This window comes from Eulemur rufifrons, chromosome 24, assembly GCF_041146395.1.
Source record: "Eulemur rufifrons isolate Redbay chromosome 24, OSU_ERuf_1, whole genome shotgun sequence".
Classification (NCBI taxonomy): Eukaryota; Metazoa; Chordata; class Mammalia; order Primates; family Lemuridae; genus Eulemur; species Eulemur rufifrons.
The window spans coordinates 9,319,239-9,391,327 of NC_091006.1; the positions used below are offsets into that span (position 1 = coordinate 9,319,239).

The 72,089-nt window shown below is 37.2% G+C and overlaps 3 protein-coding genes and 1 long non-coding RNA gene across 4 annotated transcripts; 3 read left to right on the top strand and 1 right to left on the bottom strand.

The window, feature by feature from the left end:
* Positions 1 to 4,793: 4,793 nt before the first annotated feature.
* Positions 4,794 to 16,894, top strand: ZNF283 (zinc finger protein 283). The gene is made up of 3 exons (XM_069457552.1): positions 4,794 to 4,815; positions 6,993 to 7,119; positions 15,189 to 16,894. Exons 1-3 carry the CDS (start codon positions 4,807 to 4,809, stop codon positions 16,892 to 16,894), a joined length of 1,842 nt encoding a protein of 613 aa, XP_069313653.1. The 5' UTR covers positions 4,794 to 4,806.
* A 10,264-nt stretch (positions 16,895 to 27,158) lies between these two features.
* Positions 27,159 to 35,165, bottom strand: ZNF404 (zinc finger protein 404). Its single transcript, XM_069458062.1, has 2 exons — positions 35,042 to 35,165; positions 27,159 to 28,681 (listed from the first exon to the last, which is right to left on the bottom strand). The coding sequence occupies exons 1-2, from the start codon at positions 35,073 to 35,075 to the stop codon at positions 27,159 to 27,161; spliced, it is 1,557 nt and encodes a 518-aa protein (XP_069314163.1). The 5' UTR covers positions 35,076 to 35,165.
* Positions 35,166 to 49,735: 14,570 nt separating this feature from the next.
* On the top strand, positions 49,736 to 52,016 carry LOC138375085 (uncharacterized). The gene is made up of 3 exons (XR_011231412.1): positions 49,736 to 49,761; positions 50,265 to 50,567; positions 51,999 to 52,016. It is a non-coding gene; the product is annotated as an uncharacterized lncRNA (long non-coding RNA).
* A 4,478-nt stretch (positions 52,017 to 56,494) lies between these two features.
* On the top strand, positions 56,495 to 66,529 carry ZNF45 (zinc finger protein 45). The gene is made up of 5 exons (XM_069457440.1): positions 56,495 to 56,651; positions 58,361 to 58,407; positions 59,843 to 59,969; positions 60,573 to 60,668; positions 64,580 to 66,529. The coding sequence occupies exons 1-5, from the start codon at positions 56,645 to 56,647 to the stop codon at positions 66,397 to 66,399; spliced, it is 2,097 nt and encodes a 698-aa protein (XP_069313541.1). The 5' UTR covers positions 56,495 to 56,644; the 3' UTR covers positions 66,400 to 66,529.
* Positions 66,530 to 72,089: the final 5,560 nt, after the last annotated feature.

Genomic DNA, 72,089 nt, shown 5'->3' on the forward strand with positions numbered 1-72,089 from the left:
TGCTAACACCTTAAATTGAACCCATCGTCCAATTGCCACTCTTCCAGGCGCTCGTACCCAGGTAAACTGGTGGTGTCGCTCAGAGCCATTTCACTGACTTTACCTGGACGCTCCGGCTCACTCAGGGTTTAAGTCCCCGGACACCCCATTCCCATCTTCGCCCTCTCTGGACACTAGAATACGTTCTTTGGCCTTTGCTGCGGGTCTTTTGATTCGTTCTCAATCACACCAAAGACGACTGAACCACCAGACTCCCTCAAGCCAAGAACTACTCTCTCCAGCAAAATCTAGAGCTCCCGCCTGCTTTGGAAAAAGCGCCTTTGACAGGCGGAGCCGAGTTGCATGCCGGGAGTACTCCTGCCGCTCGTTTCGGCTTCCAAGGACTACATTTCCCAGCAGTCTCCGGGGCCGGGTGTTTTAGGGACGGGCGAGCGTGTCTGTGAGGAGCTCTTTCCATGGCCCCGCTCCCAGCCTGTGAGAGTTTCCCGGTTCTTATTTCCCACAGGCCTTTGGGTCCAAACTAACCTCGTCTCGGGTCCCTTTCCGGTGTCCTCAAGGATTTTGGACTCTGCGCGGTGAGTTGGTTGTGTCCGTAGAAGTAATCAGCTCCGGTGAGGCTAGGAGGACTCAGCGGTCTTTACTGGGGCCCTATCGGAACCGGCAGGGAGGGTGGGGGTGACATCGGGGGCGCAGGAAGTGGGAGGTCCGAGTCACGGACAGGGCGTGTGGTGTCCTGAGGCTCAAGCCTGTGAGCAGCTGAGGGGGACGGTGTGTGACAGACGGAGTGACAGGGCCAGGGTGTGTTTCCGTGACAGTGGGTGCGGTTGGGGTGGTGGGGTACTTGGCCTTATTTGTAGGTGCGCTTTGCTTTGACTGAGTGCTCTAGGTTCCCGTTAGGCTGCCTTTGGGCCTGCTACCGTTAAATGACAGCAAGGAAGAAGTCCATATTCGGCGCGGTGGCTCACGCCTGTAATCCTAGCACTGTGGGAGGCCGAGGCGGGAGGATCGCTCAAGGTCAGGAGTTCGAGACCAGCCTGAACAAGAGCGAGACCCCCGTCTCTACTAAAAATAGAAAGAAATTATCTGGACAACAGCAACAACAACAACAACAACAACAAAATATATATATATATAAATTTAGCCGGGCATGGTGGTGCATGCCTGTAGTCCCAGCTACTCGGGAGGCTGAGGCAGGAGGATTGCTTGAGCCCAGGAGTTTGAGGTTGCTGTGAGCTAGGCTGACACCACAGCAATCTAGCCTGGGCAACACAGTGAGACTCTGTTTCCAAAAAAAAGAAGTCTATACTAATTAAGGCCCAGAATGAAAGTTTCAAGCAAGAAGGATGACAGTTTTAGAGCTGGAAGTATCCTTTTGACAGGCTCCTGGGAAAACATGATGGGGAAGTTCTAGAGGTAGGGTTCCTAGAAGGGGTGTGTCTAGGAGCTCTTTGGGGGCCAGCTACACGTTTCAGAGCCACTGCAACCAGACCTCTGTCCCCAAGTATCGCTTAAAATGAGACAGATGGCAGCCTCCCTTTTACAATCATTTCATTGGTTATGTGTGGATGGAGGCAGATGTGGTCCTAGAAAGTGTTTTGTTTTTGTTTTTCCTTTTTACATTAAGTGTATCTGTACTGTGAGAAATGCTGCAGTCTCATAATTCCCCTTTTCCCCAGTGCTGCCAGGTTCCTAAAGAGGACCTCGAGAAGAAGGAAAGAATTTTTTCACATTTAGAAATCAAGGTTCAAGGCCGGGCTTTCGCCTGTAATCCTAGCACTCTGGGAGGCCGAAGGGGGTGGATCTTTTGAGCTCAGGAGTTCGAGACCAGCCTGAGCAAGAGTGAAACCCTGTCTTTACTAAAGATAGAAAAATTAGCCAGGCCTGGTGGTGCTTGCCTGTAGTCCCAGCTACTCGAGAGTGAGACTCTGTCTTAAAAAAAAAAAAAAAAAAGTTGTTATAAATGTAGTGTTTCCAGATCATTCCCCATCAACTTTTTATAGATCATGTAAATGATGTAATATTAAGCAATTATTATAGTTATGAACAAAAGTACTCAAGAATATTATCTTTTTTTCTTTTTCTTTTTTTTTGAGACAGAGTCTCACTCTGTTGCCCAGGCTAGAGTGAGTGCCGTGGCGTCAGCCTAGCTCACAGCAACCTCAAACTCCTGAACTCAAGCGATCCTCCTGTCTCAGCCTCCCGAGTAGCTGGGACTACAGGCATGCGCCACCATGCCCGGCTAATGTTTTCTATATATATTTTTAGCTGTCCATATAATTTCTTTCTATTTTTAGTAGAGATGGGGTCTCGCTTTTGCTCAGGCTGGTCTCGAACTCCTGAGCTCAAACAATCCGCCCACCTCGGCCTCCCAGAGTGCTAAGATTACAGGCGTGAGCCACCTCGCCCGGCCTATTATCTTATATATGAATCTCATCCAGTAAGACAGAGTTTTGAAAGACCTTTTTCAAGGATTGTAGCCAAAATGTTATTTTAATTGATCATTCAGTGAAGAAGTGGAGAAGTATAGCCGCACTTAGTAAGCATCTACTCTGTATGTTCTGTTTATGCACAGTCTTCCTTAGACTTTGAAGGTGGCTTACCTAATTTGTGTTGATTCTCAGAAGAATCTTGACAGTGAAAATGTCTCATTAAATTGATGAGCAACAGCTGCAGGATGTTCACAAGCTTGTAGGTATAATTTGTTTGAGGTCTGCTGATTTTCAGTGGTGGTCCTGTTTCTTCAGTTTTCTTAATGACTGAAATATACCCCTCCCCTGTCACTCTATTTTTACATTTGGAAACCTCTTTATATTTCTGATTAGGGAATTATTTCAGGGTTGGTGCAAAAAATTCAGTAATCCAGGTGATGTATAGAGAAGGAACTTAAAATTACGCGCTCTAGAGTTGATCATTCTTATTATTTTGGTATATTTTTATTCAAATCATTTTTCCTGTGAGCCTATGTGTCTTATTTTGTTTCTGCAGAATAAAATCACAGTAATTGGTGATATAAATGAGTTGAAGATTCTCTAGCTTTTAGTTTGAAAAAAGAATCCAACCCAGATGTGGTTTTTATTTTATTTTATTTTATTTTTTTGAGACAGAGTCTCACTTTGTTGCCCAGGCTAGAGTTAGTGCCGTGGTGTCAGCCTAGCTCACAGCAACCTCAAACTCTTGGACTCAAGCGATCCTCCTGTCTCAGCCTCCCGAGTAGCTGGGACTACAGGCGCAAGCCACCATGCCCGGCTAATTTTTTCTATATCTATATCTATATCTATATATATATTTTTAGTTGCCCAGATAATTTCTTTCTATTTTTTTAGTAGAGACGGGGTCTCACTCTTGCTCAGGCTGGTCTCGAACTCCTGAGCTCAAAAGATCCACCCGCCTCAGCCTCCCAGAGTGCTAGGATTACAGTTGTGAGGCACCGTGCCGGGCCTCCAGCTATTTCTTAAGGATGCATTTTTAGAAATGGAGTTTTGGGTTAGAATTTGCCCCAAATGCAAGACCCTGTGATAGTAGTACTTGGGGGTGGTGGTGGTAATACAATGACTAGAAGACATAATTGTTACTTTGAATACAAAGAAAACAAAACATGCATAAAATAAGTGTAAGGCAGCCACCAACAAAGGCTAATAGGCAATCCAGGTGACCTGCCTTAGGAATTCATAGGAAAGTAATTATAAGCAATACTGTTGGATCACAGCCAACTATGTGGAGGCAAATGGAATTTATTCTGTCAGCTTTCTACCTTATAGTTTTTATTCTGCTAATGTTAGTTGCAAAGTGAGACTAATAGGATCAGATGATTCAGCAGTTATTTGGAGGGTGTCATGTCTAAGATAAGTTCAGATGCAAAATAAACTCATCTGTCAAGAAGACATGAAGGGAAGCAGGATGAAGACCTCATCAATGTATCCACGATTTTACTTGGGGAATTCCAGCCATTATTTTCTAGGCAGGACTTGGGTATATGTAGAAATCATAGAGTTAATATAATGCATGGCCATGGTTACAATTATGCAGAATACCTAAACAAAAAGAACATTGTGATCACAATAAAAAGATAAACATTATTAATATATAGATGTATAACTTTCCAAACATCTATTGATGTTTGATTGCCAGTCTTTCTGTGTATATATATATATGTGTGTGTGTGTGTGTGTGTGTGTGCGCGTGTGTGTATATGTATATAATAAATATAATCATACTATATACCTCATAACCTATTTTTTCTACTGACAGTATATCTTGATTATTTCCCCAGGTTAGCACTTACTAACTTTATAGTGTTCTGTATCATGGATGTTCTGGTATATGCATTAAGAAGTCAGCATTTTTGGGCTCCTGAGCAATTTCTTGTCCATCCTGTCCAGCTCCCATGTCTTGACCAATTTCCTTCAGTCCTGAGCCCATGAAGGACATTCTAGCTTGGACCATGTGGCCCTTTATCAGTCCTAAGAGGTGGAAATGAAAGGAGGAGGATCTGATCTGGGCAGGACTGAGTAGTCCAATCTCATGTCTAGATTAGCATCCCCCAGGCACTGCTGGAAACCTTCCTGCTGAAGAACCTTGGAGTTTTGGGTGAGAGTTTAGATTCCATAAATGGTGTGTGGGGTGTGGAGTAGAAGTAGGAATGGAAAAAATAAAATCTTTTTAGTAGCTTAAATCAGCATAGGATCACATAAGTATACCTGATCTAATGCTACTTTTCCCTTCCCCAGTTCTGGCTTTTCTGGAGTCTGTGCTTCAACAGTAGAGGAACCCCATGGAGCATTAATTAGTTCTTGCAGTTCTAGAACCATGACTGATGTAAGTTGGTATTTTTCTCTCCATGAAATACTGTGATTTTTTAGGTCATGTGAATCTTCCTTAATTTTCTTAAGGCTTTCTACCTGACAGAACTCCATCCCTGAACCTACTTCTCAGTTCTTCCTATTCCAGTGAAGGATGGATGGTGCCAAATAGCCCAGTGTCCTCCCTGTGTGCCCCTCCCCTTTCCAATCAGTGTCTTATTCATTGATCATATTGCTCAACATCTCCTGTGTGCTCAGTCTTCTAGGAAGAGCAATGATAGTGAAGGAATGAAGTCTTTTGAGGGAGATGCTTAAGCTTATGTCAAAGAATAGTTCAAAGATATATAGTACCAATTAGTACGCTTTTACTTGTATATAAGGAAAACCAATAGTAGATTGATTTCATCTATCAAAGGCACCAACAGGATTCATATAAAGGAGGAAAGGGAAGAGAATGAAAGGCTTCAGGATTTTTGAAAACAGTTTTCCCTTTGGAGGATAAGATGCTGAGTAGAAGGCAGCTAGCAAAGAATCCAGTCAAGATACTCTGCCCTTAGACAACTGGATGGTCATTCAGAAGAACAGCTGCATTTGTTTATGCATTGCCTGGGAGAGCTTTGCTGTTTAACTGTGGCATATCCATGGCAGACTGTCTTGGTAATGCCCTTCGTTATCACCTTTGTTCAGCAAGGTCTGCACCATTTCCCTTACCTGAATTTCTCATTCCTCTGTCAAGTCTGTAGTGTGATAAGTTAGTGATGAGGGCCCCATTGGACCACGATGGAAAACTTGGAACTGCTCCAAGGACCTGGGTTTTCCAGACAGGTAAGATGGAATTTAGGATTGCTTCATCTCAACCTTAGTTTATGTGACACTGTTACATGCTTTGGGAGGCTCTTCTGATTAGAAAGGGGAGTAAGTGGTTCTTTCCAGGAATTCCCTAAGAGATGAACACCATGGTCTTTGGAGTGGGCAAAGAACTCCACCACCAATGGACTTTGAACCCAGTGGACTTTGAAGTCCATTTTGTCATTGACCAGGACATGCAGGTCTTGGGTGACATCTGTGTCATGTGCAACATCTTATATCAGTATACTCTAACTCAGTAACAAGGAAAGTATTAGCAAGGATGGTTGATGGTAACAAGTAAGAAGATTCCCAGAATTAAGAAGATCTTCAGGCCGGGCGCGGTGGCTCACGCCTGTAATCCTAGCACTCTGGGAGGCCGAGGTGGGCGGATCGTTTGAGCTCAGGAGTTCGAGACCAGCCTGAGCAAGAGCGAGACCCCATCTCTACTAAAAATAGAAAGAAATTATATGGACAGCTAAAAATATATATAAAAAAAATTAGCCGGGCATGGTGGTGCATGCCTGTAGTCCCAGCTACTCGGGAGGCTGAGACAGGAGGATCGCTTGAGCTCAGGAGTTTGAGGTTGCTGTGAGCTAGGCTGACGCCACGGCACTCACTCTAGCCTGGGCAACAGAGTGAGACTCTGTCTCAAAAAAAAAAAAAAGAAGATCTTCAGAGGTTTTGTTCATCCTAAATGTACAAATATAATAACTCTATTAATCTCATATATCCAGAGAATAAAATGAATGTCAGCTAAAAAATTTTGTTTATTCATCATAATAATAAGATAATGCTTATGATATAATCTAACAGAATGATGTATTTGAAACTTGATGATAATCCCTAATTTAATGGAAATCACTTTTAGAAAATAGAGATTTTATAATATATTTAGAAAAAAGTTTTTGTGTTTTCTTATTTTTTAAAGGAAAAAGATGGTTAGCAATTCACATTTACAAAGACTTTATGAGGCAGACACTTAGTAGATTGTATATATGCATATATGTGTACACATACACACCTTTTATTTGATGGAGAAGAAACTGTGATTATTTTATATATTACCAGGCAGGTCTGGATAGCTGAGTTATCTTACAGTATCTAGGAACGTTTTTTTTTTTTTTTTTCTTTTTTTTGCTATAACAGGATTCTTCTAGAACATGTAGACATTCTGCTTTAGTCACTCTAATTTTCTTGCTTTTTCCTACCTGTATCAGAGGCTTCCAGCCTACTTGACTGTTAAATATTTTCCACTTCTTTGTGGTTTATCCTTCATATCCTCTTTTTTCTTCTTGGAAATATTTTCTTTAATTTCACTAGTAATACGTGGGTTTTTGGTTTTAGGGGTTGGTGACATTCAGGGATGTGGCCATCGACTTCTCTCAGGAGGAGTGGGAATGCCTGGACCCCGCTCAGAGGGACTTATACCTGGATGTGATGTTGGAGAACTATAGTAACTTGGTGTCACTGGGTAAGGTTATCTGCCTGAAATAATTTAGAATCTCTTCTTTATAACATCAGCTTTCCCTACTGGAAATTATAGGGCTATCTTTGAAGAAACAAGGTGAATTTCTTCTCTCCCTCCCCAAAGGAATGTTTTTATATTTGTTGGGTTAGAAATGAGTCCGTTAAGCACCCTGACCTTTCCCATCCCTCAGTGAGCTTTACATCTGGGCCCCTTCCTGCAATCTCCTGTCTTCCTTAATGACCAAGGGGCTGATTTTACTTTATAGAGCATTTATTTCATAACCATTTTCAAAGAAACCAGGTTTCATACTTAAACTAGATTTTCTGTAGATGTGTGTCCTTGCTACTCAAATTGTGGTTCTTTTGTTTGAGGAACCATAAGAAGGCCAGAGCAGTTGGTGAGGGAGAGAGTACCAGGAAATTAGTGACGGAGATAGGCAGGCCAGATGATAGACAGTTTTGTTGGTTTGGGGGAGGAATATGGATTGTCTTCATAGTGATTAGAAGCCATGATTTGATTTATAGGTTGTGTGTGTGTGGTTTTTTTTTTTTTTTTTTTTTAAGTTTTAACTTTTTATTGTGAAGTATTACACAATTAACATAATTATCTTCTGGGGCTGGTTAGAAATACTGAATGTCAAGTCCTACCCTGGGACCTGCTGAATAGAATCTGCATTTATACATGATCCCCCAGTGATTCTTAGTCACATTAAAGCAAGAAGCATGGTTCTTTGTTATCTTCTGACCCCCATGTAGGGAGAACAGCTAGAAACAGAGTCCTGGTATACTTTGATTTTCAAAAGAGCCTCTATACCTTATATGGGGTAGATTAAATGAACAGAATTATTTTACTTCTAGAGTGAACACATTCCTTTACTCACAACAGATTTGAAGTTGAAAGTTACAACCTATGAATGTTGTATTTAACATTAAGTTAAATCCTAAAAATGTCTCATATCTCTACCTAGCATTCAAAGAAGAATTAATACCAATCCTACTTAAAGTATTCCAGAAAGTCAAGGAGGAGGGAATAGTCCCAAATTCATTCTACAAGGTCTGTTATCACCCTGATACCAAAACCAGACAAAGACACAACAACAACAGAAAACCATAGGCCAATATTTCTGTTGAACATAGATGTAAAAATCCTCAACAAAATACTAGCAAAGTAAATTCAACTATACATTATAAAAAGATTATTCATCATGATCAAGTGGGATTCATCCCAGGGATGGAAGAATGATTCAACATATGTAAATCAATCAATGAGATTCACCATATCAACAGAATGAAGGACCAAAACCATGTGATCATTTTAATTGATGCTGAAATAGCTTTTGATAAAATTCAGCATCCCTTCATGATAGAAACTCTCAAACAACTAGGCATAGAAGGAACTTTTCGCAACACAATAAAAGCCATATGTTATAGACCCACAGCTCATATCATACTGAATGGGGAAAAACTGAAAGCCTTTCCTCTAAGATCTGAAACAAGACAAGGATGCCCACTTTCACCACTGTTATTCAACACAGTACTAGAAGTTCTAGCTAGAGCAATCAGACAAGAGAAAGAAATAAAGAACATCCAAATTGGAAAGGAAGAAGGCAAATTATCCTTGTTTGCAGATGATATGATCTTTTATCCAGAGAAACCTAAAGACTCCACACATACAAAACAAAAAAAACTATTAGAACTGATAAACAAATTCAGTAAAGTTTCAGGATACTAAATCAATATACAAAAACAGTAGCATTTATATATGCCAAATAGTAAATAATCTGAAAAAAAAAATCAAGAAAGCAATCCCATTCACAATAGCTACAAACAAAATAAAATACTTAGGAATAAACTTAGCCAAAAAATTGAAAGATCTCTACAATGAAAATGCTAAAACATTGATAAAAGAAATAAAAGAGGACACAAAAAAAATGGAAACATATTCCATGCTTATGGGTTGGAAGAATAAATATTGTGAAAATGTCCATTAAAATACCAAGGACATTCTTCACAGAAATAGAAAAAATAATCCTAAAATTTCTATGGAACCACAAAAGACCCAGAATAGCCAACACCATCTTGAGCAAAGACTGGAGGAATCACATTACCTGACTTTAAATTATACTACAGAGCTGTAGTAACCAAAACAGCATGGTATTGGCATAAAAACAGACACATAGACCAGTGAAACAGAATAGAGAACCCAAAAATAAATCCACACATGTGTAGTGAACTTATCTTCAACAAAGGTCCAAGAACATACAGTGAGGAAAATCTCTTCAATAAATGATGCTGGGAAAACTGGAAATCCATATGTAGAAGAAGGAAACTAGATCCTCTTGCCACATACAAAAACCACATAAAAATGGATTAAAGACTTAAATCTAAGACCTGAAACTATGAAACTACTAAAAGAAAACAAACACTGGGAAAACATTTCAGGACATTGGTCTGGGCAATGATTTCTTGACTAATACCCTCAAAGTGCAGGCAACCAAAGCAAAATTGGACAAATGAGATCACATCAAGCTGAAAAGCTTCTGCACAGCAAAGGAAACAATCAACAATGTCAAGAGATAGCCCACAGAATGGGAGAAAATACTTGCAAACTACCCATCTAAGGACTAATAACTAGAATATATAAGGAGCTCCAACAACTCAATAGGAAAAAATCAAATAATATTAAAATATGGGCAAAGGGTCTGAATAGACATTTCTCAAGACATACAAATGGCCAAACAGTATATGAAAAAATGCCCAACATCATTAGCCATCAGAAAAATGCAAATCAAAACTACAATGAGATAATCATCTCACCTTAGTTAAAATGGCTTCTATCAAAAAGGCAGGCAATAATGAATGCTAGTGAGGATGTGGAGAAAGAGGAACCTTTATACACTGTTGGTGGGAATGTAAATTAATGTAATAACTATGGAGAATAGTATGGAGGTTCCTCAAAAAACTAAAAATAGAACTACTATATGACCCAGCAATCCCACTGCTAGGTATATATCCAAAGGAGGAGAAATCAGTATATTGAAAAGATATTTGCACTCCCTTGTTTATTGAAGCACTATTCACAATAGCAAAGATTTGGAATCAACCTAAGTTCCCATCAATGGATGAATAGATAAGGAATTGTGATATATATGTGCATATACACACACACACACACACACACACACACACAATGGAATATTATATAGCAACAAAAAAGAACAAAATCCTGCCATTTGCAACAACATGATTGGAGCTGGAGAACATTATGCTAAGTGAAATAAGCCAAGCACAGAAAGACAAATCTGACATGTTCTCACTTATATGTGGGAGCTAAGTATTAAAAACAGTTGATCTCGTGGAGACAGAGAGTAGAATGATGGTTACCCGAGGCTGGGAAGTGGGGAGGGGGAATAAAGTGAGGATAGTTAATGGGCACAAAAATATAGTCAGATAGTTAGAATGAATAATATTTCATAACACATCAAAGTGACTATAATCAATAATAAGCGTATACTTTAAAATAACTAGAAGACTGGAATTGGAATGTTCTTAACACAAAGAAATGATAAATGCCTGAGGTGATGGATACCCCAATTACCCTGATTTGATTAATTCACATTGTATGCCTGTGTCAAAACATACGGACCCTGTAAAGAGATACAACAATTATGTACCCTTAATAATTAAAAATATAAAAGAAATAAAAAGATTACAGGCCAGTTATTTTGTACAGTGTTCCTCAGTTTGGGTTTGTCTGCTTTTGCCTCATGATTAGATTTAGAGTATCTTTGGTAAGGATATCACAGAATTGATACTGTCTTGTTCTCCTTGCATGATTTGTCATTACTGATATTACTCATTTTGAGCACTTGATTGTGGTCATGTCTGCTTCATCCTTGTAAAATTACTCTTTTTCCCTTCAGCAAGTATTTTGTGGGGAAGAACTTTGATATTAAATATCATGTTCTTCTTCAACATTTCCACTTATTTATATATTGGAATTTTAGTCAATAGCCTATAATCTGTTCTTCCCATTATTTATTTTGAAGCTTAAAATATTTGAACTTGAGCTTGTCCTACATTTGGTCAGTGGGGACCCTTTTGTGATGGCTTTTGTGCCCTTTTGGCACATCTCCATCACTCTTTGAGCACCTCCTTGTTTCTGACACAACAAAGTGTTCCAGGCTCATCTTGTTCTCTCCCTGCTCCAGCTCTAAAGTCAGCCATTTCTTCAAAGTGCCTGGTTACTTTAACATAGATTTATAGTGTTGGTCTTTTAAATTGTATAGGGAAAGCAATAACTTTCAAACAAAAAGTACAATAATACTGACCTTCATATTTACCTATGTAGTTGCCTTTACTGACTTTTTATTTCTTCTGATGGCTTGAGGTTACTGTCTAGTGTCCTTTCACTTTAGCCTAAAGGACTCCCTCTAACATTTCTTCTAGGGAAGGTCTACTGGAAATGACCTCCCTCAGAATTTATTTCTCTGGAAATGTCTTAATTTTGCCTTTATTCTTTTTTTTTTTTGTTGTTGTTGTTGAGACAGAGTCTCACTCTGTTGCTGGGGCTAGAGTGCCTTGGCGTCAGCCTAGCTCACAGCAACCTCAAATTTCTGGGCTCAAGCAATCCTACTGCCTCAGCCTCCTGAGTAGCTGGGACTACAGGCATGCGCCACTATGCCCGGCTAATTTTTTCTATATATATTTTTAGTTGTCCATATAATTTCTTTCTATTTTTAGTAGAGACAGGGTCTCGCTCTTGCTCAGGCTGGTCTCGAACTCCTGACCTCGAGCGATCCACCCGCCTCGGCCTCCCAGAGTGCTAGGATTACAGGCGTGAGCCACCGCGCCCGGCCGTGCCTTTATTCTTGAAGGATAGTTTTGTTGGATATAGAATTTCTTGGTTGACAGATTTCTTTTTCCTTTCAGGACTTTAAATATGTCATCCTACTGCCTTCTGTCCTCCATGGTTTTGATGAAAAGTTAGCTGTTAATCTTGTTGAGGATCCTTGTACATGATTCTCTCTTGCTGCTTTCAGAATTCTCTTTTTTGTCTTTGGGTTTCCATAATTTGACTATAATGTGTCTTGGTGTGGATCTCTTGGGTTTATCCTATTTGAAGTCTTTGAGCTTCTTGGTTGTGTGTATTCTGTTTTTCCTCAGATTTTGGAAGTTTTTGGACATTATTTTTTCAAATATTTTTCTGCCTCCTTTTCTCTCTTCTTTTTCTGGTTCTCTTATTATGTGTGTGTTATGTGCTTGATTGTATCCCACAAGTCCCTCAGGCTCTGTTCATTTATCAGCATTAATTTTCCTTTTTTTGCTGAGTTGCAATAATTTCAAATGACCTGTTTTCAAGTTTGCTGACTCTTCTACTGAATCCTCTAGTGAATTTTTCATTTCAGTTATTTTACTCTAGAATTTCTGTTTGCCTCCTTTTTATAATTTCTGTCCTTTTATTGCTGTTCTCATTTTGTTCTTCCTTTGTTTCTCTGATTTCTTATAGCTCTTGGTCCTGTGAAAGGGCCATACTTTTCTGTTTCTTTGCATACTTTATAATTTTTTTTGTTGTTGAAACTGGGCATTCTGAATATTATAATATGGTACCTCTGGAAATACGACCTCCATTCCTCAGGCATTGCTAATTTCTGCTTTTTGAGGGTTGGAACTCTCTCACTTTTCAAAACTATTTTTGAAAATTCTGTATTTCTTTTTGTGTGTGTATTAACAACTCAAGATCATTGTCTCTAAGTGAATTAGAGATTTTATAATTTAAAGTGATCCTTTAATGTAATTATTGATTTTAATAATTGATAAACATTTAAAAATTTATAAATAAGGTAAATCTGTAGATTCATATAATTTGCAGCATTAGCTGAAGTTACAAAAATCAATCCTTTTATAAAAACTGGCTAATAAATTTAAATAAATGTAAATTTTAAATTTAATTGAACATATTTTTATAATTACAAATATTTATGAAAGCAATGTTAGCTTTATCTTAGGGGCTGGAAAACTATGATGCTAGAGGCCAAATCCACCTTTTTCTGTAAATAAAGTTGTATTGGAACATAGCCATGCCCATTTGTTTATATGCTTACATATCATTTTTCTTTTCTTTTTTTCGAAACAAATAGGCTTTATTTATGTAGAGCAGTTATAGGTTCACAGCAAAATTGAGCTGTGTAAAAGTCCAGAGCTCCCACATCCCCCCTCCCCCGACAAACACACAGCCACATCTCCCACCAGAGAGGTACATTTGTTCCACTCAATGACCTGTACTGACACACCATCATCAGCCAAACAGTTGCTTTCTTGATAAAGTGGTAGAGTTCAGTAGTTGGGACACTGTGGCTTTATGTAGAAAAAGTTAGCCAAGTCTAGCTTTTCTGATAAGGACAGCAGGTATAGAAAAGTTAGATGTTTCAGAATAATTTGGCTTTCTGTGATAAAGTAAACCCAAGTTTTGCATAAACTAGAATATTTTGTTAACATAGTTTTTCCATTGTGATAAAATCAGGAAGAAGACATATTATCATGCTAGACTAATATCCAAGGATTTATCTTCAATAGGTTATATTACTTGAATTCTCATTACATTTATATATCACATCAACTTTTGAAATTGTTTTAAAACATGGAAAAATCTAATAGCAATGCTAATAAATGCTATTGCATTTTATTTTGTAACATAGTAAACAGGACCATTACTTTAGCTGGGAGTGAAACTCATTTGTCTTTATGCTACAGCTGCAGTAAGCATTTGAAGGTTTTCTTAAAGAGCTACAACATTTAAAGCAGTGAGAATCTAATTTTTCCCTTATGTTGAATATTGTTAAATTCTGTTTTTAAAAAAATTTATATAAGCATTATTAGTTCTACAACTTATCAGCATAGAGCTCATGTAGATTTTTAAAAATCTTACTTGCTAATTATCTCTTCTTTTTCCTAGAACTCTTTGGGGTTGTAGAAACTTTTTAAAATTAAAAGTCTGTCAGATGGCTACTGTAATTCTGAATTATCCTTAATGAAAGGCTGCCACTTTTCCAGATGAGCCTAGGAATTAGGATAATAGTGAATATACATATAAGAGACTGAATTTCCTGAAGAGCAAGTTATAAAATGTTTCATGCTTGCAGATCTTTAATTTAAAGCAGAGCGTAACAGAAGGGATTGTTTCTATACCTGGAAGAGATACTTAACAGTGATGTAAAGAGTGATAAAGAACATTTTACCAGCTGTGTAGTCAGAGCTAGGCTAGCAGTCTGGTAATCACTAGTTTATGATATTGCTGTGGGGTAGGTCATGGTTCCAACCACGAGTTACCCGTAGAATTCATTGCAAAATTATAGACATACAAACCCACCATCAGTGACATATGACAAGTTTAAAATGTAGAAAGTGACACAATGATTTCCTGATAGGTCAGCTATGTGGGGCTCTGTGACCTGGTGTACACATAAGCCAATTAGAAGGTGGAGATCTTTCCTTATCTCCCACACAAATCAAAAATAACCAAACAGACAATATATCAAGGTTGAAAATTCAGACAACAAACTGTAAGGTTAAATTCAAGTCTTTTAGTAGACTTTTGGCTAGAGGTAAAGAGAACAAGCCACGTGTTACAGAAAACTTAGAAAGCCTGGGTTAGGCAAAAAAAAAATCAGCTAAAGCTCATTATAGTAAGAACTCAATTTCCATTAATAGACATACCTAGCAGAGGACATTGAATGCCCACAGCTGGGTACATAAGGGCTTGATTGATGGAAACTGACATTTGGTTTAAGGGACCATCTGCATGGGAAAATGAGGACTTACTAAAGTGATCTCTGTGGACTCCTCCAGAAAATTATCAAGTCAGAACTTTAAGATCACAAGAGCTGAAAAATCAAGGCTGAGTTTATTGTTTAACAGGGGAGAGCCTTAATGTTCAGGAGTGAGTTCAGTAAATACCCTAATCCAATTCAATTCCAATAGATATTATTTTCAATTTGTTTTTTATTTCTACTATATAGAGTTTTTATTTTCTAGTGAAGGAAATAAAATGTGTGTTTTCTTGTTTTCTTTCAGATTTGGAGTCAAAAACATATGAGACCAAAAAAATATTTTCAGAAAAGGATATTTTTGAAATAAATTTTTCTCAAGGGGAGATAAAGGAAAAAAGTAAAACCTTTGGCCTTGGGGCATCCATTTGCAGAAATACTTGGAAGTGCAAAAGCAAATTTGAGGGACTACAAGGACATCAAGAGGGATATTTCAATCAAATGGTAATGAGCTATAAAAAAATGCCCACTTACAGAAAAAGTAAATCTCTTACTTCACATCAAAGAATTCATAATAGAGAAAAACCCTATGTTTGTAAGGAATGTGGGAAAGCTTGTAGTCATGGCTCAAAACTTGTTCAACATGAGAGAACTCATACAGCTGAAAAACACTTTGAATGTAAAGACTGTGGGAAGAATTATTTTAGTGCCTATCAACTCACTATGCATCAGAGATTTCATACTGGTGAGAAACCCTATGAATGTAAGGAATGTGGGAAGACCTTTAGTTGGGGATCAAGTCTTGCTAAACATAAGAGAATCCATACTGGTGAGAAACCCTATGAATGCAAAGAGTGTGGGAAGGCCTTTAGTCGTGGCTATCACCTTACTCAACATCAGAAAATTCATATTGGTGTGAAATCTTATAAATGTAAGGAATGTGGGAAGGCCTTTTTTTGGGGCTCAAGCCTTGCTAAACATGAGATAATTCATACAGGTGAGAGACCTTATAAATGTAAAGAATGTGGGAAGGCCTTCAGTCGTGGCTATCAACTTACTCAGCATGAGAAAATCCATACTGGTAAGAAACCTTATGAATGTAAAATATGTGGAAAGGCTTTTTGTTGGGGCTATCAGCTTACTAGACATCAGTTATTTCATACTGGTGAGAAACCCTATGAATGTAAGGAATGTGGAAAGGCCTTTAATTGTGGATCTAGTCTTATTCAACATGAAAGAATCCATACTGGTGAGAAACCTTATGAATGTAAAGATTGTCAAAAGGCCTTTAGTCGGGGCTATCACCTTACTCAACATCAGAAGATTCATACTGGTGAGAAACCTTTTGAATGTAAGGAATGTGGGAAGGCCTTCAGTTGGGGTTCAAGCCTAGTTAAACATGAGAGAGTCCATACTGGTGAGAAATCCTATGAATGTAAAGAATGTGGGAAGGCCTTCTGTAGTGGCTATCAACTTACTCGACATCAGATATTTCATACTGGTGAGAAACCCTATGAATGTAAGGAATGTGGAAAGGCCTTTAATTGGGGATCAAGTCTTGTTCAACATGAAAGAATCCATACTGGTGAGAAACCTTATGAATGTAAAGAATGTGGAAAGGCCTTTAGTCGGGGCTATCACCTTACTCAACATCAGAAGGTTCATACTGGTGAGAAACCTTTTAAATGTAAGGAATGTGGGAAGGCCTTCAGTTGGGGTTCAAGCCTAGTTAAACATGAGAGAGTCCATACTGGTGAGAAACCTTATGAATGTAAAGAATGTGGGAAGGCCTTTGGTAGTAGCCATCAACTTAGTGTCCATCAGAGACTTCATACTGGTGAGAAAATTTATGAATGTAAGGAATTTGAGAAGACCTTTACTCATGGCTCAAACCTTGTTCAACATGCAAGAATTTATAGTAATGATAAACCCTACAAATATAAAGAATGTCAGAAAGCCTTCATATGGACAACTTACTCAAATGAGAAAATAGTTACTGGTGAAACCTTATGATTGAAAGACGTGAAAGAACATTTTTGTGTGTGTTTGGACAACTTGCTTAACATGAGGAGAACTCTTACCCTTCAGAAACCCTATGAATGTAAGGAATGTTCAGAAGCCATCATTCCTATGTAATAGACAATTTACTTGATATCAGCAAATTCATACTAGTGAGAAATATTTTGAATATAAGGAATTTGAAAAGGCTTTTAGACTTCTGTACAGTCTTATTGTCTATCAATTTATATTGATATAAAACCATTTAAATGCAAGGAGTGTGTGAAGATCTTTATTCATGGCACAAAGTCCCATCAACATTAGATAATTTGTACTCTTTAGAAACACTTTGAATGGAAGGAATGTGGGAAGGACCTAAACTTAATTCAGTTCTTGCTGCACATCAGGATATTCATACTGCTGTGTAATCCTGTGAACATAAGGAATTGGGGAAGACTTGTAGACATGGTAAACATCTTTGAGTACATCAGAGAATTCATCTGAATGAGAAACCCTTTGAATTAGAATTGTAGGAAGGCCTTTAGACAAATGCTACTCAAACTATTTTCCAGAGACTAGTGCCAGTGCACAAAATTGTCATCTGTCCATCATGAGATAAATACCGAAAATGAGAATAAATGTTTGGAAACTTTTATAGCAATTTGATATTGCCATAATACTTTCATTGTATCTTATAAAATTATCCATTCATAAATGATTGGAAATTAAGAAGTGTGTCCTTCCCCAGAAATAGTTTTACAGACAACATTCACACTTTTTAAAACATGAGATAAGTCACAGTAGAATTTAATTCAAATAGAAAATTTGTGCTTGACACCTCTCTGATTAGACTAGCAGGATGATATGGTGAATGAGGGAATCATGATTTTCTAATGCTCATAACAGCATAAGAGAATTTTTATCAGATATATTAAATGTATAGAAGCCTTCCGACACTATACAACCTTTGTTAAACTTTAGCAAATTCATCCTAGAGAATAACCCTGTTAATGTAACAAATGTAGGAAAACTTTTACCCATGGCATAAACCATTCTTATTGTCATCACCATTCTACCTCCCTACTACCTGTGGGATGTTGGGCAAAATGCTTATCCCCTCTGGGCATAATGTTTAAAATGCTGGTGATGTTAACTATCTAATGATGCTGTTGTAGAGATTGGATGGGTTTAGTATGCATCAGATCCTTGGAAGAGTATCTGGTATGTAGCCTGTGCTCAATATATTAGCTATTGTTCATATTATCTTCATCATTACTATTACTACTGATGATTTCTCAGGAGAGGGACAAACATTTGGTATAGTGAATTTAGAAAAGCTTTCTATAAGCACTCATTCATTTAAATTTCAGATAGTTCATTCTAGATAAGATCTAGTAAAATGTAAGGATTTTGAGAGGATTTTTATTCAGCATTTATCCCTTAAGCTACATCAAAAATTGAGGCTGAAAAGAAATAGACTTTTGAAGAGTTTAGGAAATCTGTTTTATAGAATGCCACACATTTGTTTGTTTCTTATGGTGAATTTATTTCTTTCCTCATATGAAATTTAATATGTACTTCTATCCTCATATCACTCCTAAAATGAAGTTGGAACTAGAGGCTTAAACATTCTTGGCCATAACACTTCTTAAGTGGTGATGTGTGCTTCATATTGCAACACATCAGAAGCACATAATACCCATTTTCCCCACCATCATCAATGCCAAATTTGATCACTTGATTAAGATGATGACCGCTAGAGCTCTCCATTATAAAGATCCATTATACAATTAGTGGGATTGGTAAACCTTGGTCAACTATTTTTGGAGATGTATAATCATATGTATATATTTTAATATTTGGAAATTGCAATGCATCTTAAAATTGATGGCTTCTTGTAATCACTCCCAACAAGGTGGCTGTCATGACTTAATGCTAGCATCAAAGAATATTAGTTATGATGAAATAGTATGTGTGTTTATATACTCACACAGTTAGAAATTAACCCTGTAACATTATTCCTTTTTAAGAAATGATGTCAGTTTCGTCAAAATTTCTGTATCGACAACCAAGTGTCTATGGTTTATCATAAATCTGCACCTCACCTCTGTATATTTTGTGCAGACAGGACATCCATGATGTCATTTTTCAGTCATTCACCATCTAGTGGTTGACATCATCCCACACAATTGCAATTTTAATAATCAAGTGTAATGCAGAGCTTAATCCTTTGAGTGTTTTAATAGAATACATCATTGCTAATTGGTTATTCCCTCTGGGCACCATATGTGCATGTTAACCAAGAGATGTGGAGATGATGCCTTATCCTAGCATTTTTGAAATTATGTCTCAAGAATCACCAGTGCTTACTAGTACTTGAAAAAGAAGTGGAGTCTCTGGTTAAGGAAGCTTACAAAGTAGCATCTACTAAATCTCCTCTTAAGGAACAAGCAAAAGAACTTCATCAGCTTATCAACAGGCTAAAGAGTATTCTAGTGAAGAACATTGTTCAACTTTGTTTAAACTGGTGTATCTCAAACTTTACCATAGAAATACTGATTCCCATTGCCCATTATGTGAAACTGCATTGAAAAATGCTGCCATAACCAAAAGAGACTTTAACGTTGGGAATTTCAGTCACCAAGTCTGGTTTTTAGCTATGATGAAATGGCAGTTAGCATCTTGCTTTCAAATGGTTGCCTTCTAATGTTTTCTCTTATTTGTGAGTAAAAATCTTTGTTGTTTATAAGTAGGAATGGCTTCTGAGTTTTATCAAATGCCATTTCATCATCTTTTCCTGTACTTGTTTAGTATTTAATTTGTTAATGTGATAATTTATATTGTTAGCTTCATTGACTTTTTCCCATTGCTGGATATACCCAGGTTGGTCATGGTATGTAATTCTCCTGATGCACTTCTTGATTTTATTCCATACTATTTTATTTAGAAGTTTTGTATCACATGAGTGAGACTGCATAATAATTTTAATTCTATTTTTGTTTTGATATTGCAATGAACACTTCTTTAAAAATGTATGATCCTATTAGGTTATTTTCTTTTGAATTGGAGATTCTTAATCACTTTTCTAGTTCCATCTGTTGGTTGTGGGGTTTTTTTTTTTTTTTTTTTTTTGTCTTTTAATTTCTACTTCAGGCACAAGTAGAGTGCCTAGCACAATTTCTTTAAGAAGCCTTCATAGCCATGTAGTACCTGCCATGATCCACATAAAGGAAGCAACCTAATATAGCCCCTCATGGAAAATTCTTCGTTATGTGTTCTTGAGAATACTATGTTGAGACGTCAGAGCTCCTTATAGGGCTGTTATGATCATACCGTATTTACTTTTTGAAGTGCACATGTATACAATTCTGTATATACTGAGAGTGGGATTGCTGGGGTTTGGTCATGGGTATGCCTGGGTTCAACCATAGTACATTTAAATTCTAAACCAGAGGTGGGGAACCTGCAGCCTTAAGGCCACATGTGGCCTTCTAGGTCCTTAAATTCTGTACAATTTGGATTCAGTCAAAAGGCCGCACTTAAGGACCTAGATAGATGGCCACGTGTGGCCTTGAGGCCACACGTCCCCCACTCTGTAAACAGAAATACAAACAAATGTACCGACTGATACTCCCACCAGCAGTATGTGAATGTTCTGCTTTCTCTACATCTTTGACAGTACTTGGCATCATCAGTTTAAAGAAGCTTTTTGTTTTTTGTTACTCTGATAGGTATATGTATCAGGTGATTGTGATTATTGTGGTTTAAATTTCCACTTTTCTGATTGTTTTTTGCCTATTTGGATATTCTTACAATCTGTCCCTACTCCTTGCACCTGGCATTGGGTGCAGGCGTGTCTGGTTTCCCAAAGCATCTGTACAATTTGTGGGACAACACTTAACACCTAGACCATGACGCTCTATGTGCGTGTATACGTGTTTATCCCCATCAGACAGTGAGCTAGTTTTGATGGCTGTGATGGGGTCATCTTTATCTCTTCATCTCCAGCTCCCAGTATGAATCATGACCCTTCATTATTTGATTCAGTTAGAATACACTTAGTAGAAATTAAAGTACCGCACTGGATGGAGCAGTGAGGAAGTATACTGAGTAATATAACAGGCTTTCAGAGGGACAGCAGGCTCCAGAGATTTTTGATTCATTAGCAAAATGAAATATTCAGAGGCTCAGATTCTTTTCTGTTTTCTACTCTGTATTCCCTAGTGTTGGCTGCTGCTGATGGCTGGCAGGTTTCCAGATATTAAAAACAGATAAGACAAAATCCAGAGAAAAGAGTAGGGGAGACAATTTCCTGTGACTCTCTTAGGAGCAAGGAAACATTTCCCGTTAGCCAGCAATGTACATTTGCTCTTACCTCAATGGCTAAAATGGGTCATGTGTAATTGCTCAAATAATCACTGGTGCTGCTTTAGCCACAGACTCTCAGAGATTTTATTTAAATAAGAAATCCATCAGAGTCTTCAGTTTCATTAACTCTTTATGCATATGTGAAGACAGAACAAGTGACCCTTTATTCTATCTAACAACAAAAATTACAAATATGTATACATTTCATAAAACATAAATGACAATTTAAATTAAATGCATATATTAAGACCACCAAACATAATTTCAGCTGTTTAAAGATGAATGTCTATTTTTGAAAGGCAGCAAAAGTTCTGAAGCATAAAGTCTATATTACTAGAACATTTAGTAGGAAATTTTTATGATATAGAATATTGTCTGATTTTTTTGTAGAAGTAGGGGACAGGGCAAACCTTGTTAAGTATTTTGCTTCCAGTAGGAACCTACCTACTCTCTTGAGTTTAATTCCTCAAATTCTATTAGCCTCAAGACTGAGAAGGCCAAAATTTACAATGTGGAAATGAAACAAAGGTTCATTGGAATCTGGGGAAATATATTTACTCCGTTCATTTTTATAGCACACACATAGTACTAAATTCAAAAGAAATAAATGTCTTATCTCTCATTTTTCCTCAAGTTAAACAATGACCCTCTTCATAGACAACTACACTTTTTGGCCTCTTCTGTATTCTTGAGCAGACAGTCTGTCTAAATAACAGAATATATTGCCTCAGAGTAGACATTCAAGATTTGAAAGTATTCCTTTAACGTCTCATAATTCAGTGTTAGTCATATGCCAATTATCATTGTAGATTTCACTACTAAAAATTTTGGTTCAATTAACTTTCACTATACCTAAGTGTTTACTGTGGAGGAAGAATCTGCATTGTCCTTGACCACAATTTTTTAAATATGATCCTTCTGGACTGGTTGCCCTCTCTGCCTGTTGTCAAAGAGATACTGTGGCTTCCTCCACCACCATCACTATGGGGATTCTATTCAGCTTTCTCCTATATTGAATTTCTCATTTTCTACTCATTCATCTTAGCAGAAAACCTCTTCCACTTGCTTTCTTAGAAGAGGTGTCTTGGAAATAATTCACATAGTTGAAAAAGTTTTTATTCTATCCTTCCGTTTCTCGTGTCTCCTCATTCTGGCCAGCAGGTTCTTTTCATGGTGGATGACAGAAACAAGAGGCTGAGCCAAAGCATATTTAAAGTGTCTACATCCATTCTGATCTGCCTACATTCTGTTGACTAGTCTAGTCACATGGCCAAGCCCAACCTCAATGGGGCAGGGGCGAGCTCTGCTAAGGGCAAGGAGTAAAGGAAGAATTTTGGACATAAACTCTAAGCTGCTCGACTCACACAAACATTACTGGCATCACTGTAAGTCAACACATTCCATGATGGGGACAACTGAGCAATAATTAATGATTTCACTGATAATAATTTATTCCCATGGCATTAGTCAATAAGAAGATACAAACCTTTGCTACAAAAATGTTCATAGTTGTTACATGAGTTTATAAAATTTACATATATTTCTTACACATTTAACAATAGTGAAAACGTTCAGTAAATGATTTTATTTAAATCTAAATTAAAAACCAGAAGCAGTGTAAAATATTTTTCCATTACTGACTTTATTGTTATGTTAGGACTACATTTCACTTAAACCATTTCATTGCATAGATACTATTCTTGTATTACACAGTGTGCATGTTGGGTCATGTGTTTTCTAATATTACCCATAAACACATCATTAATCTAGTTGGTGCCAAGAAATTGATGTGTTTATTAGAACATTTTATGACAATATGAGTTACAGTGATACTAAGAAAATAATAATGGATAATTAAATTGAAGTAGTACCTTAATTATAATTAAATTATTTTTCTAGGTTAAAAAATAAGTATGGACAAATTTTAAAATTTAAAATAAAGGCTTTTTTACTGATCCAGAATTGAGTGGTGATTATTATTAAGGCTAGAATTGTAAAAAATGATACCAGAAGATAATGTACTGTGAATTTAATGATGAATGCCAATTGCAATTTGCTCTGAGAGAGCAAAATAAAACAGCTGTTTGATTTAGTAAGAAAAAATTAAGTTAATAAAGAGGAAACTATTGTGAGAAAATTTCAGTAAATACATAGTAAATTTGATACAAAGTTTCCTCTTGATAAGCAAAATGAAATAAAGTTAGTTACTGCAAAATCAGAATTAAATGTCTAATCAAAATATTTAAACATTTTTAAACATAATCTGAGCTTATAACGTTGTCCAGCTATAAAATGGCTTTGATTCTTGCACAAAAAGAAAACACATTTTAGACAGATAAGATAAATTATTTAGTTATGGAAATTTTGTTAGAATATGAGAAAAACTAAAAATAATATCTTAAAAAATGTTAAAAAAAATTTTCAATTAAGCCACCAAAAACCTGTCCCTAGAATTCTTTCTAACAATATAAAGAATCAATTAATTCAAAATTAGAAAAACTTCAAGTATTTTTCTTTAGTTTTAGATGAATTGTACAATACAAGACACTGCCAAATTGATACGCTGGGTACATTTTGTCTCAAAAGACTCCCAAACCAAAAGAAATGCTGTCAATTTGTCGCCTATAAAAGCAGGATCACAACATAGATATTTTTGTGTCTCTGTCACAGAATTTCTGCTAGGTATAAAAAAAGTTAGCTTCTCTTTTGAGACAGGATCTTGCTCTGTTGCCCAGGCTAGAGTGCAGTGGCACCGTCATAGCTCACTGCAACCTCATTCTGCTGGGCTCAAGTGATTCTCTTGCCTCAGTCTCCCCAGTGGCTGGGACTACAGGTATGCACCCCCTCACCTCTCAGCTAATTTTTCTATTTTTTGTAGAGATAGTGTCTCACGATGTTGTTCAGGCTGGTCTTAGACTCCTGGCCTCAAGCAATCCTCCTGCCTTGGCCCCACAAAGCACTAGGGTGCCTAGGATTATAGGCATGAGCCACTGTGCCTGGCCAAAAATGAGTTTCTATTATAATGAATATTACTCCAGCTATCTTAGGTTAAAAATATAAATTCCTTGGAATTTTAAGGCAAGAAATCCCTAGTTGCTTTGTTCCACTGTATGAACAGTATCATGGTTTAGTATATACATGTAAGTATTATGAGTCATTGCCACTTTATGGAACTGTTAAAGGGAATAGCAAACAATTAATTTAGCTTATGTTCTTTGCCAATGCTCATTGGTTGAATGATGGAAGAGTTTTACAAAGATTTCTTGTACTTTGAACTCCAATTCAAGATTTTCTTTAAAAATGCTTTCCAAATATTTAATAATCAAAGACAAAAAGATGACAGGTGGTCTATGTTTTCTCACCAGTATCACACTGCACATGAACAAGCAAAATCTAAAACCCCAAAGCAAGGAAAAGCTTTTTTTTTTTCTGTGACCTAGTCAAAAGGGTGGGAACATTTGTTGAAATGGAAACTTTTCACAGCACAAGTTAATATTCATTATAATGATATGTATTTTTCTAGCAAGAATCAATATACAGAAGATTTTAACAGGAATAAAAAGCTATGTGAAAATATGCATGCAATGAAGAAACAGGTACTCATAGTAAAGAAATAGAAACTATAGGCTGGGCATGATGGCTCACGCCTGCAATCCTAGCAATCTGAGAGGCCGAGGTGGGTGGATCACTCGAGGTCAGGAGTTCGAGACCAGCCTGAGCAAGAGTGAGACCCCGTCTCTACTAAAAAAAATAGAAAGAAATTAGCAGGCCAACTAAAAATATATAGAAAAAATTAGCCAGGCATGGTGGCATATACCTGTAGTCCCAGCTACTTGGGAGGCTGAGGCAGAAGGGTTGCTTAAGCCCAGGGGTTTGAGGTTGCTGTGAGCAAGCCTGATGCCATGGCACTCTAGCCCAGGCAACAGAGTGAGACTCCGTCTCAAAAAAAAAAAAAAAAAAAGAAATTATTTTGGTAAAAGAAACTATGAAAATTCATCACCAGCAGACATGCACTCCAAGAAATGCTACATTACATTTTTAAAACTGTAGGGAAATGATACCAGAGAAAAATTCCTATCTTTGGGAAGGAATAAAGAGCATGGGAAATGGTAAATATATGGGTAAATATAAAATATGAGGTTTTTCATCTTAATTTCTTTAAAATACATAAAATACATAAGACTGATTGAATTTCCAAATGGCGTGCCAATGTGATTTTCTATGTATTACTTATTGATTGCAAAAAAAATTACCAACACAATGGAGGGAGGTGGAGGGAGCTGATTCAATACATGAATCAGAGATCAAATATAGTTTCATTTGTATGCCACCTGTTATTTTATAATATTAAGTACACAATACCATGAAGTAAGTAGTCTTGTCAAAAATGTTTAATCTGAAACTGAATCAAGCCTCTAGACGTAACCTCCAGTTCGCAGTAAATATAGAGGATGGAGAAAGAAGCTAAGCACACCTTGAGAAACAATAGGAAAAATACAGGATGTGCAACATTATATAGGTCAATTCTCCTAAGTCTTCAAAAAGCCTATGTCACAGAAATGGTGGAGAGTAGGTTCTTGACCAAAAGAGACTTAAGCCATAATCATATAAAATATATAAGGTTAGTCTGGTTCTTGGCTGTTAAAAAAGCCAGTGCTAAAAGATACTCTTTAAACAACTGCAGAAATTTTTGAATGGACTGGATATTATAAGACATAGGTTTACTGTTAATTTTTTAGGTGACAATGGTTGATAGTCATGGAGAAGGCTACTTTTAATTCTAGGAGTTGTATGTTGAATTTTTAGAGGTGAAGTGATACCTAAAGCATTCACACAAAAAAACAGCAAAAATGATATGAGTAATATATGTATTCATGTGTAGTAAGTAGCATATAATATGTCTGTATATATGCATATACAACCATGAGACATGCATGTGTATATGTATTTGTGTATATATATGTGTATGTCTATACACATATAAATACATATGAAAAGAGAGACATCAGATATATTGAAACTAGGTGAAGGGCCAACGAACTTTCATTGTACCACTAAAAATGGTTACCTTTTCTTTAAGTATGTAAATCTAAACATTTTCATAAACTTGGGAAAAACTTTTCCAAGTCAACATCTGTCTTTTGGCTACCCAATTGTTAATTTACAATTTCTTTGAATTGTAGCAAACATGTATTGCATGTTATCTGTGCCATAAAATTTATTATGAAAAGATTTCTTTAAACCACTCTCTAATTTTTCAATAGCTATACTCTGAACATCGAACAAATACATAGTGTTTCTTTAGAACATTAATCTTCAGGGGTATAATTCTAAATTTAGGAATTTCTCACTTAATGTATTCTGCAGCATTTTGTCCAGAATGAATGATATAAAATGATGATAGGCTGAAGCAGGAGGATCACTTGAGGCCAAAAGTTTGAGACCAGCCTGGGCAACATAGCAAGACCTTGTTTCTACAAAAAATAAAAAAAGTTAGCCAGGGATGGTGCCATGCACCTGTAGTACCAGATATTTGGGAAGCTCAGGTGGGAGGATCACTTAAGCCAGAAGTTTGAGGCTGAATTGACCTATGATTGGGCCACAGCATTCCTGCCTGGCCTACACAGCAAGACCTCGTCTCTAGAAAATAAATTTAAAAAAATAACATGATGATAGTAAGTTTTTTGAAATATTACACTTGTAGGGTCTTCCATCCATATGAATTTATTTTTAATAATACTAATCATCATAAAAAATATACCTGTATTTAGTAAGCCTATACTAAATGCCAGATGCCTTTCCAAGGATTTATATTATATGTTAATTAGTTTAATCTTCACCACAACATCATTAGGTAGTAGATTAGTGATAATGGTGAAGAATGTGCAATGGCTAAAGGATTTCCCACTAATTACAATAACAGTTTCTTACCACTGTGAAATCTTTGATGCTGAGTAAGTTGATAGCAATGACTGAAGGCCTTCCCACACTCCTTGCATTTGTGTGGCCTCACACCAGTATGAATTCTCTGATGTTGAATAAGTCGATCACAACGATTAAAGGCTTTACCACATTCTTTACATTCATAGGGTTTTTCACCAGTATGAATTCTCTTATGTTGAGAAAGACCTGAGATGGAACGAAAGGCCTTCTTACATTCTTTACACATATAGGGTTTCAAACCAGTATGAACTGTCTGATGATAAATTAGTTGAGAATTAAGTCTAAAGCTTTTTCCACATTCCTTACATTCATAGGGTTTCTCCCCAGCATGAATTGACTGATGTGTTTTAAGGTCTCCAACACGACTGAAGGCTTTCCCACACTGCTTACATTCATATGGTTTCAAATCAGTATGAATTATCTGATGTTGAATAAGGTATGCATGAAGCTTAAAAGTCTTCCCACATTCTTTACATCCATATGGCTTCTCACCAGTATGAATTCTCTGATGTTGTGTAAGCTGAGAGCCTCTACAAAAGGCCTTCCCACAATCCTTACAATCATAGAGTTTCTCACTACTGTGAATTCTCTTATGTTTAAGAAGGCTGGAGCTCCTACTAAAAGCCTTTCCACATTCTGTACATTCATGAGGTTTCTCACCAGTATGACTTCTTTGATGTTCAATAAGTAGATAGCTGCGAACAAAGGCCTTTCCACATTGTTTACATTTATATGGTTTCTCACCAGAATGAATTTTCTTATGTTGATAAAGACTTGAACGATGACCAAAGGTCTTCCCACATTCCTTACATTTATAGGGTTTCACATCATGATGAGTTTTCTGATGAAGACACATATGTCGGTACAATCTAAAAGTTTCCCCACATTCCTTACACTCATAGCGTTTCAAACCAATATGAATTTTCTGATGTTCAGTAAGGTGAGAATGACGTCTAAAGGCTTTCCCACATTGCTTACATTCATAAGGTTTAATACTAGTATGAATTATCTGATGTTGAATAAGCTGTGAATAAAACCTAAAGGCCTTCTCACATCCATTGCATTTATAGGGTTTCAAATCAGTGTGAATTTTTTGATGTTTAATAAAATGCTGTAGAATTACAAAGGCCTTTCCACATTCCTTACATTCATATGGTCTCACACCAGTATGGTCTCTCAGATGTTCAGTAAGGTGTGAATATTTTTGAAAGCCCTTCCTACATTCCTTACATTCATATGATTTCACTCTAGTGTGAATTCTCTGATGTACAGGAAGGGATATGTGTTTTCTGAATATCATTTGACTAAAACATGCTGCATTAGGTCCCTGTTGTCTCCCAAACTCAATTCTGCACTGTGAGTCATTTCTGAAAATAAAGCCCATAAAGTTGTAGGTTTTACTTCTTTTCAATATCTCCTGATGGTATGAATTTACTTCGTAACTGCTTTTTTCTGAAGATAACTTGTCTCTTTCAGTTGTGAAATCAAGGTCTGAAAGAAAATGAACAAACAAATGCTATTTTCTTATACTGGGGATAGGGAGGGGACTTCTATATTAAAAATAGTGATAAACTGGAAAGTATATCCATTAGAAGTAAAAGGGTTAGAAAATTCTAACATATTGTCATGCAATTTTTAAAAGGCAAGCTGAGCTTGGAAAATTATGAAAGTTCACATGAGGGTGCAAAGTTTATGAGGAGGCATAGAGAAAAAGTCAGTAGTTCTTATATTTAGTTGTGAATCAAAATTACCAAGGGAGCTTCTTACATATACTACCTTTTAGATACCCACTCAACCTGAGTGAACTAGAATGTATACAAGTATGTCTTGGTCATCTGTGTTCCTAACATTATTTACCAGATAGCTCTCTCTCTATAATTTTTTCAAGGGTTTGTCTTTATCTTAGAATAAAATCCAACCACATATCCATAAATAAAATGCTGTGTCTTATTTATACAGATTTCAAGCCCTTGATATCTTTGTTCCCTATACCCTACCACATTGCGTCTTATCAGCCACTAGAACATACTACAACCTTTCTCATCTCTTGGTGCTTCATGCAGATGCTCCACCTTTCACGAATCCTTGTAGGTGGCTCCTTTAAATGATCATCTTCAGACACTGAAGGTTAAAAATCACTTTCTCAGAAAGGCTGTCTGTCTCTGCTGACTCCAAGTGAACTCTTATCTTTTATTCTACATTCCAAAAACCAATTCTTTGCCTTTATACTACTTTTCTCAATTACATATTTATTAAATCTCATTTGTGTTACTACTTTTTTGTTACTCAAAACACATGTATAGATGCAAATCTTCTTTCAACTACCGCTGAAAAACAAGTCCCTCCCACATGGGAAGTATTAAATAATTTTAGAATAAAATATTGAGTTAAAAAATGTAACATAGATGAAAATACAGGCCATTAGGGAAGAGAGGTGAGTAAAATAACCATTTTTTTCCTGAAAATTATGCAACAGTTATCAACTATCTCTCCCTGACTCCAATCTCTTACACCTTATTATCATAATCATTTACCTTACAGATGTGAAAAATGCACTTCCAAACTAGCTCAATCAATAATGTAAATGTAAAAGTTTGATATCTGATCATTCTTCAATTGCCTGTCCCCTTAAAAATATACATACCTCTATTACTATTGTTCAATCCTTCCTTTGCATAGCCATGGTTGCTTTTTCTGTTTCTATCTCAATCAAGGTAATCAGATGCAGTATTACCTTCTTCGGTATTCTCTGGTATTCTTTAATATTATTCATCCATCCTACCGATATTCGACCTGCTTTGTTTCTTTAATGCCTTTCCAAAATTCTCATTTCTATTCCTTTACAGACAAGGTTAACCATTCTTGAATTTTGCAGAAATGTGTTATCAATAATTTTTCAGGAATTATATTAATGAATATTATACTGAAAGGCTTATCAAAGTCTAAGCAAATAAACTTAGGGATATTGGGAAAACAGAGTCACTAGATAATATGGAGAAAGAGCCTAAAAAATTGAATGCCTAGGACTCTACAACAAAGGATATGTTGAGTGTAGGCTGAAGACTGACCATTTGGATGGGGGAGCAGCCTAAAGAAATCTAATGTGCTACATGGGTCAAGTATGAGTTGAAGGCAAATGGAATTCTTCTATGAATAAAGAATATGTTTTAACAGTTGAAATAATACTAATAGTGTTCACTGAACCAATGTAATAAATGAGAAGTAACCATCTGAAAAAGTCAAAATGCTTTCTATTTATAAATAAAAAGCACTCAACAACTACTGTTAGGTCAATGAGAAAATACAAACTGAGACTGCAGAAATTCTTGAAAACAGTGATAATGAAGATACCACACACCAGAATCAGTAGCCTTCAACTCTAGTGCACAGAGGCAAACCCAAATACTAAAATGCTTATATTTAATTAAAAGTAGAAGAATTAAACAAATTAAGCATTCCATTTAAAAATTAGGAAAAATTAGGAAAAGAATGATAAAGTAAATTGATGGACCACAGAAAATGAAAATTAATACAATAAAAACAAAGTTTAAATAAGACAGAATTAACACATACAAACCACTAGCCTACCTATTTAACAAAAAATGATAGGGGAAAAAATCCAAATATAACGACAAGAGGTAAATAGCTATTAATAAAGAAACAAAGAATGTTAAAAAAATCATACAAATATGGCACAATAGTTGAAATACACAAAATGACAAATATTTCTGAAAATACAATTTTTTTTTTTTTGAGACAGGGACTCAAACTCTTTCACCCAGGCTAGAATGCAGTAGCACAATCATAGCTCACTATAACCTTGAACTCCTGGGCTCAAGAGATCCTCCTAGCATCAGCCTCCCAAGTAACTAGGACTATAGATGCATGCCACCATGTGGCTAATTTATCTTTTACATTTCTTTTTGTAGAGACAGAGTCTTACTACATTGCCCAGGCTGGTCTTGAACTCCTGGCTTCAAGCAATCCTACTGCCTCAGCCTCCCAAAATGCTGGGATTATAGGCATGAGCCACTACACCTGGCCCTGAAAATACAACTTATCAAAACTGACACCAGCTAGATTTACTGACTTGCTTCTATCAAATAGATATGTGAAGGGAAAAATAATATTATAAATTTACAGTGGAGAAAACTGACAGACATCACCTTAAACAAGTTTACGAGGTAAATACTCCAGTGATAAATCAAGTTGACATCATAGACCTCTGATATGATATGCTGAGAAAGGTACTTCTCTGGTATTCTTCCCCAAAACCCATAATCTAAGTTTAATCATAAAAAAAAATTCAACAAACCCAAATTGTGGGGCACTCTGCAAAATACCTGACCAGTACTCTTCAAAGATATCAAGGCCATGAAGGACAAGGAAAAACTGAGAAACTGCCACAGGTTAGAGGAAACTAAGAACGCTTGATGGCTAAATGCAATTGGATAACCTGGACTGGATCCTGGAACAGAAAAAAAGACATTAGTGGAAAAACTGGTGAAAACTGAATAATACCTGTAGTTGAGTTAATAGTACTGTAACACTGTTAACTCGTTAGATTTCATAAATGTACCATGGTTATGTAAGATGTTATTACAGAAACCCTTTGTACCACATTTGTAACTCTTCTGTAACTCTAAAATTATTTCAAAATAAAAAGGAAAACAATAACAACAACAAATAGACTCTAGAAGAGATGGAAGATCTAAACAGACTGATTTCCACAGAAGAAATAGAAAAATATTTTTAAATATTTTTCCCCACAAAAAGCCAGTCACAATTAGCTTCCTTGCTGGCCGGGTTCCAGTCCCTATATACGATTTTCCACTCATCTGAACCAGGGTGCCTTGGAGAAGTAGCTAATTCCTAGTCTATGGAGGGAAGATACAGGGTTGAGTCTGGGAACCTCTTGTACTAAAATGCAAAGAAGCTTTCAAAAATAAAAGAGAGTCACTAATGTGTGGTTCTAGTTATGAATAATTAAGAGGGATCAGATTTACCCTTCTACTTTAAATAACTAGATGCAAACATAATATAGGAAACAACAGCTTTCGGATACTGGGCATCAGAGAGTGCAGGATAGGGAAACAAATGAGGTAAGCCCAACAAGTGCTACAACGCACTGCCCAGAGAATTTTCAAAACAAAGCACAGGGAAGGTGAACCAAAGCAGAGTCCAGTGGTACCTCTGAGCACAGGAGATAGAACACAAGAGTTCAGGGAGAGCAAGGCATACGGAATTTGCAAGGCATAGTCCCAGAGAGGAGGGGGCTAGAGGGAGAGAGAGCTCTACAGATCTTTAGAGGGATCCCCTTGAGACTTTAGCTGAGCATTGATCTGTACATGCTTGTGAGAAAATGAATGAGGCCAAGGAAAACACCACCATATAGGAGTAGGCAGAACAATACTCGAAGGTCCGGAAGAGAAGGGTATAGTTCCTTTTTCCACCAGCCAGAGTAGAAAGACCCTGCAACACATGAGGCATCAAATAGAGTCCCGAGAGGGTATTGCCTCAGGGGTGGAGCCAAATTAGCTCTAGTCTAAAAGCTGTTCTGGATCCACCCTAACAAAGCTTAAAAGCAAAGCATGAAAGGGTTAAAGAGGTTCCAAATTACATAACTACATCCCAAAACAAAGCCCCGAAATATGTAAGAGAATATTAAAAATCCAGCATCCCAACAAAGTAAACTTCACAATGTCTGGTATCTAATAAAAAATTATCAGGAATGCAAAAAAGGAGGAAAATATGACCCATTACTAGCAGAAATATCAATGAAAAGGAAAAGACCAAGGGATGATACAGATTAACAGACAAGGATAGTAGACAAGAATATTAAATGAGCTATTATAAATATTCTCCATCTGTTCAAGAAGATGGTTATTTTTCTACTTATCTCTTACTTTTCTGTAGTTTATTCTTTGTTAGACTCAACATGCAAAAGGGCTCACAGAAAAAATATTCCCAAAATTCTTACACATTCAAATTCTTGCACTTAGACTTTTATGACAAACCATCTGGGCCTGAATCTACCAATTTGTGGGAAGATAATGATGACTGATTCAGTCTCTTTAGTACTTATGAGACTTTTCAGGTTTTCTAATTTTTTTCTTGAATGTATATTTTAATCAATTAAAATTTCCTAATAAATTATTTCATTTGATTTGTCAAAATTTTTGGCATAATGCTTTCTGAAATATCATCATATTTTCAAAGCTTCATGGTCTATAAAGAGGTCTCCTTTTTTTCCTTACATGTTTTTTTTCTTGATTCACATTGAGAGTTACACCAATTTTGTGACTTGCTCTTTTGCATGTTTGTTTTTTAATTTAATTAATTTCTGTTCTTCCCTTTGTTATTTCCTTTCTTCTACTTTCTTTAAGTCTATCCTGCTCTTCTTTTCCTAATTTATCAAATGGATGGAAAAATGAATGGATTAACATTAATTTTCAGCACTTCTTCTGGAAACAAAAGATCCATCAGGGGAAGAAGCTTGAAATCCAAAGAGATAAGTAGTAACAGGTAAGTAATTAAAGAAATGGAGAATTGGTCCTGAGGATCTACAACCACTTTTCTGATGGAGAAATTTACTGATTTCTGAGTATAGCTAGAGGTAAAGGAAAAGTGATAACAAAGAGGTAGCTGAGTATTTACCACAAGAAAGCCAGCACTGACTACTCAGCTTAACCTGGTTGTATTAAAGTCATAAGCTTGCCATTCTAATGACTAATAGAGAAAAATGTAAATACTCTTTGATGGAAGACACCATCATCTAGAACCTCTTCAGTTCTTTTGTATACAATGTCCAGGATACAGTCACAATCAACAGTAAATTGTAGAGGCATGACCATATGACAAATAACAAGAGGGAAAAAAACAAAATAATAGAAGCAAACCCACAGACGATACAAAAAAATGAAAGCATATGAGAATTCTAAAATAGCTATGACTAAAATGTTTAAGGAAACAGATGAAAAGAAAGTAAACAAAAGAGTAAAGATTTTCAACACATAATTGGAAGCTATAAAAGAGAACCAAATTTAATTTCTAGAGAATTAAAAAGACAATATCTGATATTCACAACCCCTCTTAAAGAGAAGACTCATCACAGCAGAATGTGGGATAAGTGAGCTGGAATACATGTCAATGGAAAATACTCAAACTCCAGCACAGAAAAGAGCAAAGGAGAAAAGAGGGGGAAAGAAGATAAGTACACGATAAAATTCTAAGACATGCTCAAGAGATCTAACATAGGTATAACTAGAGGTCCAGAGGAGAGAACGGTCAAGTATTTTCCCAAAACTGAACAGAGACTTTCATTTCTGGGTATAATCTATCAGATCACTACAAGCCAACATTCCTATTGCTACAACTACAAAAATAATACTCAAAAAGATAATGACCTTGAGTCATTCTACCACTATAAAATTATAGAGATTCTTTTGTAGTAAAGGGAAAACCAAGACCCTTGATTACTTGTTCTCCATGTAGGTGATTCAGCAATTAAAATAGAGTACTTACAGAACATTCTGAATATACACAATATACAATTTGTTTTCTTTGACAGTGGTTATGCAGAAAAAGTCCCAGAATTCAAACTTCTAGTTATTTAGAAAAAGGAGCAATTACAGGACAGGACAGAGGGAAGCAGGAAGGCAAATGAAGAATAGGGAACATTCAGGTGCTGAACAGAGGTGTCCATTTCCATCTAACAAACCTCAAACCAATCCTTTGAGAATGTGGAACAGAAAATTAGGTGGTTTCTTGGCATAGAACATAAAATACACAGTAAAGAAGGCTGATGATCCTGAGAGCAGATTCTACATCATTTTGTGCACGTGGCCTTACCCAATGAGACCAAGTTAGTATAATTCTCCAACATCACATCTCTGTACAAGTCCCTTTGATCTGAGTTTAGACATTCCCACTCTTCCTGAGAGAAGTCTATGGCAACATCACTGAATGTCAGTGGCACCTGAAATGACAAAACCATGTATTATTTGTAAACATTAAGAAAACTTTTTCAAGATGGAATACTGAATTGCAATAAAAAGGCAATATATAAAAATGAACAGTCTGAAGCTATGAGATCATGACATGGTCAGATGAGAATAGATAAATTGGTATATCTTAGGTAGAGTATCTTCACAATCTTGAAGAATCCTGTTGGAACATACAAAATTTCCTTAGCAACATAGAAACAAATCAAAATGTATGAGAATGAATAAAGCAATCAGGTTTTTGTAATTAAATGACATAGTACACACAAACACATTATCTTGTATGTATCTAAACCACAGGTTATTAATGAATACAAGTTCTTACATCTTTTTTCTTCAAGGAATATGTAAAAAAAAGAAAAAAAAAAGAATTGATAAAATTCCCTCCCCTGCAAAGTAATATAAAATCTCTTTTGGACAAGATAGAATAAGTAGGGATTGAATTTACTCTCCTGTATGAAATAACTGAAAACCTGGACAAGATATAGTAAACAGTGGTTTTTAAGACAGAAAACATTGGGCAATGGAAAACTGTAATCCCCAAAAGACCAATAAAAATGAGGTGAAACCTATGATTGCCCTGGCTTACTGCAATGGGACAGTTTCCAGGCTGTGGCACAGGGATGGGGAAGCTAAGCAAAGCCCAGTGGACTGAGTATTATCCTCATAGGAAAACTACCTAAAGACAATACAGGAAAAGAAAACTACAAACCAATATTGCTCATGAATATGTTAATAAATGCAAAGATTCTCAACAAAATTTTAGCACATCAAATCCAACATATATTAAGGACAATCCATCACGACCAAGTGAAGTTTATTACATGAATCCAACGCTGGTCTAACTTTTACAAATCAATGTAATTCACCAGATTAACAACAACAAAAAAAACCCATAGATCTTCTAGGAGAAAATGTAGTATAAAAACCTATGTCAGCTTGGGGTTAGACAAAGATTTCTTAGATACAACATCAATAGCACAATCCATAAAAGAAAAAGCTGATCATCTGGATCTCATCAAAATTTAAAACTCTGGTCTTCAGAAGTCAGTTAACCCTACAGAGAAATGAGAAACCCCGCCCCAAATTTGGTTCAGATGTTAAGACTAATGACACCACATGCCCTGAGAGAGTATGAAAAAATGCATTATTCACACAGTGGGGTTTTCTGGGGAGAGCAGGGTGGTTCTCAAACAGGTATGAAAGAAGTCCAAGAGAGCAGAGAAAGGAGAATGGCTTGGGATTTTTATTGGGTTGAGGGGGTAAGGCAGGGTGAAGGTCCTCACCACAGCAGGGGCCTAAGTGGTTTGAATCAACCGCCTACCAGCACTAAAGGAGGGAGCACCTAAATTTTCTTATCAGCTTGCCTAGATATGGAGCAGAAGGGAAAGACCATGGGGTGAGACTTAAAAGCTATCAGCAATGAAACAGCACAACTGGAGTCAGATTATTTATTATACTGCAGATCAGGAGAAAATTTTTGTGAAGCATATATATGATAAAAGATTTGTGCCTAGACTACATACACAACTCTTAAAATTTAATATTAGAAAAACAACCTATCTTTTAAAATGGCAAAACATTTAAACAGATACTTTATCAAAGAAGCTATATAGATGGCTAAGTAACACATGAAAAGATGTTTAGCATTATCATTCATTGGGGAGCGCAAAATGAAAATTAATACAAATTAGTTGTATTAACAACAACTAATTTGGCCGGGCGCGGTGGCTCACGCCTGTAATCCTAGCACTCTGGGAGGCCGAGGCGGGTGGATCGCTCAAGGTCAGGAGTTCGAGACCAGCCTGAGCGAGACCCCGTCTCTACTAAAAAATAGAAAGACATTATATGGACAACTAAAAAATCTATATAAAAAAATTAGCCGGGCATAGTGGCGCATGCCTGTAGTCCCAGCTACTTGGGAGGCTGAGGCAGTAGGATCGCTTAAGCCGAGGAGTCTGAGGTTGCTGTGAGCTAAGCTGATGCCACGGCACTCACTCTAGCCTGGGCAACAAAGTGAGACTCTGTCTCAACAAAAAAAAAAAAAAAAAAAAAAACAACTAATTTGTATTAATAAAATAGTTATACAATTAACACAATGAGTTCCTACTACATGACTATTAGAATGGCTAAAATTAAAAAGACTGAACATTTCAAGTACTGCCTAAGATTTGGGGAAAAAATGGAACTCTCATACACGGCCGGTGGGAATGTAAAATGGTATAATCACTTTGAAAAATAGTTTATTAAATATATACAACTATTATGTACCGATAATAATTAAAAATAAAAAATTAATACTTTGGAGGCTGAGGCAGGAGGATTGCTTGAGCCCAGGAGTTTGAGGTTGCAGTGAGCTATGATGATACCACTGCACTCTAGCTCTGGCAACAGAATGAGACCCTGTCTCAAATAAATTTAACAAAAATAAAATAAATTAAAAATTTAAAAAACCAGTTTATTGGTTTCTTAAAAAGTTAAGTATAGACATGCACAAGCATTCTAATCCCAGTGTTTACCCAAGAGAAATGAAAGCATCTGTGCATACAAAGATTTCTCCATGAATGATCATAGCAGCTTTATTTGTAAAAGCCAAACAGTAGGAAGAACTCAAATGTCCATCAACAGATGAAGATAATCAAATTGTGGTAAATCCTTAGAGTAGAATACTAGCAAGCACTAACATGGAATATATTACAAATATATGCAATAACATGGAAGAATCTCAAAATAAATATCCTGAATAAGACAGACAAGAAAAAGAGTATACAATGTATGATTCCATTTACATAAAATTCTAGAAAATGCAAATTAACCTATAGTGACAGAAAGGACAATAGTGGTTGTCTGGGCACAAACAGCAGGGTGGGATGGTCAGGAAAGAGGTAATTATAAAAAGGTATAAGAAAACTTTTGGAATGATTGATTTTTTTCATTATCCTGACTGCGATGATGGTTTCCCAGGTATACACATATGTCAAATGTTATCGAATTCTACACTTTAAATATCAGCAGTTTATTATCTGCCAATTATAGCTCAATAAAGCTGCTCTAAAAAGACAGAATACATACAATTAATTATACATCAGTTATTCCTCAAAAAAGCTGATAAGTCCTTCTTAGAAAATTAAGTTTGTATAAAATTAAGTTGACACAAGTTTATTATATGTCAGATTATGTCATAAGCACTTCCCTTATTCTGACAAATTAATGTTTCCATTTGGTCCCTCTTATCAGATTTAATCTTTCTTAAGGTATTAAAGTATTAATAACATTAATATATAAAGTATTATATTAATATGTTATTTATGTTGGACACAAATCCCAACCTCTTTCCCATAGTTCTATATCATCTAGTTCTAGTTGATCTTCCTTTCTATAATCTATAATCTCTTCTTGATCTGTTCCTGAGTTAGAACACACTAAAGTAGAATAATCTAGAACAACATTGATTCCTTCAAGGTCAGCAATTTCTCTTGCATTACAAAGTAGACCTTGGTACCTCATTCATTTTTCAGCGATTCCTTAGCTAGATCCTTGATCTGTCTCTAGGTAGGCTCCAATCCCATCTCTGCCCAAACCCAAAAGCTTTTCAAAGCTGAGATCTCACCTCAGTCTAAGACTCAGAACACTCATAACAAGTTTTCCCTTATCTACCTGGAAATCTGTGGAGAAAGTTTTCCTTCCTGTGGTCAAACAGGACCATCATTTCTGTATCACGAAACCATGAGCCTGACAAGATCAGCTCAAGTATTTCAAGGTACTTCAGTCTCTCACTGCACCAACACTGCTCCTGAGAGAAGACTGAACATGTAGAACATGGATGAATTATTTGATGAGTAAGTGAAAGTTCAAAAAAAGGGAGCAAACAAGGAGGACATCATCCTTCACTGTAATGGGAGGAACTATGAAATAAGTTCAGAGAGACAGCTTTCTTAGGTAGGAGGTTTTCAGGATAAAGAATGAAAACATTACATGATTAAAAAGCATAATATTTCGGGAAGGATAAAGAAACATCAGCTTACCTGGGCCATGGTTTGAGAAATGCCAGTCCTTCTCAGGTTTCCTCTACTAAAGCAGAGTTCAGACAAGCCAGAGCTGGGAGAGGAAAAAGAGGCCTTGAGACCTGGTGTATCTCAGAATTCTAAAAATGATTTAAGATATCCCTTTTTCCCCTTCTTTATTCCCATTTCTTGCTATCCCTACCCACTCCCCACCATCCCAAACACATGAACACATGTCAGGGGATGTGAGAAGTGCAGACAAATCCAAGCCCTTCCCTATACTTAGGGAGACAAGCTGCACAAGCATGGATACAGAGCAAAGGCACTCCTGCACCCAAGCCAGATTAAGACACCCCACTCTGGCTTATTTCTCATTCTGATGATGCAAACCGTACCAAAGCTTGGGTCACAGTGTCAACTCACACTGCCACGCAACCTTGGCTCACCCAGAGCTACGCATCCACTCACTCAGTCAAATAAGCACAATCAAGGACTATTATTGATGCACAAATGCACACACTGTCACGGAGACATGCTTTCTTTCTCTCTCTCTCTCTCTCTCTCTCACACACACACACACACATCCTTTCACAGGCACACAGAATCACAGAATCTCCGCTGCTCACGTTAACCACAGGCCTGAGACTCCAGGCACTACAAGTCCCTGGTTCGCGCCCAGGGCCTTCTCGCCTCCCGCTCGTCTCACTTCCACCATCAGTTCCATTCTGGTCAGGGACTGTGGAAGCCTCAGCTGATTTTTTTTCTTCGGACAAGATCTGCTCACCAAGTAGGGACCGTGGCCGCTCGGACACCAGAAAAGGACCTAGAGCTCGAGGGTGATCCAAGCCCGGTGGCTTCTGGGAAATGTAGTCCACCGGAATAATCATGGCCGCGGTGCCTGCGGTTCTGCAGCCCGTGCTCGGAGTGCGCGTGAGCAGGCGGGTGGCAATTCGCGCAGATGATTGATCCTCCCTGTGGAAGACCGTGATTTCACGTCGACCGGCGTGGTTGGAGGTGAGTGGAATTTGCGTCCGCTAGAGAAGACATGCGGTCTCCTAAATCTCAAACTTGCGTGCGGGAGAAGGTGGCGGGCTATAGGGTACCGTTGGCGAATGGTACCCTAGGTGCGAGCTCTGTGAGGACAGGAGCTTTTGTTTTTCCGCTGCCCTTCTCACCCCCTGAGGTAGTGCCAGCGCCTGGAGTAGCTCCAGGAACACAACAGGCATAAAGTGTACATTGGCTTTAAAGAGCGTGTGGGGCGAGGCGCAAGTACTCATGCTTGTAATCTTAGCACTTTGGGAGGTCGAGGCGGGAGGATCCTTTGAGGCCAGGAGTTGGAGGCCAGCCTGAGCAACATAGCAAGACCCCATCTCTATAAAAAAATAGAAAAAATTAGTGGGGCATGGTGGCTTGCTCCTGTAGTCCCAGCTACTAGAGAGGCTGAGGCAGGAGTATTGCGTGAGTCCAGGAGTTTGTGGTTGCAGTGAGCTATGATCGCGTAACTGCACTGTAGCCCTGGCGGCAGAGTGAGATTCTGTCTCAGAAAAAAAAAAAAAAAGAAAGAAAAAAAGAAAGAAAGAAAGAAAAGAAAAAGGAAGGGAGGGAGGGAGGGAGGGAAGGGTACCTGGGTGTTGTGTTTTCACTCTGTGACACTGTGGCTTGTAACCATGTATGGGATTGTATACCTGCATATGATTTGTTTCTAAGTGTGTTACTTTGGATGTGATTTGTGTTTCAGATTTTGAGATTACATAAATTTATTAAGCCCTCTTCCCTCACCCCAGCCCCTCCTCTGAAACTTTCTGTGCCAGATTGCCTTTCTCTACTTAAAATGCAAATCTGGCAATATTCCTTAGGGAGAGTTGGCAAAGTGCCAAGGGCCCACAAAAATGTTTGATTTTTTTTTTTTTAAATCAGAAGAAAAATGAACTTTAAGGTTAAAGAAAATATTCAGGTCAAAGAAACTTAGTATAGTAGTAATCATTGAAAGAAATTAAAGAAGACCTAAATAAAAGGAAAGATATCTCTTGCTCATGGATGGAAAGACTTAAAATTGTTAAGATGGCAATACTCCTGAAATTGATTTCAGTGCAATCCCTATCAATATCCTAGCTGGCTTTTTTCCCCCCAGAAATTGACCAGCTGATCCTAAAATTCATATGGAAATGCAAGGGACCCAAAATAGCCAAAGCAACTTTGGAAAAGAAGAACAAAGTTGGAGGACTCATACTTCCCAATTTCAAAAGTTACTACAAAACGACGGGGTAGATGTATAGATCAATGGAATAGAATTGAGAGTCCAGAAATAAGTCCTGACATTGTCAATTAACTTTCAACAAGGGTACTAAGACCATTTAGTGGGGGAAAGAATAGTTTTTTTAACGAATGATGGTGGAACAACCAGATACCTAGATGCAAAAAAGAATGAAGTTGGACCATTTCTTTATACTATACTCAAAAATTAACTCAAAGAAGATCACCGACATAAACATAAGAGCTAACCCTATACAACTCTTAGAAGATAACATAGGGATAAATCTTCATGACTTTGGAATAGGTAACACCAAAAGCACAAACAAAAAAGGACTATATCAAAATTAAAACTGTTGTAGTGCAAATGATACCATTAAGAAAGTGAAAAGATAACCAACTAAATGGGAGAAAATATTTGCCAATCATGTGATGAGGGACTGGTATCTAGAATATAAGAACTCTTACAACTCAACAATAAAAAAAAAAAACCCAAATAATCAGACTTCTGAAAAGTATCACCCCCTTCCTCACAACAACAAAAGACTAAACAAATTGATGACTCCTCCTGGACCTGTCAGAGACTTGAGGTCACAAGGCAAACCCCCATCCCAATATCTGGAGAGACAGGCAAACAGAGATCAGTTTACTTTGAGCAGAAGGAACACTTAATTGGTCACTACCAATTACCAAGTGTTACCAATTAATGAGTAACACTTAATTACCAGTGTTATTGGTAGGAACACTTAATTGTTAATTTAGACAAATTGCAGGAGGCTGAATGTGGACTAGCTTAAGAGTAAAAATCTCCTGGGGACCCAGTCTTAGGGGCACCCTCACACTTTCATGGAATTTACCTCCAGGAACACACTTCCAGGTTCTCATGGTGAATATACAAGAAAAATCCCCTCATGTTTGGGGAAGGGCAAAAGCAACTATTTTGAAATGCACTGAGTATGCCACATAACAAAGGAGTGCTCTCCAAGAGGAATGACTTTATTAGAGACTTATATAACCTGGGGAAGGACAATATGTCAACTCCTGCCCTCTTAAGCCTTCCTGTCTCACCTAAGGGGAGAATAGAAAGGCTAAGAACTTCTGAAGGTCACAGCTTGGGGATTCAGGCCCCCTGAAAGATTTAATCTTATGATTATAGAATGTTTCTCCTCTCCCCACACTTTACCATAATATCAATAGGGTTCCTGTAACAACAGATTAAAACTGAAAGGGTTGCAAGACACAGACATTATTTTCAAAGGAGTTCTTAGAGGGACTGAAGGGACAGTAGGGGGAAAAGGGGGACATTAAAGAAAACTGACACTGAAACCTCTGACGTTACAGCTACAGCAAACATTAAACACAGCCCAACTCCTAGCCAGACTGACATAAAACCACACATTCAAAGCCTATTTACCTCAGGTCCTATTGCTTGATACATCATGTCTGGCTTTCAACAAAAAATTATAAGGCAAGTGAAAACAGCCCAAAGAGACAAAGAAAGTTTCAGAAGCAGTCTCAGGTATGACACAGACTTTGGAATTATCAGATAGGGAATTTAAAACAATTATGATTAATATGTTAAGGGATCTAACAGAAAAAGTAGATAGCATGCTAGAACAGATGAATAATGTAAGCAGATGGAAACTCAAAGATTAAAAAGGAAATGCTAGAAATCAAAAGCCCTATAACAGAAATGAAGAATCCCTTTGGAGCACATGGCTGAGGAAAGAACCAATACGCATGAAAATGTGTGAATATAAACTTCCAAAACTAAAATGTAAAGAAAAAAGAATGAAAAAAAAAATGGAACAGAATATTCAAGAACTTGGGGACAAATGTAAAAGGTATAATACATGCATAATGGGAGTACCAGGAAGAGAAGAAATTGGCAGAGAAAAATATTTGAACTAATAATGGCTGAGGATTTTTAAAAAAATTAATGACAGACACCAAACCACAGATCTAAGAAGCTCAGGATAAATACCAAAAACTACACCTATGCATATTATATTTGAAATACAGAAAACTGAAGACAAAGAGAAAATCCTGAAAGAAGCTGGAGGATGGGAGTTTGGGGAACAACTTATTTAGAGAGAAGCAAGGCTAAAATTTATATCAAACTTCTCAGAAAACATGTGAAGAAGAAGAGTGGAGTGAAATATTTGAAATGTTGAAAGAAAAAACCCCCACCAACCTAGAATCCCATATTCAGTAAAATTATCCCTCAAAAGTGAAGGAGAAATAAAGACTTTCTCAGACAAGCAAAAAAAAAAAAAAAAAAACACAACACTGAGGGAATTTGTTGCCAGTAAACTTGCCTTACAAAAAATGTTAAAGAAGTTCTTCATAGAGAAATAAAATTATATAGGTCAGAAACTCAGATATGCATGAAAAAAAGAAAACCACCAGAAAAGGAATAAATAAAGATAAAAACTTATTTTTCTCATTCTTACGGCTCTATAGACAACTGTTTGTTCAGAGAAATAACAACAATGTATTGGGTGATTATAGCATATGGACAAGTGACATGAATGACAGCAATGTCGTAACAGGACAAAAGAAAGGAATTGGGAATACTCTAAGGTATCTGCACTACCCATGAAGCAGTGTAATGTAGATTTAAATTAGTTGTAAATGTATATTGCAAACTCTAGGGCAACCACTAAAAAAATTTTTTTTAATAAGTATAATTGGTATGCTAAGGAAGGAGGAAAATAGAATTATATAAAATGCTCAATTAAGATCAGAGAAAGCAGAAAAAGAAGAAATAGAACAACTACAGGCCGGGCGCGGTGGCTCACACCTGTAATCAATCTTAGCACTCTGGGAGGCCGAGGTGGGTGGATCGTTTGAGCTCAGGAGTTCGAGACCAGCCTGAGCAAGAGCGAGACCCCATCTCTACTAAAAATAGAAAGAAATTATATGGACAGCTAAAAATATATACAGAAAAAATTAGCCGGACATGGTGGCGCATGCCTGTAGTCCCAGCTACTCGGGAGGCTGAGACAGGAGGATCCCTTGAGCTCAGGAGTTTGAGGTTGCTGTGAGCTAGGCTGACGCCACGGCACTCACTCTAGCCTGGGCAACAGAGAGAGACTCTGTCTCAAAAAAAAAAAAAAAAAGAAAAGAAAAGAACAACTACAGTGAGTAGAAGAGTTATAAACATAATAGATATTAACCCAGCTATATCAATCACTTAAAATATGAATGGTCTAATATACCCATTAAAAGAGAGATTGTCAGAATGGATTTTTTAAAAAGACCCAACTACATGTTGTCTATAAGAAACCCTGAACATAAAGACATAGATACATGAAAGGGATAAAGATACAGTAGGTATAACACTATAATAGATTTTATTAGTGTTATATGCTAACACTAATAAAAAGAAAACTGAAGTAGCTATATAAATTTCAGAGAAAGCAAACTTTAGAAAAAGGACAATTATCAGGGATAAAGAGCATTGAATAAAAGAGGTCAATTCTCCAAGAATACATTACAATTTAATATATAATTAAATTATATTAATTAAAAAGGACAGCCCAATTTAAAACTAATCAAAAGCTTTGAAAGGACATTTCTCCAAAGAAAATACAAATGGACATGAAATAATGCTCAACATCTTTAGTCATTAGGGAAATACAAATCTAAACCACAATGAGATTTCACTTCATGCTCAAGAGATAATAAAAAGACAGATAGTAATAAGCGTGAGTGAAGATGTGGGGAAATTGAAAACCTCATACATTGCTGGTGGGAATGTAAAACCTTGCAGACATCGTGATGGCACATGCCTGTAGTCCCAGCTACTCGGGAGGCTGAGGCAGGAGGATCACTTGAGCCCAGGAGTTTGAGGTTGCTGTGAGCTATGCTCACGCCACGGCATTCTAGCCCAGGCAACAGAGTGAGACTCTGTCTCAAAAAAAAAAAAAAAAATAGAATTACTATATGACCCATAAGTTTTGCTTCCAGGTATATACCCAAAAGAAATGAAAACGTATGCCACACAAAAATTTACATATGAATGTTCAGAACAGCATTATTCATAATATTCAAAAGGTAGAAACAACCCAAATATACATCAGCTGATGTGGAATATTACAATGGAACATTATTCAACACTAAAAAAGAAGCAAAATATTGATACATGCTACAACAAAGGTGAACCCTGAAAACATTAAGCTAAGTGAAAGAGGCCAGTCACAAAAGACTGCACATTGTATGGTTCCATTTATATGAAACATCTAGGATATGCAAATCTACAGGGGCAGTAAATAGATTAGTGGTTTACATTTACTACTGTGGTTGGGTGGTTGGGAGTGATGAGGAGAGAGATAATGAGTATGGGGTTTCTTTTAGAGGAAACGAGAATGTTCCAGAATTACATTGTGATGATGGTTGCACAGCCCTGTGACTATACTAAAAATATTGTATACCTTAAATGAGTTTAACTCCTAGTCACATAGACTTCCACTAATAGTGACTTAAATAAAATACATCATTCATTTCTATTTCGCATAAAAGAAGCCTAGATACAGGTAATCCAGGCATGGTGTGGTGGTTCCAGTTACCCAGGCTCATTCCAATGGGTCCTGCACCATTGATTTAAAAGACTAAACTTTCCCCACTGCATTTCAGTGTCATTTTTAGCATAAGTTAGGTGAATAAATATGTGTAGATCTGTGGATTCTATTTCATTTATTTATTTTGTTGTCTAATTTTTCAAATTTTTCCTTATGATTAGTGGTTTGTATATCAGTTGTTTCCTTTATGGTTAGTGGTTTGCATAGTGGATGCCCATTTACGAAACCTTTCCCCATCCCTAAAATCATCAAGATTTGCTCCTCTGCTGTTCTCTAGGAGATTTATTTGTATTTCTGTCTACCTTTTACATCTAACATCCATAAGCTATTGATTTGTGTGTGCAGTACACTGTGAGGTAGCTGTTTCATTTTTTCCCTGTGGTTAACAAATTAACTCAGCATCATTTATGAAAAAGTTTGCCCTTTCTCCACTGCTGTACCCGTCTCCTTTCCTGGAAATTTGCCAACAACAAAAAATTCAAAAGATCTATTAACAAATTATTAGAATTAATAAGTGTTAGATAAAAGGCCAGTACAATGTTGAAGAGAAGGGCTGAGAGTTTGCTTCTCTGATTCATTCTAATCTGAGAGAAAGCTTTCAACATTTCACCAATGAGAATATCTACTATGCTTTTTAAAAGATCTATGATTTTGATGTCTTTTTAATTATGAATATATATCATTTTATGAAACAAATTATCTGTATCTCTGTAGATGCTATATATTGTTAATGGAATATATTAAATTGATTGCATTCTTAGAATAAACACAACTTGATAATAATGTATTATCCTTTTTCTATGCTGTTAGATTTGTTTTGTTAAAATTTTATTTCAGAATTATGCATATATATTAATGAGGAGAAGGGCATGGCATTTTCCTTTGTCCTGAAGTTTTTGTCAGATTTGGTATTAAGGTTATGTTAGCTTCATCAAATAAATTGGAGAATGTTTCCTATTTTTCTTCTGGTAGAATTCCTAAATATATGCTAGAATTCCTGGTAATGTTATATGGACTCAGAGATTTCTTTTTATGAGGGTTTTTATTTACAAATTCAATTTTTAAATAGTTCTAGGTCTACTCTTCTTGTGTCAAATCTCTAGAAATTTACCCATTTCACATAAATCTTCAATTTCATTGGTATAAGTTGCTCATAATATATGTTTAATATCTGGAATATTTGTAGTGATGACCAATTTTTCATTTTCTAATTTGTAATTTGAGATTACTCTGCATTCTTGGTTAGCCTCATCTGGGCTTTAATAATTTTATTTTCTTTTCAAAGAACATTTCAATCTTCTCTTCATGATTTTTTTTCTATTTCATTTACTTGCTCTTTTAAAAATATTTTTCTTTAATTTGCTTTTTCTAACCTCTTAAATTAGGTTATTCACTTATAATTTTTTAGCCCTTGAAAGTTGACTTTCACTGCATCCTATCAGTTTTGATATGTACTATATTTATTATCATTTGGCTTAAAATGTATTTTAGTTTCCATTGGGATCTTTTCTTGCCTTATGATTTTTAAAAGAGAATTCCCTAATATCTAAACATGATGGACATATCTAGTTGCCATTTTGTTATTAATTTTGAGCTTAATTACATTATAACCAGAAAATCTCCTGTTTATTATTTTAGTTCTTTGAAATGTGTTGTTACTGCTTTTTTGGCCCAGTATATGCTGAGTTTTAGTAAGCATTCCATGTGTTCTTGAAAAGATATATATTTAACAGTTGCTGGGTGTAGCATTCTGTATATAATACTTATCCTAGTTTCTAATAGGTCAAGTCTTCCAAATACTGATATTTTTGCTCTGCTTTGTTCTGTTAGAGAGATGTGTTGAAAATTCCCCGCTTTGCTGTGTCTGTTTTTCTTTATAATTCTGACTTTGCTTGAAATATTTGAGGATTTTTTTAGGTGCATACAAATTACATTTGTGTTACATTCTGCAAGAAATAAACTTTTAAAATCATTTTGAAGTGTACCTCCATATCTAAAGTATTACTTTTTTAAGTCTAAAGCTGACTTTGTACAATATTCTTAATGTTTTTCAAAAATTATAGAAGTACATTGTGGCCTGAGATAATATTACTTTGTCTATTGAGATTTTAATTTTCTTCAGCCAGATTTCTGAGGCAATTAGCAATACAGGATCACCTTAATACAATTTCAGGGATTATTTGGAGCTGGATTTCAATCTATGCCAGGGAGTCTACTTCTCCTTTCACCCTTAATCTTTAGTTGTATACCTTTTGACCTGTTTTTGTTTTGAGAGGAAGGGGAATATTTGTTAAGTAGGGAATCATATGATTCCTTAGATTGATTCCTCTCATTTAAGACACTGAGTTAAAAAACACGTGTTATTTCTCTTTTTTAATGTAGAGGGAGTATCCTGAATTTGAAGTGGCCTCAACTGAACATTGTTTAAATATTTACAGCTCCTCCTTTGTAGTTAACTTTCTTTTTTTTTTTCTTTCACACTTTCGTAATAAAGTTGGAAAAGTATTTGGTTTCTACCTTGGAGAAAAGTGGATAGCATAGCTTTCTGGTTTTTTTTTTTTTTTTTTTGCTAGTTTCATGAGTTGAGCCCTCACTTCACCACCCCCCGTTACTGAATAATCACACACATCCTAGTTTCAACTGATTTGTCGATTCATAAGACACCTTTACGGATTCCTGATTATAACAGTAGGAAGTAGGTGATGTGACTCCTTAATCTGAACTCAGAAGAAATTTTTAAATGATTTTATATAGGGTAGGGCTTATACCACACTATATTTCCTCCAATTCTCTGAGAATGCAAGAAAAGTAAAGCGAAAGAAAAGTAAAGCGAAAAAAAGCGGACAATTTTGCTGCTTTGGTTTCATGTCCAGCTCGATGGCTGCAAATCCTTTTTTGCATGTTCTTAGTCACAGGTGAATCCAGGCCGATATAATAAAGACTTGTTCAGTGCTGCTCGGCCCGTCCCTTTTATTATCTCTATTTTAGGTTACGCGTACCATTCTTTTATAATTATTTTCCTTTATATATATATATGTTATATATATATATGTTATATATATATGTTATATATATGTTATATATATATATGTTATATATATATGTTATATATATATGTTATATATATATGTTATATATATATGTTATATATATATGTTATATATATGTTATATATATATATGTTATATATATATATGTTATATATATATGTTATATATATATATATATATATATATCCAACTTCGGCCACGTGTGAAAGGGAACAACGGCAAAAAGTAAAGAGGCAGGCTGAGCTCTATAAGCACTTTACTTAGACTCCACCTGCTAATTCAAAAGGAAAATTGCAGTCTGGCGGGAAGCTCAGCCTTACAGAGGATTCTGGGACGTGAAGTCCAGACGCTTTCTGTGGTTTGGGGCACTTCCGCTCCAGGAAAGCGTGGCTTTGTTACTTGCTCCGCTGGGGCAATAGGGAAGTATAATCCAGTGCTCTGAGTGTTTGCTGGCATTTCGGCTACCTGAAGGCTGGAAGGTGAAGCCCGCTCTACTCGGGGATTCTGGGAAATACGAGTCTGGCCCTGAGAGCTGGAGCCGGCAGTTCCGCCCTGGAGGGGCGGGGCAGTGGCCTCTGTGCTCCTCGGGGATCCTGGGAAGTGTAGTTCCCGAGCTCCCCGTAGTCCGAGGCACTTCCGCTGCGGGAGGTTGTGAGCACGGCCTCTGTTCCTCTGAGACAGGTGAGTGAGCCTCGTGACCCCGCGACCACTTTTAACTTTTATGGCCTGGTCGTAGGGTCCGCGGGGCCCACGGGATCGCCGGGAAGAGAATCCGCGGCCGGCGGCAGAAGGCGGGGTTGAGGGGCCGGGGCGGCTGCTTACCTCTCCCTCTCTGGAGCCTGTGCGCTTGGGGCGGTTCGCGCGTCCCCAGGTTGGAAATGGACCTGGATGGGGCAGTGTCTGAGGGTGTCCCCGGCTCTCCATTGCCCAACGCGCCTTCCCCCACCTTCCACACGCTCTGTCAGTTCCTAGCGATACAACGTTGGGTGAGCACTTCATCTTTCTGTTCCCTAATGTCCTCTTCTCTAAAAGGGAATATTAACGAGTTCCTACCTTATACAGTGTTTTGAGAATTAGTGATACACTACACGTAAAGTATTTATAAAACAGTGCAGGCATGTGGCAACGTGTTGGCTGTTAATATTGTGACTATCCTAATGACCTGAAAAGTATTCCCTTCACAGGAAGCTCCTCGAAGTATGACTGGCTCTTCTTTCTGCTCTCTGCGGTAAAGGAGGCTGTTCCTGGACTACTTCTGACCTGTTTTCCAAGAAAGAATGCGTCACTCACAGATGGAGTCTAGGGCTATCCTCTGTGGATTTTCCAGAACCACAGACAAGATCTCCCAGCCTCCTTTCTTTCCTCTGCCCTGACTCCTGAAAGAATGCTGCAGAGAGGAGGAGAGAGTGAAGTCTAGGCTCCTGGCACCAGAGCCCCTGTTACAGGACTTAGCAGTCACCTTTCTTTTCTGTTACAAGTGGGAGAAGGTATTTCATTCATTAGCAAATGTTTCTGCTACCGAAGTGTTCGATTATTGTTGAATAATTGGGAAAATATGTAACATGAGTAATAATCGTAATAGTTAAACATGGAGTGCTAAGTGTCTTTGTAAGGACTTTATAAAAATAAACACCTTTAACCTTCACAAATGCCCTGTGATGTGGGTACTATACACCTATTTTGTAGATGTGGAAATGGAAACAAAGAGAGCCTAAGTTACTTACACTATGTCACAGTGCTAGTTAAGAACAGTGAGATTTGTGTCTAGGGCTTGTGTTCCTTATATCTTTGGATATCCTTGGTCCCATAGTTTGGAATCCTAAAACTGATATTAGGAAATAAAATAGAAAAAGCAAGCCATATAAATACTCAACCATAAGAAACTGGCTGCAGAGGAGTCATGTGGGATCAAGATGGGGAGAGAGGTTGGAATTTTATTGTAGAGGATTTTGAAAGCAAGGTTAATGAGTTTGGACTTGTTTATAAAATTTTGAAATAATTCTCATTTAACTTGATTTTAAAACAATATTTATAGTTAATATTCTTAGAAATGCGTGCTCATTTACAAAATTCAGAAAATACAGAAATATGTATAAAATTATAAATTACCTTAATATGAAGATAGAGATAATTTTTATATTAGCATTATAATGCATTTCTGTTTAGCAGCTTTTAACATGTATTTGTGTTTTATGAAATTGTTGTCACACTATGCACAGTGGGTTTTTACACTCTTAGTTCTTTACTATGGAAATTTCCAAACATACCCGAAGTATAATATAATGAACTCCTATGTAACAACCACCCTGCTTTGAGCCTTGCTAATCTTGCTTCTCCACCTCCCCATGCACATTTTTTTCCTTTGAATATTTTAAAGCAAACCCAGAGATTGAGTCAGTAGGACTTAAAATTTAATTATTATAAATTGTTTATATATGAAGGCTAAGGGAGGGGAGTTTGTGTTCTTTTGCTATGGCTGCAGTAATAAAATACCACCGACTGGGTGGCTTAAACAGCAGAAATTTATTTTTTCACAAGGTAGAAGTCCAAGATCAAGGTATCAGCAGGTTTTGTTTCTTCTAAGGCCTTTCTCCTGTGTGTGTGCAAGCTTTCCTTTTGTCCCTCTGTATGTTAACTTAATCACCTCTTTAAAGGCTCTGTCTCCAAATACAGTCACATTTTGAGGGTTAGGACTTTAACATATGAACTTTGAGTTGGGGGGAAACAATTTAACCCATAACAGATATTAACAGTAACTCTAAGGTTTTCACTCTTGGCAACTAAGAGAATGATACTTAAGTGAGAAAACTAGAAAGAATTGCAGGTAGGAAAAGAAAGATGATGGATTTTCTTTACTCCTTTGGAGTCATGCTTGCCACTGGCATATAACTCTTAGTTTCTTATCTCTCTCCCATTAGACGGCAGGGACCTCTGTGTCACGGATATCATCATATTCTCAGAGTGCCGAGCAAAAGGTTGACAAAGAGGAGTTATTCACTGAGTAAGTATGATTCATGTAGCTGTCAAACAGGCAGCTGGAAATAAGATACTGCAGTTTGGGATTAGAGAACAAAATAGGAGGACTATCCGTATTCCTTGTCCTTTATCTCACTTACTTTGGGTGGGCTGTAGAATCCATCAACTTTTTCAGAGTGTTCAAAAGTTGATACACAATTATGGATAATATTGTCATGATCTCGAACAAATTCCCTTACAGATAAATCAACTTTAAGATTCAATGTTTTTTTTATTTGCATTGTAATGGTGGTGATGAGAACAGCTGACATTTGTTGGGTGTTTCTTATGACTTGAAGAATTTCCAGTGCTTTACATAGACTACTTGATTTATTTTTCACAACAATCCTGTTCTTATTCTCATTTTAAAGATAAGAAACAAGCACAGACAAGTTAATTGAACAAATGACTTGGTGGCACAGTCAGCAAGGGGCAGAATCAGAATCAAGCCTCAGCAGCTAGAATGAAAACCTAACTCTGATGCTCAGTAACTGGATAACCTTGGGCAAGTTACTTAATCTTTGTGTGCCTCAGTTTTTTACCTAACAAGTAGGAATAATATCAATACCTACTTCCTAAGGTTTCTGTCAAGATTAAAAAGTATGTAAAGTGCTTGAAATAGTGCCTGGCACGTAGTCAGCCCTCTATTACAGACTAAAGCTGGCCGTTATCTTCTGTAGATGATTATGCAACATGAAAAATGCAACAAGTTACTGAAGGGGCAAAGGTATATTTTAAGTATTCTTCCCCACCTTCCACTTTTTCTTTTGATACTTCATCTCTATCATATATTTGATAAAAAATGAATTATTTATGATAAGGATTGTTTAAATCTATAACTAACACTAATTTTCTGTCTTTTGAACTAAATAAGTCCCTGGGGGATGATTGTATGGTCAATATTGCTTTGTTGAAAAGATCTGAACCTGTGCTATCCAATATGGTAGCCATTAACTATATGAGATTATTGAACTCCTGATATAAGTGTAAGATACAAGTGTAAGACACGACATTTCAAAGACCTAGTATGGAAAAAAAATGTAAAATATCGTAATAATTTTTATACTGATTACAAGTTGAAGTGATAATATTTTGGATATATTAGGTTAAAGGAAATACATTGTTAAAATTAAGCTCATTTGCTTCATTTTACCTTCTTAAATGTGGCTATGGGAAAATTTTAAATTACACAAATGGCATACATTGTATTTCTGTTGGACAGCACTGGTCTGAAGGAAAGCCTCCTTTTTCACTCTGACAATTACCTCCAGAGGCATTTACCAGTTATTCTGCTGCTCTTTCCTCTTAGGGAGAGCTCCAGGGGCATCATATAATGGAGAGGAGCCAGGAGCTGGTAACCAGGCCTAGTGCCAGGCCCAGCCCTGCCCCTGGCTTCCTGGGTGCCCTGGGGCAATTCCATTGACTCCTTGAGAGGCCATACAGAATAACGCAGTGGTTCTTGAACTGGCATCACATCAGAATCACCTGGGGAACTTGGTAAAAAATATAAAGATTCAGACCTTACACTATTTCAGTGAGCTTGAGCTTCTGTGTTCTTTATTAGTAATTCTGATATTGTTGTGATCACCTATTCGTCTCATTGGTGAAGGAGGATCCCCACCTGCTATAGTCTGAATGTCCCCCAAAATTCATATGTTGAAACTTAATCCCCATCGTGCTGGTATTAAGAAGTGGGGCCTTTTAGGAAGTGATTAAGCCTCATAAGTGAATTAATGCCCTTAAAAAGAGGCTTCTGAGAAAGAGTTCGCATCTTTTGCCATTTGAAGACACAGTCTTCCTCCCTTTTTCTTTGTCCTTCTGTCCCTTCTGCACTGTGAGCACACGGCAAGAAAGCCCTCACTAGACATACAACCTGCTGAAACCTTGAACTTGGACTTCCCAGACTTCAGAACTGTGAGAAATAAATTACCCAGCCTGTGGAATTTTGTTAAGCAGCATAAACGGACTAAGCCACCCCGCTGAATGGTATGAAGTGGCTGAACACACAAACCCTACACTCAGCCTACACAGTTAAGATTGGCAATAGTTTATTAGTCAACAGGGGAGGAGAACAGCGCACTCCATGCAGGGCCATGTGGGGGCTGCACTAGGAATAGATTGAACCAACAGGGGCTGTGGTAGGTTGATTTTGTAGTGACAGAGGGTAGGGTGATCCTTGGTTCCCAAAAGAGGATATGATTGGCTTGTTAGAATAATTTCAGAGGCTGGGATAGAGGTAAAACCTGTTGTGTTGAGGATCTGGTGGGGTACAGGTGGTCTGGCTGATGGGATTAATTGTGCCTAGGTCTTATTTATGAAGGCGGCTGAGTGACAACATGGAGAGGTTAATGCCATCGAAAGAAGGTATAGTTCCAGTGGAAATCATTATGGTTTGAATTGTGCTTTCCTGCCCATCTTTTTCTGCCTCTTGTTTGCCTTCACATCATAACATTTGTTCTCTGGCAGTTTTTTTCTTAGCAATTCTGCTTCCCTTTGGCTAATAGAGCTCAGTCATCCTCCAGGACTCAGATTAATCCACGTTAAGAACCCCCTGCATTCCAGTGTGGGATAGGAGCCCATTCCTGTGCTGCCACAAGACCCTGTGCATTACTCTGGCACTTAACCATTTGTAGCGCAATTGCTGGTTTCCTAATCACTTGACTGGGAGCATCTCGAGACTAGGGAATTGTATTAAATATCTTTTTTAGTAATGTTCCCATGGTGTCCATTGAATTAACAAACTTATTTATTTAATGAAGAAGTAATAAGTTAACCTGTCTGGTGCTAGTTATGCAGGCAATGAAATAGTTGTCATTGTCAATATTTTGATGGACATATTCTGTGGATTCTGTAACAGCAAACCATGTAGGCACTGACTTTGAGGAGGAGAAAGCACCTTCCTAAGATGATATTTAACAAAATCCCGAGACTCTTTTCCTTCCAAAGATGACCTTGATCTTGCTCAAGATCAGCAAATATTGTGAAAGACCTAGAGGAATAAATTGGAAATAAAACTCTCTCCAAATCCTTCCAACTGGGGTCAATCTCAGAATTACACAATTCAGAGAGACCTTAGACCAACTAGTTTAGTCTTTCCATATGCCTCTACCTGTCCAATGGTGAGTTCATTCATTCTTTCAGTCAGTTCTGTTGAGCAGTTACTCTGTTACAGGTGCTGTTCTAGGTGCTTGGGATATAAAGCTGCATAAGCGTTAATCACAAGACATGTAGTTGATTTACTAATTATCCCTTTCCCCCCAGAAGCAATAGAAAGATCCCCCTGCAAAACACTCTTACTGAGCAGAGGTTGCTGGGCAAATATAGAGTTAGAACAAAGTGAATTACAAATTCTAAAAGGCGATTTCTTCCAAGATTGGAAAGTTTTACATTGCCGTTTTCCATAGTTCTTCTGGCTGAAGTAGGTGGACTATCTAATAATAATTTACTAATAAATACATTAAACAGTAATTAAACTTACCTTTTAACTTGGGTATTTTACTCTCAATTCCTACTCTCCCTGGAATCAGAATCATACCCTGAGAGCTACAAGGAGAACTTGGTTGTTCACTGTACAGGGGCTCTCGGCTGAAGGGTTGAGTGGTATCTAGAATCCAACCCATGCTCTGCTCATCCAGTCATGTACAGCTGCAGCCACCCTGAGTGTCTTAGTTTGTGCTGCTATAACAAAAATACCATAGACTGGGTGGCTTAACCAACAAACATTTATTTCTCACAGTCCTGGAGGCTGGGAAGTCCAAGATTGAGTTGTCAGCAAATCCAGTGTCCGGTGAAGCCACTCGTTCTGGTTTGCATGTCCTGTCTTCTTGTATCCTCATATGGGAGCAAGAGAGAGAGAGAGCACCAACTCACTTTCTCTTCTTATAAGGACATCAATCCCCTCATGGGGGCTCGACTCTGATGACCTAATTATCTCCCAAAGGCCCTACCTCCCAGTAGCATCACATTAGGGCTTCCACACATGAATTTCAAGGGAATACAAACATTCAATCCATAGCACCAAGGAAGGGGCTCCTTGACTATTTCATGTAAAGCAGCCGTATGGGTTTATGGATAACTTATAATGATTGTTTAAGCTGTCAGACATTGTTCCAAATGTTTTATGTCTATTTAGTCACTTTGACCTTCCTATGAGGTTGGTATTATTACTCCCAATTTATAGACTTGACATTAAGGCACAAAGTACTAGCAAGTTGGAGATGCCAATATTCCAATACTGTTGGTCTGGTCTGTTCTCTTCTCCCTCCAGCAGCTCCTTTCGCTTCAGAGTACTCTCTCCATTTCTATGTCTTTTTTTTTTTTATCTCTAGCTCTTAAGCTGTCATTTCTCTTTCCATGAGTGCTTAGACTCCCATCTGCTTATTTTTGTCTTTAGAAGCAACAAAGAGACAAGATTTAGAGTACTGGCTCTGGTATGAAAGCTGGATTCAGGTACCACTCCTGCCTCTTGACTTCACCAAGCCTCAGCTTCCTCAGCTGTTAAATGGGCACAACGATTTTCACTATCATCATTTGCTGAGAACTTCCTAAAATGCCAGGTATTGCATAAAATCATTTATTTATTCCCCACAATAATCTTATGATTAAAATTCAGTTTTTATCTCCTTTTTATGTCTGAGGATAGGCACAGAGGTTTAGGTAGTTGGACCAAGGTTAGATGACTGGTACGACAGTAGCTTCTTCACAATTTTATGTTGAGTACCTTCATGAAACAATGTGCGCCAAGTGCTTCACAAGGTCCTAACATGTATGTATTCTTTATTTAATGTTAAACATTACCATTTTTGTTTTTACCATTACTCTGATTATTATAGCTTGTTAATTTCAATGACATACTGATTATCAAACTTATGGTTGCGTAAATCTTGCAGAGTGACAGGATTTTATTAAATTTTCTTTATCTCCATGATAGTCTTTTTAAGGCCCTACTGTTAACAAAGTAAATTTTGCGAAGTCTTATACCTTCTAAAAACCAGGCATTGATACAGTCAAATTCCTAGAGGCAAAGTGGTTACCAGGGACTAGGGGAGAGGGAATGGGGAATCATTGCTACAAGAGTTTCAGTTTGGGTTGATGAAAAAGTCCTGGGGATGGATAGTGGTAATGGTTGCATGACAAAGCAATGTACTTACTTAACTGTATACTTAAAGAATGATTAAAATGGTAAATTTTATGTTACATATTTTACCACCAAAAATAATCAGTCATCTATGTACAGTAGTTCCCACTTATTCACAGGGAATATGTTCCAGGGCCCCCAGTGGATGTCTGAAACCTGAGATAGTACTCAACCCTATATATACTATGTTGTTTCCTATACATACATACCTATGATAAAGTTTAATTTATAAATTAGGCACAGTAAGAGAATAACTAATAGTAAAGTAGAACAATTTTAAAAATATAACAATATATTATAATATAGTTATGTGTATGTGGTTTCTTTCTCTCTTTCTCAAAATATCTTATTGTACTATACTCACCTATTTTTGGATCGCAGTTGACCTCAGCTGAAACCATGGAAACCAAAACTACAGATAAGGGGGGGACTACTGTAATCTTAAATGTTATTGAAGAGGCATCAAGTTAAGTATGACAAACCAAGAGAGAATAGCGGATATTTCAGAGGTGATTTTCATATGACAGAGCAACATTCTCTAAAGGCTCATAGATAGAAACCATTTATGAGGGCAGTTTTTATGTTACTGAATATTACCTGCTTTTCTGCAGCTAAGAAATAAGGTACTCTGAAAGTGTTCTCTGAGCTTTCTCCCTACTCATTTAATTCTTACTACAATCCTACCAGATTATTAATTTTCTCATTGTTAATTTTTCCATTTTATGGTTGAACAATTGAGGCACGAAGATGTTAATAATTTGTTTGAGATTTCACAGCTAATAAATAGCAGTGCCACGAATCTAGACATTTGGCCCCAGAGATGACTCTCTTAACCTGCATACTTTACTATCAATTTCTACTCTTTCTGGAATCGTAGTTATACCTTGAAAGCCACAAGGAGAACTTGTGTTAAGGAAACCCTCTATCTGGTTGGGCAGGTCACTCTCTGCAGGTTCTCAGAGCCAAAGGGGTGAGTGTTGTCTGGAATTCAGTGTACACTCTGCTCATGAGGCCACCCTGAGGAAGGGACACTGTTGCTATTTCAAGTAAAACAGCCATATGGGTTATCAATATCCTTAGCCAAACTCTCATAGCTTTATTCCTCTTTCCCACATATGCCTTCCTAAGATTTGGCCTTTCCCCAGAAGGAGGAGGACAAAATGACCAAGTCCGAGGTGAGTTGGACTTCCCTTTCTAGGTTATAATTGTCCTCCATTTCTCAAAGACTACACAGATCTTGTTCTCTTTCTTGGGAAGAATTAAGGAGAAAAGTAGACATCTGAGAACCTCTTGTGTGCCAGGTGCTTGCTACTTTTTATTTTAGTGTAGTTTAATTTTTGTTGTTTTGTTTTATGACTTTATAATTTCATAAATAAGCATAAAATAGAAAAGTCTATAATAGAGGATAAAAGTCTCCCAGTTTTCTACTATTTCCCTTATAAAACAACTGTTTTTATTTTCCCATGTTCTTTTCCTCTTATGCATTTGTGACTATATTTGTAATTATTGTATAGGTAAAAATTTCAAATTCTGTCTTTTCTAATTAATATTATATGTCTTACATTTTTAATGGCTACATTATATTCCCTTGAATTGATGTACTTTGTGGTACGTGTGTGAGATAAGTTGTCTCTATTCAGGGACATGTAAGTATTAATAATTTAGAATTTTTATAACCATTTTCCCCAAAAAGGAATTTGAAGGAGTTTTGCTATTATTTATTCCTAATGTTAAGACAGAAATTGCTACTGAGAAAAAAAAATGTAGGAAAAAATACTCCAAACGTCTTAGGAACACTAAATTGAAAAAGCACTTTCGATATGTGGTGGTTTAAGTATTTTGTATGTAGAATATTCAAATATGACAGGATGCAACATGATGTAACTGATCAGAGAAAATATTAGATATTTTTACATAGGAAAGCTAGATTTTTCTTACCCATGCCTGAGTTATACCTTGTGCATGCTTATTTACTGATTTATATTTTTTAATTCATGTATTAATTTATTTTATCAAAGTAATAATGTACTTAGTTTTAAAAGTCCAGTAGTACAAGAGGACTTGCCAAGTGCTTTACTATTTTTACTGCATTTATTCCTCAGAACAACCTCATGAGGCAGTACTTGGTCTCATATGTATTTTAATTACTGATCAGATTTCCTAGGATTATTTTAATTACTGATCAGATTGCCTAGGATTTAAAAAAATTGGTTATGTTCAGTGCTGTCTATGGTATACTTATATTCTCTTAGGAGAAGGATAAGATAGGGACAAAATTGAAAAGAAAATCTGCAATTGTATATCATGATTTTGCTGTCGTATAGTCTTTGACATTGTAATTTTCACTTCTTGAAACTTATCCTAAGAAAATAGTTAGACAGGTGGGACAATATCTGTGTAAAAAATTGTTCTTTTCAGCACTTATTATGAAAAGGAAGAAACCAAAACAATGTACTTTATTTGGAATGTTTAACTATATTATAGTAAAGTTGACTGTGGTCTCAGAATCCAGAACCATTTCCTACACATCTTTTCCACTTTTCTCAGTGCTGTCTTTCTTTTAGCGGACCTTTGTTGCAAGATTTAGGTGCAGTTTGTTTGATGTTGTAGGACGCAGTGACATTCAAGGACGTGGCTGTGATCTTCACTGAGGAGGAGCTGGGGCTGCTGGACCTTGCCCAGAGGAAGCTGTACCGAGATGTCATGCTGGAGAATTTCAGGAACGTGGTCTCAGTGGGTGAGGACAGGCACTCTCCGGCTGAACATCAGCTCCCTCGGGTGTCTCTGTGTCCTTGGGTGTGCAGGGCTTTGGAGCTCTCGAACGGGTTTTCAGTTTTCTAATCATCATGTGACACAGATATGGAGTTTTTTAAAGCTGTCTTCCCGGCTAAATGTGTATTTTGTTAATGAACTATAAATTGACAGCATGACTACTCTACGGTTTGTCCTTTTTCAAATTGTGGTCATCTCCAATTAGTGGGTCATGATACACATTTAGTGAGTTGTACCACCATTTTTTAATGAAATAAAATAGGTTAAAAAATATCAGCCCTTGGCAAAAACTGCATATTGTAGCAAAATCTGCAGCCTATTGTCAAGAAGAGCGTGAGAGATAGTGGAGAGGGCACAATGAAAACACATTTTTCCAGGAATTTATTATACTTATGTCTGCATATCTTAGGTATTTGCATGAAATTTATTTCCTTCAATGGGTCATGATTAAAAGTTTGGAAAACACTAATTTTGATGTCCTGAAGAGGATGAAGTAAGAGCAGCAATTTTTAGTAATTTTGGCCTCTAATGTAGTAATTATAAATATATGTCCTTTCTTTTTCTACAGGGCACCCATCCTTCAAACCAGATGGTATTTCTCAGTTAGAGAGAGAAAAAAAGCTCTGGATAATGAAGACAGCTACCCAGAGTGATAACTCCTCAGGTGAGAGCTGTGCGGCTCTGGCGGTGGCCTAAGCCAATGCCTACTCTGTGCATTACTGCAGCATTCTTTGTACTGCTCTCACTCTTCAGTCTTGCTCTTTTATAGTTAATTCTCCACTTGAATTGATTCTTTTGAATGTTAGTCCTATCACATCATTCTCCGCACAGAACCTCCAATAGCCTCTTACTTGATTCAGAGTAAAATCCAGATGCTTTAAAGTGCTTATAATATCCCACATGTCTGTTCCTCCCTCTTCCCCTATCCCTCTGTAAATATGACCTGTGACTTTTCCCTCTTTATCAGTTCCATCCACACTGGCCAAGGATGCTCCTGCCTCATCATCCACTAATTTGGCTTCTTTCTATCAGGAGTGGGCTTTCACTCTGTCAATCCTTTAGGCCTCTCCCTTACTTCACTGAGGTCTCTTCTCAGATGTAACATCATAACTAAGGCTTCCCATGACACTCTGTTAATTATACCTTCTCCTTCCTTCATTCCCCCTTCCCTACCCTGTTTTATTTTGCATGTAAGCACTGACCACCACTTACCATATTAACATATATTTTTGTTTACTCTTTTATCTCACTACATTCACACTGGGGTGTAATCTCAGGACAGGAGAAATTTTTTCTGTTTGTTTATTGATACGGTCAGTCTATGGAAGAGACTTGGCAGAGTGCAGGTGTGCTGTAAATATTTATTGAATGAGTTAATAATGGTTACATGGACTTTTTTCCATTAAGTCACAGAGATGCTTAAAGATTGGTAAACAAAAAAGTGTGATGAAGGCATAGACCAGAACAGTTCTTTTTCCCTGATGAATGTCTAATCTAATTTTAATATATTTGATGCTTTTGGATATATGTAGATAGGTATCCATTAATCCACTATCTTAGTTTATTTAGGCTGCTGTAATAAAATACCTTAGACTGGGTGTCTTATAAACAGAAATTTTCTTCTTACCATTCTGGAGGCTGGGAAGTCCAAGTTCAAGGCACCAGCAGATGCAATTTCTGGTGAGGGCCCAGTTTCTGGTTCACAGATGGTGCCTTCTTGCTGTGTCCTCATATGGAAGGGACAAGGGATCTCTCTTGGGCCTCTTGTATAAGGGCACTGATCCCATTCATGAGGGTTCCACCCTCATGACCTAATCACCTCTCTATTGGGAGTTAGGATTTCAGCATATGAATTGCAGGGAGCACACATTGAGACCATAGCACCCCCACATCTAATGAAAGCTTAGCTTAGCTTTCCAGCTGTAATCAGATTGAATGTTTCCCCTGTGTGGTTTTCCTATAGCCTTTAGTAGTGAATCATACTCACTTGGTGAAGAACTACTTTTTAGAAAAGATTAATTCTCATAAGCCACTTTTTAGGCAGATCCCCTGTAAAAGAAAATAGCTATACTTTACATAAGGAAAGAAAAATCTTGAGTCTTTCCCTTTAAGGATGTTCCTTGTGACAGCTGTCTACCTCTTTCAAAGAGAGAGTTACAGCAAAGAATGTTACCTATCATTTTAGTCATCCATATTCAAAAATTCAGTGTACATGTCCATGCCTTTGTTTTCTAAAAACTTAGCCACTAAACAAATAAATGTTATAGGAGATAGCCATTAAATAAATGTTAAAGAAGGTAGATTTTAGACAGTTTTCCCTTCATTCTAACAAAGGCCTAACATATTTTCAATTAGAAACATATTAATAATTGAATGGGCAGAATTAGGAAATTACCCTCTTCAAATTGACACAACCTCAGGAAGACACAAAAAATCACATTTAAGTAATAACTTGCAAAATGTGTACAGAAACAACAAATTATGTAGGTATGAACTTAAGAGAAACACATTTATCTATTATATTTTCCAAGCTTCCATCACTAAAACATAACTTTCCATTTGAACAATTTAATTGTTGGATTGAGGAATTAATACCTTTCTTAATCATTTAGGCCAGTGGCTTTCAAACCTTTTTGAGTATGAGTCACAGTAAGAAATACATTTTATATCATAAACAATACATTCATGTACAAGGGCTGTAATATAGTCTCATTAACAATGGCTGGATACTTTCTGGACAGCCCTCATATGTGGAGAGAGAGAGAGTGTGTGTGTGTGTGTGTGTGTGTGGTCTTAATAGTCTTAAGCATTTATGCAGAGAGATGTCTTTACTGCTTACAAAGTATGTCTGATATTTTTCTACTCTGTTAATGCTTGTCATGGCTACTAAGTTTATTTCAAACTCACTAATGAGTCCCAGCCTTCACTTTGAAAACCAGTGGTCCATATAGGAAAATTTATCTATAATACACTCCCCAATTTTTATAGTCAACTTTCAGAGACAACATTATTCCTGAGTTGACTTCCATTTGAAAAAGGAAAAATTTCAAACAGAGATGGGGGGAAAGAACAAAACTTTCAGACACAATCAGTCCATAGGCCCCATGCCACTTTTATGCTTTGTGATTTTTTTTTCTCTCAAGTAATTCTTGCCATGATTTTGTGATCAGCGTGATTTTCTTAGCATCATCCACTTAGCTTAGCCCTATCTAGTGAAGGCTTTCACCTTCCCCATGATATACCCTGTAAAGCAGTTGGTGTTTCCCATCCCTTTGCTATTATGGATAGCTTATTTGAAAAAGCTCTTTTTATTTTGTAACTTGGCTCGAAGTCCCCCCAATGAAGTCAAATTGGGATTCATTTATTCAACATATTTATTAAACACTATGTGTCAGGCAGTGTTCTTGGAGTGGTGATAAAGTAGTGAACGATATAAAATGCTTGTCCTCTTGGATATATAAAGACACAAACAAAATGATAAAAGTCATACATAGTTAGTCAGAGGATAATAGGTGCTGTGTAAAAACAAAACAAGTGAATGGAAATCACCAAACAGATGTATGGTGGGCAGGGAGAATTTACTATTTGATATTTGGTAATAAAAGAGGACTCCCTGATAAGCATTATTTGAAAAGAGACCTGAATAAGAAGTAAGGAGCAAGCCCTGATGCTAACTGGTGGAACAAAGTTCCAAGGAGAACATGACTCTTCTTGTCCAGTGTTGACTTTGAGGTCTGTACTCTTGCCCTACTTATTTCCTCCTCACAAGTTCTTGCTCTGTTTTAAAAGATTAGATTCTAATTTTTTTACTTTTTTTGCTCCTGGAGGTTATAGAAGCTTTAATTGTGATCAGGTTTTAGAATATTTGTTACTACCATAATCTTCTTCTCCCAGTTGTTCTCATAGAGGATCTTTCCCAACAGGAGGTAAAGGACCACTGTCTGTTTATACTCAAACTTCAGCCACTTAGATCATGAGTTATTTTCTTTCCCAAACATCTGTCTTTCCAACCAGTACGGTGTCTCAAAGGTGCCTAATGTTGGAGTAAACTTCAAATGAAATCATCCAAGGCAAAGGTTTTTGACATTGCTAGGGGACATCTGATAATCTATCTGTAGGAGTACTACTAGACATTTTGAGCAGGTCCACTTTGTTCAGATGTCCATGCAGTAAGCAAAATTATGTGGAAGCTATTTATTAGATACTTGCTGCAGCAAAAGATGAGGACTTTAGTGAGGTGCAACTTCTTAGTAAAGATTTCCTAGGAAGTTTTTCCTTTTTGTTTTTTTTTTTTTTTTTTTAGTTTGTAGCCACCAATTTCTAACTTGTAGCTCACTTAGAAATTTAGAATGATTCTAAATGGGTTTCGTTAATGTGCAGTGAATGGGAGCCCAGTGGACTGCCTCTTGGTTTCTTGGGGCATGTAAATCAGATAACAAGATAACATGACAATGAAAAACAGAACCTTCTCGTGGTTCAAAAAAGCCTTAGGCTAATTGGCCTAAGTTTATAACCTTGACATCTCTGAACAAAGCATTCATATGCCCCATCTCCGAATTTTCTTTATCCTTTTAGGAGGCAAGAATCTAAATGAGATGGAGACTCTTCAAGAAATAGGATTAAGGTACCTGCCACATGAAGAGCTTTTCTGCTCACAAATCTGGCAACAAGTTACAAGGGAGTTAACCAGGTATCAAGATTCCATGGTAAATATTCAAGGAACTGGCTCTCAGTTGGAAAAACAAGGTGATGTACCCTGTAAAGATGAGGCATTCAGTAACCAGAATTCACATCTTCAAGCTCACCACAGAGTCCACACTGGTGGAAAACCCTACAAAGGGGAAGAGTGTGAGAAAAGTTTCACTTGGAGCTCTCATCTTCAAATTAACCAGAAAGCTCATGCAGGAGAGAAGTCCTACAAATGTGAAAAATGTGGTAATACTTTCCGTCGGTTTTCAAGTCTTCAAGCCCATCAGAAAGTCCACAGTAAAGAGAAATTATACAAATATGATGTATCTTGTAAAGGTTTCAGTCAGAGGTCACATGCTCACCATCATCAGAGAGTCCCCACTGGAGACAATTCATACAAATATGAGGAGTATGGAAGGAATATCAGGAAAAGCTCATGTTGTCAAGCTTCTCTGATAGTCCATACAGGAGGGAAACCCTATAAATGTGAGGAGTGTGGGGTAGGCTTCAGCCAGAGTTCGTATCTTCAAGTCCATCAGAGAGTCCACACTGGAAAGAAACCTTATAAATGTGAAGAGTGTGGGAGGAGCTTCAGTTGGCGTTCACGACTACAGGCTCATCAGCGAATCCACACTGGAGAGAAACCATACAAATGTGATGCATGTGGCAAGGGCTTTAGTTATAGCTCACATCTTAACATTCATTGTAGAATCCACACAGGAGAGAAACCCTATAAATGTGAGGAGTGTGGGAAAGGCTTCATTGTGGGCTCACACCTTCAAGCCCATCAGATAAGCCACACTGGAGAGAAACCATACAAATGCGAGGAGTGTGGGAAGGGCTTCTGCCGGGCCTCAAATCTTCTGGACCATCAAAGAGGCCATACTGGAGAGAAACCATATCAATGTGATGCTTGTGGTAAGGGCTTTAGTCGTAGCTCAGATTTTAACATTCATGTTAGAGTCCATACAGGAGAAAAACCCTATAAATGTGAGGAGTGTGGTAAGGGCTTCAGTCAGGCCTCAAATCTTCTGGCTCATCAAAGAGGCCACACTGGAGAGAAACCATACAAATGTGGTACATGTGGGAAGGGCTTTAGTCGGAGTTCAGATCTTAATGTTCACTGTAGAATTCACACAGGAGAGAAACCCTATAAATGTGAGAAGTGTGGTAAGGCCTTCAGTCAATTCTCAAGTCTTCAAGTACATCAGAGAGTCCACACTGGAGAAAAACCATATCAGTGTGCAGAGTGTGGGAAGGGCTTCAGCGTAGGTTCACAGCTTCAAGCCCATCAGAGGTGCCACACTGGAGAGAAACCATACCAATGTGAGGAGTGTGGGAAGGGCTTCTGTCGGGCCTCAAATTTTCTGGCTCATCGTGGAGTCCACACAGGAGAAAAACCATACCGATGTGACGTGTGTGGTAAACGCTTCAGACAGAGATCCTACCTTCAAGCCCACCAGAGGGTCCACACAGGAGAGAGACCATACAAATGTGAGGAATGTGGGAAGGTGTTCAGTTGGAGCTCATACCTTCAAGCCCATCAGAGAGTTCACACTGGAGAAAAACCATACAAATGTGAGGACTGTGGGAAGAGCTTCAGCTGGAGCTCAAGTCTTATCGTTCATCAGAAAGCCCATGCTGATGATGAAAGTGAGAAGAACTTTCCTTCATCAGAGGATTCACACAAGAAAGAAGCTCTATAAAATTATGTTTTAATATCTCAAATGGCTGCTTAAATATTCCAATTATCAGAGCCATCATAGGAGACAAAACATTTGTTTCATAAAAGAGTCAGTATTTCAGCTGGAGCTCCACATGTCACTGTGGTTAGGAGACCACACAGCAGAGAAGCCTCATGAGAGTGGAGACATACAGACTTCATTCAGAACCTTGACACTTAGCAGATACATGCAGCTGAGAGGCTCAGGAAGGATGATTCCGATCTGGAGTTAACCAAAAGTACTATGATGGAGATGCCAAACTCTATTCTACTAAAATATAAGCTCCAAAAAGAGAGAGACTTTATTGACTGCCAAATCTACTCTGCCTTTTCAGTGCCTAATATATTGTAAGTTTTTAGTAATATATGAATTACTGTCATGTTTGAAATTTTTATTCAGTTTCTAAAAGTTTCTATAAAATTGTACTCAAGAGGAATTCTGCTAGGCTTGGAGGACATCGAAGTTAGTCATATGAGCTAATTTTCCCTTTCCTGCAGGCCCTGTGGACTAGTATTTATCAAACTGAAGGTTGCAACCCATTAGTGGTTCCAGAAATCAGTTCTGTGGCTTGTGACTAGCATTTTCGTATGCTAACAGTACTTTCATTGAGGTATTATTCGCATGCAGTAACATGCATACATCTCAAATTTATGGCTTCATGAATTTGGACAAATGTATACACTTACTGTAATCATTACCAAGATCAGTATATACAATATTTTGATTAAACCAAAACAATTTCTTGTGCCCATTCCTAGCCAGTCCCACCTCTAGTGCCAAGTATTATGATTTCTATGCCATAAATTAATTAGGTCTGTTCCTGGGCTTCATATAGATTTAGTATGTACTCTTTTGTGTCTGGATTCTTAGGATCAAATATATGATCATCTCAATAGACTCAGAGAAAGCATTTGATAAAATTCAACATCTATTCATGGTGAAAAAAATTTCTCAAGGTAAAAGGCATGTATGAACATCCCATAAGCTAACACTTTTCATAGTTAAAGAATAATTTATATAGTGTTAAATTGACTCTTAAGTGTATCATGAGTTTTGGCAAATGCTTCCTATCATACAGCTGCCATCACCACAATCAAGACATTAAACAGTTCTACCACTCCCTGCCCTAAAATTCCCTTGTTCTGTGTAGTCACCTCCTCTCCCCATCGCCAGCCCTTGGCAACCACTGACCCATTTTCTGTTTATATAGTTTATCTTTTCCAAGATGTTGTATAAATGGAATCCTACAGTATGTACCCTTTTGAGTCTGGCTTATTTCACTTATTTTAATGCTTCTGAGATTCATCCACCCTGTATATATCAGTACAGTAGTCACTTTTTATTGCTCACTAGTATTCTGTTGTGTGGATGTACCTCAATTTGCTTTTCCAATTTATCACTTGAAGAATGTTTGGGTTTCCAGGTCTTAGCAATAATGAAGGAAGCAGGTATAAGCAGTGCATAGGTTTCTGTATTGGCATAAATTTTGTTTTGTCTTAGTAAATACCTAAGAGTGGAATTGCTGGATTGTATGGTAAGAGTATATTTAACTATGAAAAAGTGACAAACTTCTAACAAGGTAACTACCATTTTGCATTCCCACCACCAATGTATGAAAGTGCCAGTTTCTTATCCTTACCCAGGTGTCAGGTTTTTTTGTTTTGTTTTTGTTTTTGTTTTTTTTGTTATTAGCATTTCAAAGGTTTATAATGTTATCTCATTTTTGTTTTAATTTACATTTCCCTAATAACTATGTTAAACATTTACATATACTTGTTTGATATCCATATACCTATTTTCTTTGGTGAACTGTGTCCACATCTTTTGCCTTTTTGTTTTTAAACTGGATTGTTTATTCTCTTGTTCTTGATTTTTGAGAGTTCTTTGTAGGTTGTAGATATACATCTTTGTCAGTTCTATGTTTTGCAAATATTTTATCCCATTATGTGACTTGTGTTTTTATTCCATTAACAATATTTTTCAGAGTGGGTTTTTTTTTTTTTAATTTTTGATTAAGTTCAGGTTTTGTCACTGATGAATTGTGATTTGGTGTCAAATATAAGAAGTCTTTGCCTAATCCAAGATCACAATTCTCCTACTTTTTAATTAAAACTTTTTTGGTTCAAGTTTTACATTTAAGTCTGTGATCTATTTGGGTTAAACTTTATACAAGGTGTGAGATCAAGGTCCAGTTTTTGAGTATGAAAATCCAATTAAATATCCTTTCAACATTGAATTGCCATTGTACCTTTGTGAAAAATCCAGTGACCATCCATGTGTGGGTCTTTTTCTGGCCTCTCTGATCTCATTGATGTGTCATTTTGCTGAATATTGCACCGTCTTGACTCTTGTAGCTTTATAAAATGTCTTGAAATCAAATACTGTGAGTCTTCCGACTCCACTCGTCTTTTTCAAAATTATTTTGACTAATTTGTTTGCCTTTCCATCATTTTTGGAATCGGCTTTGTGATTTCTAAAAATAAATCATTGGGATTTTTATTGGGATTGGATTGAATTTGTAGACGAGTTTGGGGACAATTGACATCTCAGCAGTATTTTGTATTCTAAACTATAGACATGGTGTATCTGCCTATTTGTTTAGGACTCCTTTGGTTTCTTTTATCAGTAATTTGTAGTTTTTAGCATATAGATCCTGCACATATTTTATTAGATTTACTCCTAAGTATTCTGTGTTTTTTTTATGCAAAATTAAATGGTACTATTTTTTTTAAATTTCAATTTCCAGTTGTTCTTTTTTAGTATAGAGAAATACAATTGATTGTTTTGTGTTGACCTGGTATTCTACAATCTTGCCAAACTTATTAGTTGAAGTAGCTGTTCTGTAGATTCCTTGTGATTTTCTATGCAGACAATCATGTTATCTGCAAAAAAAATTTATTTTTCCCTTGCTATCTGTATGCCTATTACTACACTTCCACTGTGACATGTGGAAACTCTCTCCAAGGTTAGGTTTGGATGTCAAAATTCATGACAGTAGTCCTTTGGAATGATCAAAGAAAGATGTGGGAGAGGGAAGTGGCTGTTCAAGAAAAGGTCCAGAACAGAGAGAAAGAGAAAGAGTTGTCAGTGTTCAAGCATTTTATAAAAGGCAAGTCTTGCCAGCACAGTTTCAAAGAGGTGACAGGAGGACATGTGCACTTGTGGGGTGGTAGGTGAACCTTATTAGGATTGTGAAGGAGGCAATGGACATGGGGAGATGAGGTTTCTAGGTTGCTTCCACTAAGTTAAAATTCAAGTTTCTTTCCTATGATCTTCACAATTCATCCCTGATATTTGGGTTAGCACAGAGACCTCCCAGGTTTCCTATAAAGAAACATTTGAGAGAGACCAAATATGCCAGGTTGACCCAATATATAATAATTAGGCCAGCAATCATAACTCCCTGAAAGATAGTATTAGACCAGATAATGTTAATCCAGGAAGGATGAGGCAGCCAGGAGAAGAAATCAATGGGGATTTGGGAAATCTCTTGCCATATTTTAGTAATTTAGTAATGGCTATTTTGACTTGTTGTTTTATCTGTTGAATGATTCTGGAGACCTTTCCTGTTTTAATGACCTACATGAGGCCAGAGGTTCCCTTCAAGGGTCCACCTTGAAATGCCAGTATGTAGTCTAATGTGGTATTTTATCAGCTACTATAGCAACTACAGAACTTTATATTTTATTAAAGGCTTCTAAATCTTGGGCTGTTTGGTATATATGGTCTGCTAAGAATTGTCATGTTATTAGTATTTGGCTGACAGCTACCTCTAAGAGCTAAGTCTGCTATAGAACCTATTATACCAAAGATTGTGATGAGGCCTAATTTGTAATAGATAAAAAGGTGGCCTGCCTTCCCCTTTGTCAGAAGGGCATACACCATTGTATATGTTTGAGGGCCATATAGTTTGAATAGCTGTATATGGTATCAATTGTGAGAGGCCAGGAAGCATGTGGGATTTGTGAAGGGAAAGTTAAGGAAGAACCTAGTGAGGCTGAGGGAGTTCCCAGGGAAGTAAAGGAGCTGGAGGGTAACCAAAGAGAGTGGTGGGTAGCTGATACAGATATCGAATACCTCCAATAGTGTGGGAATTCACTGTATGAGTGGTTACTCAGACTGAGGTGCCTGTTAGCAGGCCCAGCATTATTGGAATTTTATCTCTTGGGTGACATGTTCTGTTGCTATTTTGTGGGTATGTATGTCCGGTAAATTACAGAAAGTAGGAAGTGGTGTGGTAAGGGAATAGTGGAGAGTGAAGCATACGTTTTTGGACAAGGAGATTGGAGCTTATGTGGTTGTGTAGGTCATTGTGGGACATGTCGGGGCAGTTATCATTTGCAGGTCCCAAGTGTTAGCCACAGAAGAAAGTAGACTTTGAGGCCTTTGTGTAGGGCTAATTTAACCTAAAGGATGAGATTCAGTGGTGGGACACCAGTGGGTCTATGTTATCCAATTTGCAGGGCATTAGCTTATATTGAGAGAGCAATATGTGAGGAAGAAATAGAATGGGACAAGGACAAATCTACTGGGAATTCTTTGATGCAGTGGAGTCTGCAATGGGAAATGGTAGATCCCTGTGTGCTGTCATTCATCAGGGCTTAGGGGTATGTCTTAAGTAAGTAAAGACCTGCCAGTAAGCTTTAGCTTTTTACAGAGTGTGACTACATTGTGTAGGAGAATATAGAATTGCAAAGACTTACATAAGAAGGGAGGGTGGGAGCTTCAGTTAAGCAGTCTACAACAATCATGTTAGCATTGGCTATGGCTAGCATTGGAACAAATTGTAAGCAGGGCTGCATAGATTGAAACTTGGGGGATAAGGTGAGTGAGAAGAAAGGGCAGTTGGGGAAGTTATAGGAGATACAGGAGGGATGGCACCAAATGGTCACATTAGGAGGGGAAGGGGAGGGTTTGGGTTAGGGCCAGTGGCATGGAGATGCCATGGCTTTTGGCCCAAAGTTTAAGGGCCTGGGGTTTGTGATGAAGGTATTAAGTTTGAGATATGGGAACAAGTTAGATAGCTTATGGCATTTAAGTGAGCCAACTCCAGGGGGCCATGGTAGGAGCTGAGATAATGAAAGACTATAACTTGTGGGATCTGAGAGGCAATATATTTCCAACATGGATGGCCCCATAGGGGATGACCCTAAATGTGAAATCTATTTTGTACCCACTGACTGAACCAGACATCCCAGGATTCTGTAAAAATATGAAAAATTGACATAATTTTGTTGATAATGTCCTCCACTGCCAAAGTGACTGCAACTAGCTCTGGGATTTGGGCCATTCTTGGGTTCATCCTATATCAGGGATTTCCCAGACAAGGGATGGAAAGTGGCAGCTCTCCAGTGGCTCCATGTGTGGTGGTGGTGGTGCTGTCTGTGAAATAAATGGTCCCCCTTTTCCTGGACTCAGTTTATCTTAAGGGGACACACAAATGGCCAGTAGGCTGGGAGGGAGTGATTTTTCCTAGAGCCATGGACTTGGGCAAAGGACAGAGGGTGGGAGAAGGCACATTCATTTGTAGTTTGGATATGCCTGAGAGCCCAGTTCTAGCTTTATCAAGTAGGTTCCATTTCCATTTAATAAGAAGGCTCCAGTGACTGCTCCACGGCCTGTGGGGTATCACTTTCATGACCCAGGGTAAATTGGGCAGTTGCACTTCAAGG

Coding starts and splice junctions, on each gene's coding strand:
- ZNF283 (XM_069457552.1), top strand. Junction 7,120..15,188: donor TAGTAACTTGGTGTCACTGG/GTAAGGTTATCT, acceptor GTTTTCTTTCAG/ATTTGGAGTCAAAAACATAT.
- ZNF404 (XM_069458062.1), bottom strand. CDS start 35,075: ATGTTGGAGAATTATACTAACTTGGTCTCATTGG. Junction 28,682..35,041: donor TACTAACTTGGTCTCATTGG/GTAAGGCCACGT, acceptor ATTTTCTTTCAG/ACCTTGATTTCACAACTGAA.
- ZNF45 (XM_069457440.1), top strand. Junction 59,970..60,572: donor CAGGAACGTGGTCTCAGTGG/GTGAGGACAGGC, acceptor CTTTTTCTACAG/GGCACCCATCCTTCAAACCA. Junction 60,669..64,579: donor CCAGAGTGATAACTCCTCAG/GTGAGAGCTGTG, acceptor TTATCCTTTTAG/GAGGCAAGAATCTAAATGAG.